We start from the raw sequence: 66,695 nt of genomic DNA, 5'->3' as shown, positions 1-66,695 counted from the left end.
CTGGTTATGTATAGGTTTACTAAAGAGGTCATTAACAAAACGGCAGAAAAGAGCACTAGCATTCTGAAAGCTTGTAAAGCTAGATTTAAAATGACAACTTAAGTTATTATCAGCTATTACGGACATTGACTGTGAGATGGCTGAGACGAACACGCGCCATCAGACAGAGAGAGCAAGACTGATATGTACTGAACGCAGAACGAACCTCACAAAAGACTTTTAAAAATGGCGGTTGAAATAAAATGCTGCGTGAGCTAAACCAATCAGTATGTTCAGCGCCCAAGTCCCACCCTCGAAAGTTCCTGAACTTTGAAAAAGTATTACCTTGCGAGCAGGGCCATTTGGAGGAGGAAATATTTACCTGGAACTTCATTTAGACCCTGTGGTCGAATTATACACAGTTCCACCCCAAAGTCCCAAGTCCTTGGGGAAAGTTCCTGCGGTGGAAACACGGCTTAAAATGTTCTGCTCCTTAATGACGAGAGAAACTATGGCCCCGTCCACACGAAGCCAGAGCTTTCCAAATCCGATCTTTTTTTTCTCCTCATTTCAAGAAATATCTGCGTCCACATGAGATCACCGAAACCGACTCAAAACAATGTAGTTTGCATGCCAGGCCAGTGTGTGGCGCTGTAATTCTGCCACAGAAATACACTAAAAACGGAGAAGAAGAGTTGTGGCTAGAAGGGGTATAGCAGTGGTGGGAGGTGAGGCAAAATCTCACAATAAAATAACAATAAATACATTTGCTACTCTACTTAACAGATGTGTTTTATTATCGTCTACACCTACCCCAACGCTAAACCTACCCTTACAGTAATGCAGATACGGTCATTAAATGAGGCGATATTGATGTGCGCATGCCCAGTGCCCGTAGCTTTATCCTTTAACGCTTTTACTGTGCCGGATGTAGTGTGAGGACATCACCGTTTCACAAAATATACGGATTCGCTGTACACACGAAAACGGAAGATTGTCGTTTTCAGATTTATCCACTTTGGGACCTGGTTTCAGAAAATATCGGATTCATGTTTCTAAAACGCCGGATCCGTGTGGACGAAACGCTGATACAGTACAACATTTATATGTGCACAGCTGAACGCTACTCCGTGTGGACGGGGCCTAAATCAGATAATAAAATGATCCACTTGAAGCACTCGAAGCACCTGCTGGTCAGAACACATTCCCGAATGCAGAGAAAACTCATCTCAAACATGCAAAAAAAATACATTTTACTAACCAACTGCAAAAGTTTAATTGAAGGTGTAATCTATTAAATGCAATCAACAACTCATCTAATACATTACATGTAAAGTATTACATTTGTAGGGCTTGTTTTGTTTGTCAGACCAATAAGAGACTTTTACTGACAATCATTCCTTTATATTATACAAATGTGTCATTAAATGTTTAAAAATGTACATAATTGATTAGAGATCAGGTAAAAAGCATACACCGATCAGGCATAACATTATAACCACTCACTCATGAAGTGACTAACACTGATGATCTCTTCATCACCTGTTAGTGGGTGGGATATATTAGGCAGCAAGTGAACATTTTGTTGATGTGTTAGAAGCAGGAGAAATGGGCAAGCGTAAGGATTTGAGCGAGTTTGACAAGGGCCAGATTGTGACGGCTAGACGACTGGGTCAGAGCATCTCCAAAACTGCAGCTCTTGTGGGCTGTTCCCGGTCTGCAGTGGTCAGTATCTGTCAAAAGTGCTCCAAGGAAGGAACAGTGGAGAACCGGCCACAGGGTCATGGGCGGCCAAGGCTCATTGATGCACGTGGGGAGCGAAGGCTGGCCCGTGTGGTCTGATCAAACAGACGAGCTACTGGAGCTCAAACTGCTCCAGAAGTTAATGCTGGTTGTGGCAAAGGGGGCGTGGTTCTGCAAGGTCTGCAGCGGGAGAGAGAGCTCAGAGCGGAGCGGCAGGTAAGTAGGTCAAGCACAGATGACGAACACCTGTTTCTGATTGCAGTAAATGGCAGGGAGAGAGCGCATTTAAGCCGCGGCCGGGAGAGAGCTGGGAGAGAGAGTTGGACTGGGACTTTGCGTGTGCTTACCGGAGAAACTGAGTGATATACAGAGACTGAGTGATATACAGAGACTGAACGTGCAAAGGAGTGATCCATATCGTGGAGAACCTGAGATACAACACTGAACGTGTGTTTATTATTTATTTTGAAAGACTGAATAAAGAAAGCGAGTCCCAGTCAAAGCCGACCCCTGTCTTCTTCCTTCCATACACAACGAACTTTACTACACTGGAGCCGAAACCCGGGAAGGAAGAAGAGAGCCGCCATGCAAACTCCGCCGAGGACGCCACTTGTGGACATTGCTCAATCGCTCGCGGGTCTTCACCAAGAACACCACCAGGACCTGCTGGCCGTGAGGGAGGAACAACAGAAAAGGTTCGAAGCTCTCCTCACGGCCCAGCATGAAGACCGCGAGCTGTTCCGGAGCTGGATGGACCGGGAGGTTCGGGCCATTCCCCAGAGACAGACCATCGACTCGGCCACCCCAATGACTTTAGCCAAGATGGGTCCGGAGGATGACCCTGAGGCATTCCTGGACCTCTTTGAGCGGGCGGCCGGGTATTGGGAATGGCCCAAAACGGACTGGCCAATGCGGCTGCTGCCTCTACTGTCCGGAGAGGCACAAGTAGCCGCCCACCAACTGCCAGTCCCGAATCTCCTGGTATACGACGACCTGAAGCGCGCGATCCTCCAGAGGGTCGGCCGGACTCCGGAACAACACCGGCAACGGTTCCGGACGCTAACCCTGGACGAGTTTGGTCGGCCCTTCGTCTTCGCGCACCAGCTCCGGGACTCCTGCCGCAAGTGGTTGATGGCGGCTGGGAGTGACGTCGAGGACATCATCGATTGTGTGGCACTGGAGCAGTTTGTGGCAAGGCTGCCGAGGAGGACTGCCCAATGGGTCCAGTGCCACCGCCCGGCGTCGCTAGACCAGGCCATCCAGCTGGCGGAGGACGAAATGGTGGCGTGCCGAGGGGTCGGCGAAACCCTACCATCAGCTTCTCTCTCTCTCTCTCTCTCTCTCTCTCTCTCTCTCTCTCTCTCTCTCTTCTTTTTCCCCCTCCTCTCTCTCTAAACCTGTCCCTCTACCCAGGTCACGCAGAACACTGACGCCCCGGTCTGCTCCACGGTGGAGATCGGGAGCGCCAGTCGATCCAGCTGTCGGGTACCAGCCGTCAGCGAGAGGAGGGGGAGGAGCTCGGGATCCCAGTCTGCCGGCTTCCTGGCACCCGCTCTCTCCACGCCAATTCATGACCCCACTGCCAGCCACTAGGGCCGCGGGGAAACCTGGGCCGGCGTGCTGGCGTTGCGGGGACCCCGGACAGTTTATTGATCAGTGTCCGGGGATGGAGGTGGGGACACTGGTCCGGATCCCCGACGCACCACACGCCGCCCCCGATCAGGCTGGCCTGTACCAAATACCCGTGAGTATCAAGGGGGGTACTTATCAAGCTTTGGTGAATTCAGGTTGTAACCAGACCTCCATACACCAAAGCCTGATTCAATCCGGGGCATGGGATAAGCGCCACATGGTTATGGTGAGGTGTGTGCACGGGGAGGTGAGAGAATACCCTTTAGTCCCGATGGATTTTCCATTCAGGGGTCAAAAACATAGAGTTGAGGTGGCCGTTAACCAGCACCTCCGGCATCCACTGATTTTGGGGACAAATTGGCCAGGTTTTAATAAATTATTGGGATGTTTGTGTGTGGATGCCTCTTGGGGGAAAAAAGAGAAAGGGAAGGTGGCGGTCGCGCAGGCGGGGGAGGTGGAACCGAGACCACTGGGCACTGAACCGGGGGAACCGAGCGCTCCGGAAACGCCAGTGTTTTCGGAACGCGATGACTTTCCCCTGGAACAGTCCCAGGATGAAACGCTCAAAAATGTGTTCAATCAGGTCTGTGCCATCGACGGCCATCCCCTCCGTCCTGATTGACCGCTCACCTTTCCTTATTTTACTCTGATAAAGGACAGGTTGTATCGGGTGACCCAAGATGCCCAGACAAAACAGACTACAACCCAGTTGTTAATTCCTAAAAGCCGTCGGGAAATGCTTTTCCAGGCGGCTCATCACAATCCGATGGCCGGGCATTTAGGGCAAACAGCAACACTAAACCGCCTCATGGCCCGATTCTTTTGGCCGGGCATTCACGAGAATGTACGCCGGTGGTGTGCGTCTTGTCGTGAATGTCAGTTGGTAAACCCACCGGCCCAACCAAAAGCACCATTGTGCCCCCTCCCGTTGATGCAGGTCCCCTTCGAAAGAATTGGTATGGACCTCATCGGCCCATTAGAGCGGTCAGCCTGCGGACATCGCTTTGCATTAGTCTTAGTGGATTATGCAACACGATATCCCGAGGCAGTGCCACTGCGTAACATTTCGGCGAAAAGTGTTGCGAGTGCACTGTTCTCCCTAATCTCCCGGGTGGGAATCCCAAAAGAGATTCTCACCGATCAAGGCACGGCGTTCATGTCACGGACAATCCGCGAACTTTACGAATTATTGGGCATTAAATCTATTCGGACCAGCGTCTATCACCCACAAACAGACGGGCTGGTAGAAAGATTTAATCGCACGTTGAAAACAATGATTCGTAAGTTTGTTCACGAAGACGCCAAAAATTGGGACAAATGGCTAGAACCTCTCTTGTTCGCTGTCCGCGAGGTCCCCCAAGCCTCCACGGGGTTTTCCCCCTTCGAGCTTCTCTATGGCCGCCAACCCCGAGGGGTTTTGGATGTCATTAGGGAAGCTTGGGAGGACGGACCATCCACTAGTAAAAACGAAATTCAGTTTGTGTTAGACCTGAGAACAAAACTCCACACGCTGGGGCGGCTTTCAATGGAGAATTTGTTACAGGCTCAAGACAAACAAAGACAGCTGTACAACAAAGGGGCTAGATTACGACAATTTTCACCGGGAGAGAAAGTACTTCTATTACTCCCCACCTCGAGTTCCAAATTACTCGCCAAGTGGCAAGGACCGTTTGAGGTCACACTACGAGTAGGGGATCTGAACTATGAGGTAATTCGATCCGACAGGGACGGGGCACGTCAGATATACCACCTCAATTTATTAAAAAAATGGGTTGAGGCAGAGGCTGTGATGCTGGTGACGGTAGTGAGTGGAGAGGATGATCTCGGACCAGAGGCGGTTCAAAAGTCACAATCTCCCGCTCTGGTCCCGGGGGGAGATCACCTCTCACCCTCCCAGCTCATAGACCTCAAACAATTACAGGCGGATTTCGCCGACGTGTTCTCGCCCCTACTGGGTCAGACAGACCTCATCCAACACCACGTTGAGACCGAGCCGGGCGTGGTTGTACGCAGCCGACCATATAGATTGCCTGAACACAAGAAAAAAGTGGTTCAGGCAGAATTAGAGGCAATGTTAGAGATGGGGGTTATAGAAGAATCCAACAGTGACTGGGTGAGCCCGATCGTTTTGGTTCCAAAACCTGACGGCTCGGTCCGTTTCTGCGTGGATTACAGAAAAGTCAACGCGGTGTCGAAATTTGATGCATATCCCATGCCACGGATTGACGAATTGCTTGATCGGCTAGGTACTGCTCGTTTTTATTCGACACTGGACTTGACAAAGGGTTACTGGCAGATCCCCTTGTCTCCAGTAACCAAAGAAAAAAACGCTTTTACCACGCCGTTTGGATTACACCAATTCGTTACGCTTCCTTTCGGGCTGTTCGGGGCACCCGCGACTTTTCAGCGTCTGATGGACCGAATTCTTCGGCCGCATGCTGCATATGCCGCTGCCTATCTGGATGATATCATCATTTATAGTGGTGACTGGCAGCGTCATATGCAGCATTTGCGAGCAGTCCTCAGGTCGCTGAGAAGGGCGGGGCTCACGGCCAACCCGAAGAAGTGTGCAATTTGGCGGGTGGAAGTAAGATATCTGGGCTTCCACTTGGGTCATGGGCAGGTGCGTCCCCAAATTAATAAGACCGCAGCGGTTGCGGCCTGCCCAAGACCCAAGACCAAAAAGGAGGTTAGACAGTTCCTGGGGCTGGCGGGATATTATAGGAGGTTTGTACCTAATTATTCGGACCTCGCCAGCCTGCTGACTGATCTAACTAAAAAGGAAGAACCAGATACAGTTCGGTGGACGGAGCAGTGCCAGCAGGCTTTCACTCAGTTAAAGGCGGCTCTGTGTGGTGGGCCGCTCCTACAAGCTCCTAACTTTTCTCTCCCTTTTTCTCTGCAGACTGACGCCTCGGACAGGGGGCTGGGCGCGGTCCTGTCCCAGGAGGTGGAGGGGGAGGAACGGCCGGTGCTGTACATCATTTGAAAGCTCTCTAAGAGAGAGACGATGTACAGCACCATAGAGAAGGAGTGTTTGGCCATCAGGTGGGCAGTCCTCACCCTTCGCTATTACCTCCTGGGGCGGGAGTTCACCCTCTGTTCGGATCACGCACCCTTGCAGTGGCTCCACTGCATGAAGGATACCAATGCGCGGGTCACCCGTTGGTATCTAGCGTTACAGCCTTTTAAGTTCAAGGTGATCCACAGGCCGGGTGTTCAGATGGCTGCGGCTGACTTCCTATCCCGTAGGCGGGGGGGGGGGGGGGGGGGGGCACCAACAGTGGCACGAGAGCATCAGAACTGGACCACAGATGGAAGAAGGTGGCCTGGTCTGAGGAATCACGTGTTCTTTTACATCGCGTGGATGGCCGGGTGTGTGTGTGTGGCTTACCTGGGGAACACATGGCCCCAGGATGCACTATGGGAAGAAGGCGAGCCGGCGGAGGCAGTGTGATCCTTTGGCCAATGTTCTGCTGGGAAACCTTGGGTCCTCCATCCATGTGGATGTTACTTTGACACGCTCCACCTACCTAAGCATTGCTGAGACCATGTTCAGCCTTTCATGGAAACGGTATTCTCGTGGCTGTGGCTCTTCCAGCAGGATAATGCTCCTGACACAAAGGTGTTGAATTGGCCTCCAAATTTCCCAGATCTCAATCCAATCGAGCATCTGTGGGATGTGCTGAACAAACAAGTTCGATCCATGGAGGCCCCACCTAACAACCTACAGGACTTAAAGGATATGCTGCTAACATCTAGGTGCCAGATACCACAGCACACCTTCAGGAGTCTAGAGGAGTCCATGCCTTGACGGGTCAGGGCTGTTTTGGCAGCAAAACTGGGACCAACACAATATTAGGAAGATGGTCATAGTGTTATGCCTGATCGGAATATATAGACACTGGTTCATGGTTTCACAGAGATTATAGACACCCTCATTTCAAAAGAGTTAAAATCAACATACAACCTCAGCTAGAGGAAAGGAAATCATTTGAAATCTTTGACCTGAACTTTATATTTATTGAAAGGCACACTCATACTCTTACATATTTCTTGTCTTCTGTGCGAAAATGACACTATTCCCAGAGCAGCTCGTTATACATCAGTCGCAGCTTCTGCTTTCAAGTTTTCTGAAAGAACTCCCACGACTTTCTCTCTGACTGTGGGCGCTTTGACAGTGTTTCTTTTCTGAGGAATTAAAAAGAATATTTGCGTTTCATCTTTCTGTTTGGTACTTCACTCGATTACAACGGCAGGTAGGAGTGACAGACACATCACAGCTGACCTTGTCACACGGGGAGAGAGTGACATCATCATCAGGAGTGACAGATGACACACAGCTGACCTCATCACAGACCGCATCACACGGGGAGAGAGTGACATCATCATCAGGAGTGACAGACACCACACAGCTGACCTCATCACTGACCGCATCACACGGGGAGAGAGTGATATCATCATCAGAAGTGACAGACAACACACAGCTGACCTCATCACTGACCACGTCACACGGGGAGAGAGTGACATCATCATCAGGAGTGACAGACACTACACAGCTGACCTCATCACTGACCGCATCACACGGGGAGAGAGTGACATCATCATCAGGAGTGACAGACGACACACAGCTGACCTCATCACTGACCGCATCACACGGGGAGAGAGTGACATCATCATCAGGAGTGACAGACACCACACAGCTGACCTCATCACTGACCGCATCACACGGGGAGAGAGTGACATCATCATCAGGAGTGACAGACGACACACAGCTGACCTCATCACTGACCGCATCACACGGGGAGAGAGTGACATCATCATCAGGAGTGACAGACTACACACAGCTGACCTCATCACTGACCGCGTCACACAAGGAGAGAGTGACATCATCATCATCAGGAGTGACAGACACATCACAGCTGACCTCATCACTGACCGCCTCACACGGGGAGAGAGTGACATCATCATCAGGAGTGACAGACACCACACAGCTGACCTCATCACTGACCACGTCACACGGGGAGAGAGTGACATCATCATCAGGAGTGACAGACGACAAACAGCTGACCTCATCACTGACTGCATCACACGGGGAAAGAGTGACATCATCATCAGGAGTGACAGACGACACACAGCTGACCTCATCACTGACCGCATCACACGGGGAGAGAGTGACATCATCATCAGGAGTGACAGACTACACACAGCTGACCTCATCACTGACCGCATCACACGGGGAGAGAGTGACATCATCATCAGGAGTGACAGACGACACACAGCTGACCTCATCACTGACCGCATCACACAGGGAGAGAGTGACGTCATCATCAGGAGTGACAGACAACACACAGCTGACCTCATCACTGACCTCATCACATGGGGAGAGAGTGACATCATCATCAGGAGTGACAGACACCACACAGCTGACCTCATCACTGACCGCATCACACGGGGAGAGAGTGACATCATCATCAGGAGTGACAGACGACACACAGCTGACCTCATCACTGACCGCATCACACGGGGAGAGAGTGACATCATCATCAGGAGTGACAGACTACACACAGCTGACCTCATCACTGACCGCGTCACACAAGGAGAGAGTGACATCATCATCATCAGGAGTGACAGACACATCACAGCTGACCTCATCACTGACCGCCTCACACGGGGAGAGAGTGACATCATCATCAGGAGTGACAGACGACACACAGCTGACCTCATCACTGACGCATCACACAGGGAGAGAGTGACGTCATCATCAGGAGTGACAGACACCACACAGCTGACCTCATCACTGACCACGTCACACGGGGAGAGAGTGACATCATCATCAGGAGTGACAGACGACAAACAGCTGACCTCATCACTGACCGCATCACACGGGGAGAGAGTGACATCATCATCAGGAGTGACAGACGACACACAGCTGACCTCATCACTGACCGCATCACACGGGGAGAGAGTGACATCATCATCAGGAGTGACAGACGACACACAGCTGACCTCATCACTGACCGCATCACACGGGGAGAGAGTGACATCATCATCAGGAGTGACAGACACCACACAGCTGACCTCATCACTGACCGCATCACACGGGGAGAGAGTGACATCATCATCAGGAGTGACAGACGACACACAGCTGACCTCATCACTGACCCCGTCACACGGGGAGAGAGTGACATCATCATCAGGAGTGACAGACGACACACAGCTGACCTCATCACTGACCGCATCACATGGGGAGAGAGTGACATCATCATCAGGAGTGACAGACACCACACAGCTGACCTCATCACTGACCGCATCACACGGGGAGAGAGTGACATCATCATCAGGAGTGACAGACACATCACAGCTGACCTCATCACTGACCGCATCACACGGGGAGAGAGTGACGTCATCATCAGGAGTGACAGACACCACACAGCTGACCTCATCACTGACCGCATCACATGGGGAGAGAGTGACATCATCATCAGGAGTGACAGACACCACACAGCTGACCTCATCACTGACCGCATCACACGGGGAGAGAGTGACATCATCATCAGGAGTGACAGACGACACACAGCTGACCTCATCACTGACCGCATCACACGGGGAGAGAGTGACATCATCATCAGGAGTGACAGACTACACACAGCTGACCTCATCACTGACCGCATCACACGGGGAGAGAGGGACATCATCATCAGGAGTGACAGACACCACAAAGCTGACCTCATCACTGACCGCATCACACGGGGAGAGAGTGACATCATCATCAGGAGTGACAGACTACACACAGCTGACCTCATCACTGACCGCGTCACACGGGGAGAGAGGGACATCATCATCAGGAGTGACAGACACCACACAGCTGACCTCATCACTGACCGCATCACACGGGGAGAGAGTGACATCATCATCAGGAGTGACAGACGACACACAGCTGACCTCATCACTGACCGCATCACATGGGGAGAGAGTGACATCATCATCAGGAGTGACAGACACCACACAGCTGACCTCATCACTGACCGCATCACACGGGGAGAGAGGGACATCATCATCAGGAGTGACAGACACCACACAGCTGACCTCATCACTGACTGCATCACACGGGGAGAGAGCGACGTCATCATCAGGAGTGACAGACACATCACAGCTGACCTCATCACTGACCGCATCACACGGGGAGAAAGTGACATCATCATCAGGAGTGACAGACACCACACAGCTGACCTCATCACTGACCGCATCACACGGGGAGAGAGTGACATCATCATCAGGAGTGACAGACACCACACAGCTGACCTCATCACTGACCGCATCACACGGGGAGAGAGTGACATCATCATCAGGAGTAACAGACACATCACAGCTGACCTCATCACTGACCGCATCACACGGGGAGAGAGGGACATCATCATCAGGAGTGACAGACACCACACAGCTGACCTCATCACTGACCGCATCACACGGGGAGAGAGTGACATCATCATCAGGAGTAACAGACACATCACAGCTGACCTCATCACTGACCGCATCACACGGGGAGAGAGGGACATCATCATCAGGAGTAACAGACACATCACAGCTGACCTCATCACTGACCGCATCACACGGGGAGAGAGGGACATCATCATCAGGAGTGACAGAATGTTCCATACATTTTATAATAATAATAGATTTTAGTTATAATGCACTTTTCATTCCGAAGAATCTCAAAGTGCAACAAAGGGAAAAAATAAATAAATAAATAAATAATAACAAGTAAAAATATAGAATAATACAAACAATCAACCAACACACAACACATAACAGTTAAAAGCTTTTCTGAACAGAAAACAGAGCAGATGGTGGAAGTCTCTGTAAGCTCCACAGTACAAAATGTTTTGTAAATGTTTCAATTTTATAAGGTCCATACGTGAACATCTTTGCTGTTATTAAAGTGAATTAATTGCAACGTTAATAATGAAAAGAATACACTATAATATATCAAATTATTATTATTACTTTTTTGCTTTGTAAATATAACTAACTGTTGTGAATTGTTTAAAAATTACAACGTATCAAAAAAAATTGTTTATCTATGTTAGATAGAAGAACAGTAATAATCCGTCAGCGCTAGTCTGTCATACTTGCAGAACTAACCATATTCAAATAATAATTATTCAGTCTAACACTTACTATCACAGTCAGTCGAACAATAATCTGTCAGTCGGAAGTCGTGCGCATGCGCAGAAAGGGGGGAGGAGTCGCTGAAAAAAGGTGAATGGCTCTTATGGCTGGCTAGCTAATCAGATGGAGAAAAAACACATTAAAATGTTCCTGAGTGTGAACTTCACTACTATACATGTGCTCTAAAGCCTTTATAAGGATTTTATGATTGAAAGCATCTCTCTTTCTGTATGCGTTGCTCTTTAAGCCGAGAGTGATAGAGTCGTTTCCTCTGATCTCATGAGGCTTTAGCATGCTAGCATGCCCTCTGATTTTATATCTCTCCTGAGCGCCGATATCGACCCCAGTTCTCCTAAATCACTCTATTCCAAAGGTAAGAGCGTGTTTTTAACCACACTACGTCCTTTCTTTGTGCATTTAAGTCTATACGGAGGCGTTTAGTTGTGTATAAATATGAAGAATTGCTAACGTTACTTAGCACGAGAGGTTGAGCACGCGCTAGCTGTGTGTATTTATATATATGTGTGTGTATATGTATGAGGGAATGCGAGTCTATATGTATTCGTGTGTGAGAGAGAGTCTATATATAAGTGCGTGCGTTTGTGTGTATTTGAGTGTTTGTGTGTGTGCGTGTGTGTCTGTGTAAGGCAGGGAGAGAGAGCGAGCGGGTGGGTGGGTGTGTGTGTGTGTTTACCTTTACACACATTTTAAGTGACTCGTGGCTCCGAGACAACCAAGGTGTTTTGTCGAACAACTAACACGTATTTCAGACACGCTGTTGTTGTTGTGGTGGTGTTTTATGTCCACTGACTTTGAAGTACTCTAAAGTTGGACTAGTGTCATGGTGGATGATGCCTAGCATAATTAATATTTCAACACACTCAACTTGACAGCTAACATGTTGCTGAATATAGCTGGCAGTGTTTGTCATATTAGAAGGAAAGCACAGCATATGGTGTTTGTGTTGATAGGATGAGAATACACTGACGGTTAGAGGCTTATACGGTTACAGATACACACGTGGTAAGCCAATGAGAAGTGGATAACATCCCTTTTTTGGGTTTATTATGATGCAGATTTGAATATAAACTGAATGTTGTATATAAGATATATAAGTGCCCAAAACTTGCATTTAGATCACATAATTTAGTTTTTCTTCTTTTGAGATGGAATATTGACAGGGTTGTGCTGCAGTGTGTCAGTCACTAAAGACGATGAATAGCAAACCACATCCAATCAAATGCCCATGGACCAAATCAAGCCCCGCCCTACTTTTGTTCTTGTTTGCGAAGCAATTCAGAAAAGACTATCGTGACTTGCTTAAGCTCTTTTGAAGTTGTAGATTCTGATTGGCTGTCAGTTTTTATTTGTAATTATTTTTCAGCTCAAAGACCAACAGCTTTACTCCGTGTTGTTAGCATTGTTGTGGTGTCGACTTTTTCATTCTCGTAGACTTCTCGCTATTATAAACACGTTATCGTTCTTTGGAAACGGCCGTTCACACCAAGATGAATATCAGGAAAATTCGACATGAATCGTTCAGAAAATATGAGACACCCCTCGCTGCAGCCTGTAGCACGATGACGTAGCTGGATCAGATCCAATATGTACTGGATGGTGGATCGTTATGGAAATGTCATAGCCTACCGATCTCTGGGTTAACTTATAATGCGTATGCGCTGGTCTTAATGTATGATCATTATTGTATATAGATGATGTTCTAAACTGTGTAGTTGTAGTACTGATAAATAGTATTAAGTAGTTATTGATGAATAATTTTCATTAATGTGATGCTTAAATGATCCTAGCTTCGCTGTAAATGCATGCAAAACAGTTACAATTTTAATATATTCTGATCATACTTGCTGTTGAGTGGAAGGAAAAATGAGTCAAGTAATTGTCTCTGTAATTTTAATCCTCATGGTACAATGCAACACGATCTGTGAAGAACTTTAAAATACCAGTAGCCTACACATTCAAGGGAAATGCAAAACGTGTGTCCTGATGGCGTGGGCATGTTATTAATCATTACTTTTGCGTGAGCGGTTTGAGTATTTATCTATTCAGCAAAACTCTCCTGTGCATTCAGTGATGTCCCCAAAACTCTTCTGCGCGTGCGTATATGACGTCGTCGAATTTTGAATGAAACCACCGCGCATGCACGTCCATTACGTGTTGGATCCGATCCAGTACGTCATCGTGCTACAGGCTGCGGCGAGGACTTCTTGAAAAATATGGCAACGGCCAGATGGGCTGAATTAAAATGCAAATTCACTCTCTGACAGTAGGTGGCGTTTAAAGCAGAAATAGATTCAAACACTCGTATGATATATTCCTAAATGACAGTTATTCTGCTCTGTCTCATAAACCTTTGCCAAATTCACAGCGAACACTCAGATCTGATCCAGAGACAGCTGTCGTCATTCAACCACACAGGATTATTATTTCTGTCTTAAGATAATTCTGATTATCACAGAAGAGCTGGGAGAAAAGTTTATAGTTCAGGTATAAACTACAGGAGAGATCAAAATAGAGCAAACCACCTTTAGAAGTAACAAAGCTTCAAATAAAGATTGTAGTAATTAGGGATGGGCATTTTTGTCAATTTTTCCTTTCGATCATCGATAGGTGTCAAAAAAGAGTAATCGATTAACCGTGGGCGGGGCTTGTGCAGGGGGCGGGGCTTCTCCGTCAAGGAGATATGAAACTATTTTAAGACTGTTACGAAAATTTATGCTGACAAAATATGAGATGTCTATACAAATATGAACATATGACTATAAAAAATAACTGCTAGATGATGATTATGTCTTTGAAAAAGAAACTAAATAATGGTCTCTCTCTAATTACCCAGTCATTGATATCAGGGATTGTATTTGAGCTGAAACTGTGAATACACCACCCTGCCAGCGCCACCTGACTCTTGTTGATTTCCTGAGTGGCTTCTTTGTAGCTGAAGCCAAAATGAGTCCACACTTCAGCTCTGTAAACCGCGGGAGCGGAATAGTTCTATGGTCTTGTGAGGTTTGCGAATGCTAATGCACACACACACACACACACACACATTCACCTTGCGCTTCTCCGGCTTCAGTTACGTTCTGAGATAACACTGCCATCTAGCGGTTGGGTTGTATACAGTTTGCGGTTTAATTCGAACACAAGCCACGAATCTTGGATGTAAATAAATAAATATATTAATATTGATACTAGGGCTGCACGTTTTCAAGTTTTTCATTAACCGTTAACCGAGGCCCTTAGCGGTTAATACTCGGTTAACCATAGTGTGCGTCAGGGTTATTTTTAGTTTATTAATTTGACGACCACCATCTCCGTAGTGAACGCGCCTATAGAGAGAAATGCACATCATGGATTACACAATCAGAGAGTAGCCTATTTCTTTTCATTTTAAATTGTTAAAAGACATTTCAAGTTTCTTAAGATCTATTTCATGTCTGTGAGGCGTACGCTGAGTTTCGTTAAATTAGGATGAGATGCGCTCCAGTTCACGAGCAATGCGAGTGGCCGCGAGGGCGCCTGCACGATTAGAGCATGTAACGTTAGTAAAATATGCAGCCGAGAATGATTCACACAGACGTTTGCGTCAGCGTTTGACTCGCGCGGCTGATGAGCCTCTCCCGGCAGAGTTCAAGCATCTGTGGACTCGTCCCTTCAGCTCTGGCCATCTTGCTTTCAGTCCGCAATCAGCTTTTTTTTTCTTCTTCATTACAGTTAAAGTAACGTCTGCTTTTCTCTAGTCATTCACAAGTTTCTCACTTCAAACTTTCTTTCTTCTGATCCGTTATGCACAGCGCGCGCGGCTCCCGCTCTGCTTCTGCCCTAATGCGACTTTTAGTCCAGTGCGACGTATGTTATTTTCCTCTTCATGACGCATATTTTGACTGATGCGACTCATACTCCGGAGCGACTTATAGCCTGAAAAATGCGGTAAGCACTGCATTGCAATACTTGCATTTCGCCCCGTCACTCTCATTTTTAAAGTGCTCCCACGATTTCTTTGCCCGCTTAGAAAGCTGGTCATGACTTCTTCTTGTGGATACTACCCTAACCCTATGGATACTACAAATGTCTGGGAGCGCTCCGGCGGTCTCTAGGGGTGCAAACATATATTACAACTAAATTCAAGGCACGTCATTGACGCCACTTAACCGAGCAAAATGTTTCACTCGGTTACGCAATTTTTAACGGTTAATCGGTCAATCGGTTAACCATGGACACCCCTAATCGATACAGTGTTTTTGAGAATCGGTACAGTATCACCAAACAAAATATTGCGATACTCACGTGTATCGATATTTTCTTACACCCCTAGAAACCACCCACAATGCCTTGGCTTCATGGTGGCGAGGTTTGGAAGGGTGACAGCACTCATATTAGACAAACTAGACACAATCTAGTGTATTATCGGTCTCTAGCTGCTTGACCCGGGTCATGCTTTGGCCTCTTGTGTTGGATCCACGTGACATATGGGTTTAGCATTTCTAGATGATTGTTTTCCTCAGGTCACCACCTGCGTTTTACAAAGCCAGCGTTCACACATGAGGTGTGTAATTACTGTGACACTGTCCGGCTTTAAGATCAGTTTTCCTGTCTTTTCGGGTTCCTTTGAACAGATTTAATCCTTGGCCGAGGAGATCCGGGCGATCCCATTATCTCTCTGTCGTCCGGGGATGCGGTGTTGAAATGGCAGGAATGCACAACGTGGCATTCAGAGCTTCACTTTATTTCCCAAGCGTTCCTGCCGGGGAGGTCCGTCTGTGATCCTCGCAGTGCATCGACACTTCATCAATAGCCTAGAGAAAAAATGACAACGACCAACAAAGTCACAAATATTGTTCGTCCTCCTAGAATGAGCTGAGAAGGTTTTTTTTGTTTAATCATAACTGGATTCTCTCTCTCTCTCTCTCTCTCTCTCTCTCTCTCTCTCTCTCTCTCTCTCTCTCTCTCTCTCTCTCTCTCTCTCTCTCTCTCTCTCTGTATATATATATATATATATATATATATATATATATATATATATATATATATATATATATATATATATAAATTTAAACTTTATTTCACAATTGCTTTATTACCTAGGCCTCCGTAAACTAGCTACATTTTTGTATTGTATTTGTTTGTACATTTTGTTGCTTTCCTGTAGCTCAAACAGTAGAGCATGATGCTAGCAACACCAAGCTCATGGGTTCGATTCCCAAGGAAAGCAAGAATTGACAAAAAATGTAAAATGTGTACCTTGAATGCAATGTAAGTCGCTTTGGATAAAAGCATCTGCCAAATGCATAATTTTAAATGTATGTGAGCTGGTTTTATTCATTCACAACCCCCCCAGCCCCCTCTCAACGTTACAACAAAATCGGTAAATTTGTCCTAACCTTGACGCATGTAATTTTAATGTTTTCTATCTACATTTTAAAACATGACAGAAAACTTTAGGAGTTAACTGGTTTGGAACATAATGCAGATTTGTTCCCTAAGAAAATGTGATTTTATTTATTTAATTGTGATTTACTTTAATGAATGGGACACCAATGTGTACATTTACAAATTCAAATTTACATGAAAATTAAGGAGCGCATTTAGAAATTTTAGGGGTCAAATAATGTTATTTCTTAAAGGTGCACTATGTAAGATTTTGCAGTAAAATATCCAAACACCACTAGGCCAGTGTTATATATTAAGTTCAGTTGAGTACTTACAATATCCCAAATGTTTCCAGCTATTTGTAAATCTAGACTAAATTGCTGTTTTAACCAATGAACCAGGACGTGTGAGGGCATGGCCTGTCAGTGACATCATATCTGTGTTGCCCTCGGTTTCTGGTTTTATTCTTTAAAGCGGAAGATTGTGTTGTAGTGGGAAGTTGCTGTGGTTGTGTTTTCCAGGTAATGTCATGGTAAAACGGCTCCAGTGCTTCTGCAATCATGCTCCGGGGGACACAGTGTCCCTCCATGGGAGCCATAAACACCTCCTCTGCTTATTAAATATCTGCTGCTCATCAGCGATAATACCTTACCACACAACTACGGCTTCTCTTATTATGAAGCATGAGATCTGTTAGTAATGCCTGGCATTGTAGTAAATGTATCAGTATCATTATTGGATCATGTTATTTATTGCATATTTCCATACTTTGCTCTTTTTGGGATCTTTGTAAATGTCTGTGTCTAATAAACAATGCATGTGCTGTTAAACATAATGATAACTTTTAAACTCGCCTACATGTTTTTATGCAGGCTGTAATTTAGTAGCACACACCACCAATATTTTTGGTGCAGCTGTCTTGTCATTAGGGTTGGGCATCGTTTTGATTTGAACGATTCTGATTCCGATTCTTACTTTCGATTCCGGTTCTTTGAGGGGTGGAGTCAAAACATGTCACATCGATATTAATGCTATTTTCAATACAGTGGGGGAAAAACACTGCATATACTGTCAATTAGTTATTTTTTATATAATTTTTTTTTTGTCTGTCTTTTGAAAGTCTAGGCAATCAAACATTTCTTCTGAAGAGATCACTTTATATGATAAAGCTTTTAAGCTTTTTCTCATATATAAACATTGATCAATTACTATTAAAATTATCTCACAAATATTTGTTAACTCAATGTATTTTTTACAACGGGGTAATTGTGTTGCAATAGTTTACACACAGCACAAGTAAGCTTGATTTTGAATGGTCAATTGAATAAACAAAGATACATATTACAAAAAATAGCACAAATAAATACAATAGAATAAAATATATAAATGAAATAGACTGCTTTATTTTTTCGGGTAGGTCTAACATTCAGGTAAGAAACTGAATAAAAAAACGCAAAGTGGCTAAATAAATTTAAAATAACATTGGATAATGTTTTTGCAAAAAATTAAATAGTTTCATATAAAACCATTAAAGTTAGACAAGTTGATCAGTCAAGAGCAGTGTGATCGTTTGTCTTTTTGTAGTTTGACTTTGAATGACAAATGACTGCTGTCCCTTTAAGAACTGCTTGTTTCAGACTGTTTACATACTGTTCAAAATGTGCACTGAGAATTAGTTTGAGTGTATTTGACCAAAAATAAGCTGGAAAAAGAAGCGAATATTTGCACTTGTATGTCAGTGGCGGCTTTATTACGGTAGGCTATGTGTGTGTGTGTGCGCTTCAGATGTGAGCTTGAAATCTGCGGGGATTCGTAGAATTATGTGCAATCCCGCGCGAAATTCAGACCGATCACACACACTAACACTAACACGCTGTCGTAAGGAAAAGTCCAGCAGAACGCGCGTCCGTCGTGTTCAGAGGTTAACGTTAACCGGCTGAATGAGAATATATGCGGCTGCGCGTCAACTCGCTGTCGGTCAGAGAGGAGAGGAGAGGAGACGAGAGGAGACGAGAGGAGACGAGAGGAGAGCAGCTGGGATGGATTGTGTAGGCTGAGCAGGCTATCGTATCTTTTCAGATATTTCAGTATCGATATTTTTGACAACACTAGTTGCACTGTGCCGACCCAGGCTTTTAAAAGTGAAATAAATCCACACTTCAGAGCCGCTTGCCGGGCTTCCATGAACAAGCGGGCGCGCAAGCACCGGAAATCAGGTGGCCATGGAAACCAAAACTTGCGCGCTTGGAACCGAAGATCGGAACCGAAAACAAATTTTCTAAACGATTCCAATGGAATCGTTATTTTTTAAACGGTTCCAAGTTGGAACCAGTTCTCGATGCCCAACCCTACTTGTCATGCATATTTATTATACCTTGATTTTAGGGGTGTGTACACACTTGTTTGGTTCACTTGTTTCAATGTTGCTTGAGCACTTTTCCATTGAGAATGGGAACAGATTTCTATGGTTGGGATTGTGAGGTGGGTTTGTTTTTCAGGGTTGGGCTTGGCCCCCAGTGAAAGGAACTCTTAATGCTTCAACATATCTAGACATTTTGGACAATTTCATGCTCCCAACTTTGTGGGAACAGTTTGGGGACGGCCCCTTCCTGTCCCAGCATGACTGCGCTCCAGTGCACAAAGCGTCGGTCCATAAAGACATGAATGAAGAAAGTTTGGTGTGGAGGAACCTGACTGGCCTGCAGAGTCCTGAGCTCAACCCGATAGAACAGCTTTGGGATGTTAAAATGACTTTAGAAAAATGGCAGCATCATGATTTTATTCTCACCCAGAGATTGTTAGATCTATTAGTAAAATCTGTTGACTCTATCAATCTGTTTCTTTATATGCCAACTGCCCAACTGTGAAAAAATGGGAAATAAGCACTTCTTGTGTTTTTGTGTGTGTGTTTTTTTGGTCTCAAGTTTACATTCCTCAAGATAATCCTTTTAGATTCTGGTTCTTAAAGGGTTACTTCAGCGATTAGCATATGGCTTTGTATCAGTAGAAACCCTGGAGTATATTCAAATGATTGTGTGCCTGATTGTCTGACTCCCAATCTGAGTTAGTGATGTGAGACTCACACGGCGACTCGATCATTATATTGAACACACACATTCAGTTGTTAATTGTAGTGTCTGTTCTCTAACTCAGTCACAGTAATCCAGTAGCGGTGGCTTTGGGAATGGCCTCACAGGGCAGCGAAGCATTCTGGGAATTGTAGTCCTTCATCCCCATGAGACAAAAATTAATTTTCTGTCTTTTCTCAGTCTAGAAGGTACCAAATTAAAAAATAATTTCACATTTCTGCTACATTAATGACCTAATTTAAATACAGATTCATCTTCCCAGCGCTGAAGTACCCCTTTAAGCTCCGAACATACTCTGCAAGAACAAAGAAATTTGTCTGTTTTCTCGAGGTGGCAAGAACAAGAACAAAGTTTGTTCTTGCCAGTACATTCCATGCATTAACCATGCCCACTTTAAACTTTATTTGCTAGGGTGTTGGGCTTGTGGTAGCCTGAGCATTGCTATATGGTTTCTAGGGTGTTTTTTCCAGATCACGTCCTCTGATGGGGTTTGCCAGCGGTTGCCCTAGAAGTGAAACAGAAGAAGCTTGATTACTTTGGTTTTTGACCACTGAAAATGTCTAGAATACTCGTGGAGCCGCATTATGATCTCCATATCTCTGGGACTGAACCATCAAGAGCCTTTAAAATGAAGAAACTCAAAGAAAATTTGTTAAGAACCAGAATCTTAAAGGATATTATGATATCTTTAATACTTCTTGAAAGGACAGCAACTAACGATTATTTTGATAATCGATTAGTTGGTTGATTATTTTACCGATTAATTGGTTAAAAGGCCATTTTAATTTTATTGACAAAAGACACCATTCTACATCCTGTCCTTCAAACACACGTCAGCTAAATGCTATGAAAAAAATGCATGGTGAATATATTTACCATTACATAAATTAACCATGGGTTTGCAATGAACAAAACAATAATAATAATAAATAAATAACAAGGTTATTATTCAGTGGTAACCACAAATTAACCATAGTTTTGGTTCAAATCCAGTTTAACTATATGGTTTTTCTGTGGTTATACAAATGGTAAAACTGCAAATGGACAAAAAAAAGCATGGTTTTATTATAATAAAAACATGGTTTTACGATCTAATAGAACCATAGAAATATAAACCTCTTACATTTATATTCACTTACACGCTGTTCTCTCTTTACAGTTACTACTCTCATAAATTACTTGAATGGCATGGAAGCTTTGTGTACAGAGAGCAGACCTGGCTAATCGCTTGAGAATTGTTACCAATTTTATCGATCAGTTGTTGCTTTTGATATATAAAAGGTCATGATATCAGATTATACTGTAAGTTTCAGAGCTGAAAACTTCCTTTTTAGTCAAAGAAAAGCTTTTATAGACACCAGTAGCCCCACCCAATGACTCCTCTAATCCAGTAGCCCCGCCCACCGACTCGTCTAATTCAGTAGGTAGCCCCATCCACCGAATCATCTAATTCAGTATCCCCGCCCACCGACTCATCTAATCCAGTAGCCCCACCCACCGACTCATCTAATCCAGTAGCCCCGCCCACCCATCTAATCCAGTAGCCCCGCCCACCCATCTAATCCAGTAGCCCCGCCCACCCATCTAATCCAGTAGCCCCGCCCACCGACTCATCTAATCCAGTAGCCCCGCCCACCGACTCATCTAATCCAGTAGCCCCGCCCACCGACTCATGGAGCTGATCGGCTAGCCAGCAGCAATAAACGTGGAAGAAGATAGCAAGATATTGTGGAAGAACACATTCGCTGCATAAGCTTCCTTCGGATCCTAATATTAGGAATGTGTGACACTTCATTTATTTTTGATGAAGGTCCAGCTCATGTGGGGAAGACCGTTTGTGTGTTTGCTTCATTTCACTGCTGAATCGTTCGTAAACCAGTCTCAAGAGCTGGATTTGCAGACACAATGCTGTGCCTTCTATATTGGATCTGACAGGAATGGTGCAACAAATTTATGTGAGTAAAACGTCTTTTATAAGTAATATTAGTAGTCCCGGGGCTGTACTAGACCAAAACGTACGCCCGTCGGCAGAAATTCCTGCTTGATCTGGGCGCGCACGTGTGTGTGTGTGTGCGCGCGTGCTTATAATATCGACCGATCGTGTGGGTGCGGGCCATGTAATACAATAGCAGGTGGATGAGAAATAAATCAGTGTGTTTGTTTGATAAAGACAAGTTGCCACTTTCAAAATAATCTCCCCCTCGTGAACTGAACTGACAGGGGCTAGATATGACAACGGAGCTTAAGCTCATTAAATATAGGGATGCATTGGCCGGGACCAGCAACCTTTTTTTTTTTTTTTTTTTTTGCTGATTTTTCCGGAAGTACGCACACATACGTTTATATTACAATCATTCGTGAACATGTCACTTGTGTGGAAGTATTTTGCAATATGCGAGCAGGACTGGAAATGCAGCGCTACCTGTCTGAAGCACAGATACCATGAAGCGAAAAGCCGTCGGTGTACTGGCACACAAATAAGAGCCGCTTTCCTGCACTCGCTGAAGTTGCGCGAGCTTACCTCTCTGCGCCGTGCACAAGCGTAGATAGCGAGCGCTTGTTCAGCTCAGCTTCTCACATGATGGACGAGAAACCCGAAAAGCTTCTGTTTGTAAAAAAGAACATCCATGCTCTTTTGAAGTGAAATACTATCAGTTAAGGATGATTTTATTTTTTAGTTTACCTTAATTACATTGACCTAATTTGGTTTAAAAAGCACCTGATGTAGCATTTTTGTTTTCTTTGTTTTTTCGTTGCACTAAACATTATTTGATTGAACATTTTTGGAACAATGTATTTATATATATATATATATATATATATATTTGAATTATTTAATAAAATTATTTATTTTAATTTAACTGGTAAATACTGTTTTTTCTTTACACTGAATTTAAAAACAAATGCTGATTTAAGTAAATTCTTTGTTTGTATTGTTGAATGTGTGTTGATTGTGTTGTTTGGATTGCAGAATATGCAGTTGTTAAAGTTAATAGGTAATGTTAATTTTTACATAGGTTCAACCTAATTTAATTTCCCATTAATTTCAGATTGCAAACTTTTCATTGGCCAAAAGCCAATTTGGCCTATTAAACACCAAATAAACATCTTGTTCATGTATACTTCCTTTTTTTATTGTTTGTTGCTTAAAATAAATTAAAATCGGAAATCGGTATCAGAATTGGCCAGTTTGCTTGTAAAAAATCTGAATCGGCCATTTAGAATCATGATCGGTGCATCCCTAATTAAATATGCAAATCTTATCCAATCCTAGCCGTGGGCATTTGCTTCCAAGTCTCCAGTGACACGCCCATCAAAACCCAGCCTTCAGGAGAGAGACTCAAAACCAGTGTAGAAAATAGACTATTACTGATTAGTTATGCTGTTTTTGAATTTAAAAACCACACAAATGTCATTAGTTAACCTCAGATAACAATATAAAAAAAAGAAAAAAATCCAGTTCATGACACCTTTAATATTTCGGCTTTCATCAATATTTATGTTTGTCTTTCTACAGAAAAGTCAAAAATCTGAGCCGGGAAGATTCTGAAATTTGGTTGACCCTATTGCTCAATATTGTATTGTTCTTTGCCGTTGACAGCAGGTTAACGCCTCACCTTGACCTTGTGTCTGTTTCAGAGTCGGTGTATGACCTGCTCCCTAAAGAGCTGCAATTGCCCTCGGTCGTACAGCAGGACAGCCCCAGCATGAGCCAGAAGAGCGGAGGAGAAGCCGGCCCTCCTCCTGCCGCCCCGCTGGCCTCAGGTACGCCCCTCACATCGCCCTGTCCTGCCGCCGCCATCTTTCTGCTCAAACTCGACCGACTCTCGGGTTCACGGTCTGTGTGTGTGAAGCCACTTCCTGTGATGCTAAACTACCTTTTGGGTCTTTTGTGTCTCTGGATCTTTACTGGTGGTGTTATCTTTTTGATTGTTTTTTTTTATTTATTTTTTGCCTCTGCATATTAGGGCTGTGCAATATATCGAAATTATCAAAATATCGCAAATATGCATATCACAACAGCACGCAATATCTGAATGATTTTAATAGGTGCTTTAACATTGTGAAAAGTGTACAGGTTGATGTATATAGCAGAGAATCGACAGGGCACACGACTTACTTATGGGACTTGTGTGATGTTACTAAATGCAAAAAATGTGAAAACAACTCCTTGCAGTCTCGCGCTATCTGACACACACACACACACACACACACACACACACACACACACTTTGTCTTTGTTTATCTGGATGTTCTTGAGGTTCAGTTTTAGGTTGATATAACTATATATTACCAAGTCAAGCAAAGAGTTTTTGGTATTGAAATATTTGCATTACATTTTTTGTTTGCTTACATTGATGTTAAAATTGTTTTGTCAGATTTGTGACAAATTGTTGTTGTAGTGATGCTTTATTTTCCCAGAAAGAATGTAAAACACATACACGGTATCATTCTCAGTTTTAAATAATTTTTTTAGATATAGTTTAAATAGATTCTACACACTAATAACAATATCGTAACGCATATTGAATATCGCATTATTTAACAAGGTACTGCATATCGCATTTTTCTTCAATATCGCACAGCCCTACTGCATATGGGTTTGTTTGCATTCCTTTCAGACCTGTGCTTCCTGTTTCACTTTTTTAAAACCCATCTGCACGTCCTGACCTTTTTGGTTGCACCTTTTTTTGCATTTCACGTTCCACTTTTTATTTCTCTCTCTCCTTTTGGCTGTTTAGGTCATTTCAGATTTTGCGGCTAACTCATTTCGAGTGTTTTACGTGACCTGTCCCATTAAATCTGTTAAAAAGAGCTTCCTGTTATTGAGGTCAAGTGATTTCCTGATTTTCCTCTGTCCATGTTCTGGAGTCTCTGCCTGTTGAGGGCATGTTATGGTTGAGCAGCGGTCCTTAGCGCATTAGATGATACCTAAAATAATTATATTAGAAGCCATTTTTCTGCTTTGGCTACAAATATATTGGCGTTTGGCCTAATTTGGGGCTTCTCTCTCTTCACTTCTTTTTGGAAGGCCTTTGCTGCTTTCAACTAATGATTAAAAGGCTTGTAATCAGAGCAGGGCTGGGCAATATAGCATAAAAAAGCCTTTGTTATCAAGTAAATGAAGAAAAATGTAATACAAGAAATGAAATGTAATGAAATGCACCAATATAATAATGCATATTAACAGCATAATGCTTAATACAATGTTTAATAGTCTGGATGGAATCAAAATTCATTGTTTTATTTCTTATTGATTCACTGATCTGTGCTTTTTTAATGAAAATTTATTGAATTCAAAATCTTCGTAATCATGTGATATGCTCCAATTGCTGCCAAATGAAAGATAAGCCAATCACGGTCAGGTCGCATTCACCGTACGCTCATTTTTATTATTTTTTACAATCGTCAAATACCAAGGGATAAAATTGATCAAATCAAGTCCTGTTCTACACATTTTGCCGTTTCACTCAGAAATACAGCACAATACAGTTTTAAAGTAGTTCTCAACTTCCATTTTATGTCAACTTCAATTAAATCTTTTTGTGTTAAAGGGGACCTATGCAAAACTCACTTTTACAGTGTTGTCAAAAGTGCCAACCTAGTCAAAAATACACAAATTTAAGAAATGTGCTGCTTTGAGCACTGTTGAGTGGAATCGTAAACGTTTTGGACTGGCCATTGTGCTTATGCGCTCATCATATACAGTGCCTAGCGAAAGTATTTGGCGACCTTTTGCCAAATTTCAGGCTTCAAACATAATGATATGAAACTGTATTTTTTTTTTTGTGAAGAATCAACAACAAGTGGGACACAATCATGAAGTGGAACGAAATTTATTGGATTTTTCAAACTTTTTTAACAAATCAAAAACTGAAAAATTGAGCGTGCAAAATTATTCGGCCGCTTTACTTTCAGTGCAGCAAACTCTCTCCAGAAGTTCAGTGAGGATCTCTGGATGATCCAATGTTGACCTAAATGACTAATGATGATAAATAGAATCCACCTGTATGTAATCAAGTCTCCGTATAAATGCACGGCACTGTGATAGTCTCAGAGGTCCGTTTAAAGCGCAAAGAGCATCATGAAGAACAAGGAACACACCAGGCAGGTCCGAGATAATGTTGTGGAGAAGTTTAAAGCCGGATTTGGATACAAAAAGATTTCCCAAGCTTTAAACATCCCAAGGAGCACTGTGCAAGCGATAATATTGAAATGGAAGGAGTATCAGACCACTGCAAATCTACCAAGACCTGGCCGTCCCTCTAAACTTTCAGCTCATACAAGGAGAAGACTGATCAGAGATGCAGCCAAGAGGCCCATGATCACTCTGGAGGAACTGCAGAGATCTACAGCTGAGGTGGGAGACTCTGTCCATAGGGCAACAATCAGTCGTATACTGCACAAATCTGGCCTTTATGGAAGAGTGGCAAGATGAAAGCCATTTCTTAAAGATATCCATAAAAAGTGTCATTTAAAGTTTGCCACAAGCCACCTGGGAGACGCACCAAACGTGGAAGAAGGTGCTCTGGACAGATGGAAGCAAAATTGAACTTTTTGGCAACAATGCAAAATGTTATGTTTGGCGTAAAAGCAACACAGCTCATCACCCTGAACACATCATCCCCACTGTCAAACATGGTGGTGGCAGCATCATGGTTTGGGCCTGCTTTTCTTCAGCAGGGACAGGGAAGATGGTTAAAATTGATGGGAAGATGGATGGAGCCAAATACAGGACCATTCTGGAAGAACCTGATGGAGTCTGCAAAAGACCTGATACTGGGACGGAGATTTGTCTTCCAACAAGACAATGATCCAAAACATAAAGCAAAATCTACAATCGAATGGTTCAAAAATAAACACATCCAGGTGTTAGAATGGCCAAGACAAAGTCCAGACCTGAATCCAATCGAGAATCTGTGGAAAGAACTGAAAACTGCTGTTCACAAACGCTCTCCATCCAACCTCACTGAGCTCCAGCTGGAGGAGGAATGGGCAAACATTTCAGTCTCTCGATGTGCAAAACTGATAGAGACAAACCTCAAGAGACTCACAGCTGTAATCGCAGCAAAAACTGTCTCTACAAAGTATTAACTTAAGGGGGCCGAATAATTTTGCACGCCCAATTTTTCAGTTTTTGATTTGTTAAAAAAGTTTGAAATATCCAATAAATTTCGTTCCACTTCATGATTGTGTCCCACTTGTTGTTGGCTCTTCACAAAAAAATTACAGTTTCATACCATTATGTTTGAAGCCTGAAATGTGGCAAAACGGCGCAAAGTTCAAGGGGGCCGGAGGGCACTGTACGTCTGTGATTGGCTACGATGATCAGCGCTTCAAAATCATTAAAAAAAAGCATGTCTGAATGGCTACGATGATCAGCGCTTCAAAATCATGCTGTAAATATACATCAATGAAGCTTTTCACAGAGCACTTGCACAGTTACGGGAGTGTTCGAAAGCAGTTCTATACACACCTTGGCAATAGAATCACCAATTTTTGTGAAAGTGGCCAGACTGATATATCTTTTTTTTAACATTATATTATACTTGTATATATTACACCTAATTGATCAATATCTTTGTAAAATAAGCTGTATAGGCTCTGCCCTTTTCTGGAAAAGGGGGCGGGGTGCATTAGCTCATTTGCATTTAAAGATACACACACAAACACCAACACAAGACATTTAAGGCATTGCATAATAAATGATCTGTGGGGTGTTTTGAGCTGAAACATCACACGTGTTCTTGGGACTTATTTTGTAGAAAAGGGGCATAATAGGTCCCCTTTAAATCATCTGGCACATGATAAATCCAATGCCACACAAGGATGTGTCTGAACCTTCTAGACGAGTGACGTAAAACAAAGACTTTTGGTTAATTTAATACATTTGCATAAATTAATCTGATAATCTTTGTTTAAAATCATTTCGATATATTTACAACTTTGCTTCCTCAACAAAGTAATGACACAAATATTGCCCAGTCCTAATTAAAAGGCAATACTCTGAATGCAAGTATGTTTTCAGGTTAATGTTACACTGCGTCCTGTTTTGACAGGAAGCTGAGGGATCTTTAAGCCAAGCAGCCCAGACTAATATCAGTGTTTATACACCAATACATTTGAGGTAAAACAATCAACCAAAACCAAACTAGGACAGTGAGAACACCATTTCTGTACACAAACTGGCCCAATAAATTTGTAATTTATAAAAACAGATGTTTTTATGAAAATTATGATTTTATTATTTATTTTTTGCTCAAATGATTCTGACCAAAATTTGCAGATATCTACATTGGATGACCAGCACTTATTGTTTATTCGCTGTCATTTGTCGTTTTTATTCCAGGGAGTTCCCTCTGAATCAGGGAGAGTCTGCATATAAAATGGTCTGCAGTTCTCTGCTTCGTAGGTCAGAAGCTTGTTTATTCTGTCTCCATGGCTACGTTCAGTCCCAACCAAATTGTCCAATTGGCATGCATTAGTCAACACCTCAGGATTTTCATTGTCCAATATTAATGTGTCTATGAGAGGCTGTTTTGAATAGCTCAGCACCAAAGCAGTTCGCCCAATTGGCATGTATTAGTCTCAGAGTTATCATTGGCCAATATCATTTGTCTGTGAAAGGCTAGATTTGAATAAATCAGCTCTGGGTTATGCAGAACAACAAATGCTCTGTCTGTATATCCCCCATGCATGTATAATATTTGCTTTTTTATGGTAGGACTCAGTTATCGGGCCATTATTGAGATTATACAAAAGGCATTGGACAATGTATCAGCTTAATTTAGTCTCAACAAGACAGATAAAGGGCACTGACCAGATTCCATGTCGAGTTTCACTGCTTGATCGGGACTGCTAGCCAGATGTTGAAGGGATGTTTGTTAATCGCTCTGCATTGTGCACACTACAGATGCTGCTGCCACTTGCGCCGCCGCCTCCTCCCCTGGAGGACTCGGCAGTACACTTCCTTCCTGTCCCAGCATGCTCTCTGCTACCTCAGCCCAAGAGCAGGCGTCCCGGCTCGGCCCGGCCACGGAGGGGATTTCGGAGAGATTGGGTGTGGAGCCAGGTTTAGCGGATGCTAATGGAGCCGCACAGAGCCAGGCCACCCCATCCAAACGCCGGACTGTCCTGAGCATCTCTCCGCCTCCGGAGGATTTGCTAGATGACAGCCGCATGTCCTGCCAGGATGATCTGCCTCCAAACCCAGATTCGGAGCAGAGCGGAAGCATGTGGATGGATGAATCCGTGTCCAACTTTAGCATGGGCAGCAGTAGTTCGTACAACGACAATACTGAAGTGCCCAGAAAATCCCGGAAGAGAACACCTCGGCAGCGGCCCGGCCCGAAACCGGCGGCCCGAGAGGAAGCCGGCATGGATGTGTTTGATGCAGACAGCGCCAAAGCGCCGCACTTTGTTCTTTCACAACTGGGTTCAGACACCAAAGTCACACCCAAAGTGAGGTTGGTGTCCTTGCATTTTCTCATTTTTGAATAGAAGGGGTGCACACTGCAAAAAATGCTCTTCTTATTTAGTATTTCTTTCTTGTTTCCAGTCCAGATATCTAAATATTCTTAAATCAAGATGAATTTAGAAGAATAAAACGACATAATATATTATGTCGAAAAATATCAAAATGAAGAGAGTTTTTGCTTAAAACAAGTTAAATGATCTGCCAATGGGGTGAGAAAAATAATCTTATTTCTGTTTGGGACGGAAACAAGATTTCAATCAGAAACAAGATTATTATTCTCACCCCATTGGCAGATCATTTTGCCTGTTTTAAGCAAAAACTCACTTCATTTTGATTTTATTTTCAACAAAACAAGAAAAAATATCTTTTGTCGTTTTACTGATCAAGTAAATGCATCTTGATTTAAGAATTGTTAGATATTTAGACTAGAAACAAGACGCACTTACTGAGTAAGAAGAGCATTTTTTGCAGTGTATCAAAGATTTTCTTTTTAAATGTTCTTTCTTTTATGTCGCCTTTAGCTCCCTGGAAGTGTCAAACAATCAGAAAGGTGGGCTTCTTTCCATCCAGTACCCGCAGAAGAGCGAAGGGAAGGAGCTGAAGATTTTGGTTCAGCCGGAGACGCAGCACAGAGCTCGATACCTCACAGAGGGAAGCAGAGGATCTGTCAAAGACCGGACACAGCAAGGCTTCCCCACGATCAAAGTAAGAATTTAATTAACATTACATTAGAGACAGAGCGTGTTTAGGCCACGCCCACACCGGGGGGGAGAACAATACAACGCTCTCCATTGACTTTGTCTTGCGTGAAGCGGTTGCCTCGTCTTTTCATACTTATAACAAAAAAACAGAACAATGTCTAAAAGCTGATATGTGACCAGGTGTACAGCAAACAAGATAAAAATAAGTTTTTATAAGCTGTCGACCCAGAATAACGAGCGTTTAAGGAGAAACGTGGACACAGGCAATATGACGTGAAGCGTGAGCAGGAAGAATGGGTCAGTTTTGGGATCCTGACACTCCGTATGTCTAAGTGTGCAGAAAACATTTGATCAACTATCCAAATGTCAGTTTTATATTATATTTCCTGTCGCTGATTACGTTCAGTGTGTAGTTCTCAGTGTAATATAACATGTCCCGCTCTGTCTCAATTGAATGTACGCACTTATGTTTGTTTTTGTGTCAGCAGCTTTTAAACACTTCTGGGTTTTTGGTTCTGTTTTTTTTTTAAAGCTTTTTTTCTGTGCAACTCGTCACATATCAGCTTTTAGACATTGTTCGATTTTTTTTGTTGTAATAAGTCAGAAATGATAAGAAGAATGTAGACTGTTGGTTTGCCCCCATACCCCCCGGTGTGGGCGTGGCTTTAAGATTATGACACGTGTCGCTCTGTCTCTATCTGGACCAATATGCATTTATGGAAGGAATGCAGTTTATATGGTAATGCTTCTAAATATGGTACATCAGTTAGAGGGAGTCAGTGAACCAGTGATGCTCCAAGTATTTGTGGCTAATGACGCTGGACGTGTGAAGCCTCATGGGTTTTATCAAGCCTGCAGAGTGACGGGACGCAACACAACGGCCTGTAAGGAAGTGGATATCGAGGGGACCACCGTTATTGAAGTAAACATTGAGCCGACCAACTCTATGACCCTACCGTAAGGACCAGTCTGCTGTTTTGGATCTCTTTTAGATCCCATATGTTTTGTATTGTTGAAATCTAATGTGATGTGTCTTGGCAGCGTGGACTGTGTGGGCATCTTGAAGCTGAGGAACGCCGATGTTGAAGCTCGTATAGGCGTTGCTGGCTCCAAAAAGAAGAGCACTCGAGCTCGTTTGGCCTTCAGAGTCAACATCCCGAGACCTGACGGATCTGTTCTGACCCTCCAGACTCTCTCCTCTCCCATCTTATGTAGTGAGTGCAAAGGGGAGCAGGGTGTAGATTTGATTACACTGCAAAAATGCTCCTTATTTAGTATTTTTTTTCTTGTTTCCAGTCCAAATATCTTAATATTCTTAAATCAAGATGCAAAAAATGACATATTTTTGCTTGTTTCCTGGGGGAAAATATCAAAATGAAGTGAGTTTTTACTTAAAACAGGCAAAATTATCTGCCAATGGCATGAGAAAAATAATATCTGTTTGGGACGGAAACAAGAAACAAGATTTCAATCAGAAACAAGATTATTATTCTCACCCCATTTAAATATAATTTTGCCTGTTTTAAGCAAAAACTCACTTACTTTTGATTTTTTTTTTTTTATGAGAAAAAAACTGCTTTTTTTTGCAGTGTAGAAAGGATTAATCCACTTCAAAATGAAAATGTCCTGATAATTTCCTCACCCCATCTCATCCAAGATGTTCATGTCTTTCTTTCTTCAGTTAAAAATAAATACTTTTTTTTTTTTGAGGGAAACATTCCAGAATTTTTCTCCTCATAATGGACTACAATGATGACCAACGGTTGAAGGTCCAAATCAGTGCAGTTTCAGAGGAAGAGCTTCAGAGACTCTGATGATCCCAGAGGAATAGGGTCTGATCCAGACAAACCATTGGACATTTACAACAAAAATAAACATTTATATTTTAACCACAAATGCGTGACTTCGGTGTTCTTCTTCACGGTGTCATGCAAGTGCCGACCCAGTGTTAAAAAGAACGTGCAAAGACTAAATTAAACACCCTTTACACAAATAAAAGGAAAACAAAGTTGTAGGACGATTTTAAAGTTGGAGGAGAACATGATGGAGTTTTTCGGCACTGGGTCGGCACTTCCACCTACATCACGTGACCTCTACGACGCGATGACGTCATATGTCATGCAAAAGCAGAACACCGAAGTCACACATTTGTTAAAAAGTTAAAAAAAAGTATATAAATTTTATTTTTTTGTTGTAAATGTCCAATGGTTTGTCTGGATCAGACTCTATTCCTTTGGGATCATCAGAGTCTCTGAAGCTCTTCCTCTGAAACTGCACTGATTTGGACCTTCAACTGTTGGTTCCCATTGAAGTCCATTATGAGGAGAAAAATCCTGGAATGTTTCCCTAAAAAAACGTCATTTATTTTCGACTGAAGAATGGGGTGAGTAAATTATCAGGACCTGTATTGCGTGTAACTAGTTACTAAATAATTAATTACTGTAATTTAATTGCTTTTCCTTTGAAAAAGTAAAGTAAGGGATTACACTTATTTTTGTGTAATTTAATTATAGTTACTTCACATGTAGTTTAACTAAATACAGTGTATAGGCTGTAGATCAAATATACATAATACAATAGTGGAGTTAATATCAAAACTTTAAAATGCATGTTTTATCTATCCTTCTCACGTGTAAAACTTTGGTCATTTAATAAGAATATGTGATGTAGTTTTATATCGTATTTGAATGAATTAAAATAGCTGTTTCATGTCTATCCTTGAATCACTTAACTAGTCGAGCTTGATATAGGATTAAGAAAGTAATTAGTAATAAGTAATTAAATACTTTTTGGAGAGAGTAATATGTACATGAATCTAATTACACTATTAAAGATGTAATTAGTAGCAAGTAATTAATTACTTTTTTAGAGTAACTTACCCAACACTGATCAGGACATTTTACTTTGAAGTGGATTAATCTTTAAGGGATTTTATTTTCCACGTCTGTCAGTGATTGTCACTTCTCTTTATTTGTTTGTCCCCGAAGCGCAATTTGCTTTGCAACCAGACCAGCACACATAGATGATAAACAGTTTACAAACATTAGGAAACACCTAAAAAACAAAGACAACACAAGACCACAGCAGCCCAAAAACCAAGAACCCAAGATTGTGACGTTATTCTTTGTGTCAAATTTTCAGCTCAACCTGCTGGGGTGCCAGAAATCCTTAAGAAGAGCCTTCACAGTTGTTCTGTCGCAGGAGGAGAGGAGGTCTTTATCATCGGCAAGAACTTCCTCAAAGGAACCAAAGTTCTTTTTCAGGAAAATTCGACAGGTACTGCATGCATGGCCATCTTATACCAGGATAAACCTGTGTGTCCTGCAGAGTTTAGCTCCAACCCTGATCAAACTCACCAACCGGGGATTTTCTAGTGATCCTGAATCTACACTGCACAAAATGCTCTTCTTATTTAGTGTTTTTGTTGTTGTTTGCAGTCCAAATATCTAAATATTCTTAAATCAAGATGCATTTACAATATAAGTAAAATGACATAAGATCATTTTGCTTGCTTTCCAGGGAAATATATCAAAATGATGTGAGTTTTTGCTTAAAACGAGCAAAATGATCTGCCAATGATTATTTTTCTCACTCCATTGGCAGATAATTTTGCTAGTTTTAAGTAAAAACTCACTTCATTTTGATATATTTCCCTGGAAAGCAAGCAAAATGATCTTATGTCATTTTACTTATATTGTAAATGCATCTTGATTTAAGAATATTTAGATATTTGGACTGGAAACAACAACAAAATCACTAAATAAGAAGAGCATTTTGTGCAGTGTAGATTCAGGATCACTAGAAAATCCCAGGTTGGTGAGTTTGGTAAAAACATTTAGTTTGATTTTATTTTCAACAAAACAAGAAAAAATATCTTATGTCGTTTTACTTGTGTAGTAAATGCATCTTGATTTAACTGTTAGATATTTAGACTAGAAACAAGACAAAATTACTAAGTAAGAAGAGCCTTTTTTGTAGTGTAGGTGTGTTTGATCAGGTTAGGAGCTAAACTCTGCAGGACAGTGGCCCTCCAGTTTGAAGAACCCTGTCTTGCACCATAAAAAAACAATACCATTAAGCATGTTCATGTGCTTTTCCTTCGGTTATTACCTTGTCCGAGTAAAAAATGTGCTTGTCCGGAAAAGTGTTTTTGTGTGTGTGTTGTAAACATAATTTATTCTGAAGCAATATTCTCACCAGTGTTCAGTCAGCTTTGGTATATTTAAATTTGCATATTTGCGATATTTTTACCTTTTATAAAGGCGATTTTTTCCCCTCTAATCTTATTAAATATAGGCTATGCTTCAGGTTTCATATTACATTCTTAAATTTGATCTATATATTCATTTAAAATAAAACACTATAGGGCTGCTACCAATCAAATTAAATAATTTACACTGAAAAATTACAACTGCATGATAAATCATATAAATAATGTTATGAGATTTATATTTTTGTATAGACAAGTAAGAAATGTTGGGAAGTATGTTTAAACATGAAACTAAACCACCAGTAGGTGGCAGCAGGTGAGTGTTAATGAGCGAGTCATCGAGTCGATTCATCCAAATTATTCATTCAAACAGATGATTCATTCAGGAAGGAGGCAGCTGTTTATGAATAAACCAATGAATCTTTGATTCAACCGACACACACACACACACACACACACACACACACACACACACACACACACACACACACACACACACACACACACTCTCTCTCACACACACACACACACACACTGTTGCTGTGAGATGCGTTGTGGTTCTGCTGTTTGGAACTGTTTTCGCTGCTGAACAAAAACAGTCAAAACTGCATCTAAAATGTAAGTGACTTAATGTTAATGAATTGTTTATGGAACTGTAATGTGAAATCAGTAGTTTTGCCACAGTTACTTTGAAAAAGTAATCTGATTACTGATTACTCCTTTAAAAAGTAACTTAGTTAATTTACAGATTACTTGATTTTAAAAGTAACTAAGTAAGATTACAAGTTACATTCAGCAGTTTCCGACAACACCCCCGCCGCCTCATCACAGAAATGACGACCGTTTTTAACAACACTCACTTTATTGGAAGTGCATTTTTAACAGTAACGTCAACAATGTATCTCCTGACATTTTAAGTTGAAATAATAAAAAAAAAATTAAATAAATAAATAAATATTTTTAAATTTTATATTATTTTGTTTGTAATTTTTTTTACTAAGGAAAATGACTAATTTAGTAACTCAGTGACTTGGATAAGTTACTTTAATCAAATTACTGGTTTGGAAATAGTAATGCGTAAAAAAAATTAATTAAAAAAAGTAGTCCGATTAGAGTATCGCATAAGTAACGTGTTGCTGGCATCACTGGAAATCCGTGTCATTTTCAGTCGTGATGGTATTCAGGAAAACACTCTTGGCTGTGTGATGTTGTTTAACTGTATCATATGGTATAAATATAAAATCTTCACACATTGAATGTTTAGCGCAGTTTCTCTGTGTGAGCGGCGCTCGTTGTGATTTCTTCTCGAGATGCGCGAGCGTCAACAGGGCCACCTTGTTATCGTCAGTTCATTATATATTACACTATTATCCACTATCCATCGCCACTTACACTAAATTAATGCAGAATCATTCTTGCATTTTAGTGATTCGCTAGTTATTTTTTGTTATTGGCATTTTAATCTGCTGTCGGACAAGTAAAATTCTCTTTCCCTCACTCCTTCTAAATCCACTTCTCCCGGACAAGCGTTAATGTCAAGCCTTGCTTTTGTTGCACTCTCACTTTTCAGAATGTAATGACACGTGAAATTTAGCTTGCATGGCTAGTATGATGAACATACTCGTTATTTCCCTAACGTGTGCAGAATGTTTTGCACCAAAGTGCACCTTTTTCCTTCATGTTTTTAGTTTTTATTTTCCTTTCAGATGAGAGTGGCTGGCAAGCTGAAGCAGAAATTGACATGGAACTTTTTCATCAGGCAAGTGCAGGACACATGGCATTACAGTTCTGGTCGTAATGCTTATCATTCAAAAATATCTTGTCTAAAGTGTCTTCCCAACATAATTCGATCCAGAATCATCTAGTGGTGAAGGTTCCCCCATATCATGACCAGACCGCGGCCTCCCCAGTGTCTGTTGGGATTGCTGTAGTGACAAACGCGGGGAGAACGCACGATCTACAGCCTTTTACCTACACTCCTCTTACAGGTTGGTGAAGAGAGGGTGCATTTTAATATCAACAGATGTCCAGCAAACGTGTTGACAGTAAACAAGGGGTGTCATTTTCTTCTTTGGGGCTTAAACATCCAGTCACTTGGGTTTAGCTGTAGGGATTGGGTTACAGTTTTGGTGGTAGGGATACTCAGGGTTCCCACTTGTCCTGTAAAACCTTGAAAACCTGAAAAATTGATTATACATTTTTCAGTCCTGGAAAACACACAGAAACTTAGATACAATGTAAAATGTCCTGCAAAAACCTTGTCCTGGAAAATCATTTAAAAAAAAAGTTAAAAACCTAGTGTATCACTGGCCTAAAACAATAACTGCCTGTGGCAGAAACTTTTTATCTCACTATTCTAAAATTGTAAGTTTACATAATTGTCATGCATTGTGAGCAGTGTTGGGGAAAGTTACTTTGAAAAGTAATGCACTACAATATTGCATTACTCCCTTAAAAAGTAAATAATTGAGTTACTTAGTTACTTTTTAAAGGTGCCCTAGAATGAAAAATTGTATGAATCTTGCCATAGTGAAATAATACGAGTTCAGTACATAGACATCACACACTGTGAGTCTCAAACACCATTGCATATGTAAATCTTCATATGTAAATCAAAAACACCACGGAAAAATAAGTGCTTCTCAACATAAACCCAACCGTGACGCAAGCGTTGGGGATCATTTATATGCGCGCTAGGGCTGTTTCGAATGCCATTTTTTGAGCTTCGAAGCTTAGGTGGCAATCAATATCGAATATTCGAAGCTTCGGTGGGTGGGGCTAAATATATAATAATAGTGTCGGTTTGCATTTGTATCATCTTTCACGACTTCACGTTTCACTCTTCGGCATCGTAAATGTGTTGCGGCAGACCCAGTGGAGTGCAGTGTTGCATTTGGTGCAATATGATCAGGTGGCACACATTCTTTAAATATTAATAAACATTTAATAATCTTTTAAATAGAACAGTTTCCGGTACGCATTACACGGGCAGGTTTATGCTCCGTAAACGGACAGTGCACAAGTGATACAAAACACAAAGTCTGTTGAGAGCAAGAACTTTAATAAGGTATTAATAACGAACCTTTCTTTAAAACAAATGAATCCCAAAACAGAAATTAAATTAGTAACACACAGTGATTTCAATGAACTGTAATAAATAAAGAACACGGTAGCATGCTTATAAACAGTTGAATAAGAATAAATGAATTGTTTTTAAAATGACACAAAATGTAATATCTATTACAATTAGTTTTATTCTATATAAGGGATTTATTTTGTCTTATTCTGACTTTTTGTTAATTTAAATCTTTAAAATGCGCAATGCTTTTATTGAAAGCATGTTGCAGTGTTTTTTTTTGAATATATTATTATTATTTCAAGCATGAGTAAGAATGAGTCCGCGACGGAAGTCACGTGTTGAAAAAAAAAAAAAACGAATATTCGAATCTCAAAACTGAAAATCGAATGCCACCTCACCGAACGAATATTCGAATATTCGATTATTCTAGTACAGCCCTAATGCGCGCCCCAACATTTGCATCTATCTGAACATGTTCATTGTCAGGCGGAACTGACGGAGCCGAATCATCGGGACTGCAGATAAACAAACGACACTCGAGGATAGCAAAAACGGCTCTCATGACACACGTCATGTTCAGGCTGTGCAGGAGACGTGAGGACTTTTCATATGTCAACATGGTTGATGTTTATTATAATCGGATACCACAACAATTTATTTCAAAATCATTTGTTTGTTCGGCCCATTTCAAGCAAGCTTTGCTCAGCGTCTTAAACTGAAGAAAGGGGCGACTGTATTCCTGCAAGCAGTAAGTAGTTGTTTATTGGTGTTTTCAGATCATCCGTGCGCGAGAGAGAGCTCGGGTGCATATGGTTGCCAGATTGGACATGTTTGGTTAAAACACCGGATAGTTTACATGTTATTTTCACAGAAAAGCTCTGTTTGGGGGATTTAAATTGCTGAAATCTGGCAACTGCAAACAAGCGAACTCTCTCTCTCGCACACGGATGATCTGAAAACACCAATAAACAAGTAAGCTGCATTTTATCAATCTCCATTTGAGATGTTCTGCTTAAAGTGTCATTCAGTCGTTCTGTGTTCTGTCAGGACTCACGAGCCGCTTCACTGAACTGCTGTGAGCTGCTGAAATAAGCCAATCAGAGCAGAGCTCAACATTAATATTCATGACTCTTCCAAATAAGGCAAAAACAGAGCATTACATCCTAGGGACAATTTATAGGGTTATAAATGGACCTGTACAACTGTATCTGGACAATTTTTGGCCTTAAATAAACCACATACCCTCTATGTAGATATCAGAGAACAATTTAACATATTGTTTCAAATCATTCTAGGGCACCTTTAAATAAAAGTAATGTTACATTTACACGTTAGTGTAAATACACGTTAGTACACGTTAAAAAGTACACGTTATTTTTTCTCACCTTTGCTTTTATAACAAAACAATTCTATTTTTGTGCAAATGTAAAGGCCTCTTCACACCAAAATTGAAATAATAAACCTCAGGGTGAAGTAACAATGCAAATTGACGTACAGTAGAGGGAGCCGCCTAAACAAACCTCTCAGCTGCTGCCGTTCTGGAAAAACGCAAAACAGGACGCAGGAGAAAAAAGTTTAACACTTACTTCACCAATAAAAAACTAAAATCAAATGTAATTTTTGCTTTTGGTTTAACTGAATCAAAAGTTACCAGCAAAACATTAGCCAATAAAGGTAGATAAAGGCATAAAAATATTTGTTTTATTTAATATTTAATTATTGGAGGTTTGCAGAGTATTCTGATTTTGCATTTGACTGATTTTATTCATTTTGAGTAGTATTTAATCTTTGTGGTGCAAATGTGAGATAAATAAAACTCACATTGAGTCTAGATCTACAATAACCTGTTCACACACAACATCTTTGCATGTACTCTCGATTTCTCTCAACATGGGGAGGAGCTGTCGGTGAAATGTGAAAAAGTAACTTGCATTTCTTTTTTGAAAGAGTTACTCAGATATTTTGTTGTAAATGTTAAAAGTAATGCGTTACTTTACTAGTTACTTGGAAAAGTAATCGGATTACATATTACCACCAACACTGATTGTGAGATATAAACTCACAAGTGTTATTAAGTCAAAAATTATGAATTCTGACTTTTTTCTCACAATTGCGAGTTTATATCACAATATTTAATAATAATAATTGTGTATATATATTTATATATATATATATATATATATATATATATATATATATATATATATATATATATATATATATATATATATATATATATATATATATATTAAGTATTAGGGATGCAATAATACAGTTAGTCCACGGTTCAATACATTCTTAGCTCTTCTATTCTTAGGCGACAGGAACAAAAAAGGGTTAAGGAGAAAATGTTTTATTGCAATACTATTTCTTTATTTTACTTAAGACCCTTACTTAAACTTAAACTTTACCTAAAAAACCCTTGTACACATTTCAAGTGAATTGTATAATATAAAATAAGTATATATAAAGATTTACAGTGGCGGCTTAGAGATGTACAGCAGCATTTAAGTATGAAATTGAATGAATAAATGTAGGCTTAAATTAAAACTACATAGTCTTCAATAGACATCTATTAAAAGCTACTGTATTAAAGGTCTTTTTTTTTATTATAATAAATAAAACAGTAATCACGTGCTTGACAGACGTTTAGTGCGCGCGCTCAACGCAAAACAGTGCATGCACTTGAATGAAATGTTTAACCGGCAAGGCTTTAAAACCATAGACTGTAAAATTTGAGGTCCACTGCATCTTGGACACAATTCTTGTACTTTTTTATAATTTCATTTAGCTTTTTATACTGTTTTGTTTTGTTTGAACGCTGGGCTTATTACTGTTGTGAAATAAAAACCTTTGTGGTGTGTAAGGGCATGATTAAACAATAAGTACTGTAGTTTAAAAGTGCTTTTGTGTTTGTTTTGTTAAAGCAATTCACATATAGGGATTTCCATGAACCGTCTACACCTGCCACCCTGCCAAGACCTCTTGCCACCCCTTTGCCCCCCCCCCCCCCCCCAACCCATGTAAAATGTTCTAGATCCGCCACTGACTCACAGGCACACTCAAACAGAGCCGAAATAAACTGAGGAATATTTCAAACGGAGGGAAATGGAAATAATTAATTAAATGCAAAACCGGAAAAAAACGCATTTCACCAGTGCATATTGAACCGTGAAGGCCGTACCGAACGCATTAAGTATTGCGACATCCCTTATATATATATATATATATAATATATAATATATTACTACTTTTTGTGTAGTAAAATTGAAAATGTCCTGAAAAATTATCACTGAAAAAGAGTGGGAACTCTGATACTTTTTGGCCTATTATTATTTGAAAATAAATGGGCAGGGCCAATTTTGCGGAGCCATGCATGTCTGTCTTGGGTAGATCAAGCAAAGTTACATTGGTAAAAATCATGAATTTTTGTATAACTTTAATTTTGTTGTGGTGATTTGTGACTCTCCTGGAGTGTCCAGTTACATAGCATTGGTACATTTGCATCTGAGTGAATGCGAATATCAGAAATGCGGGATGAATGTCTAGGTATCTTTGGTTAAAGATTACAGGTTATTGTTTTTGTGATTATTGCTATCAAGTATTATCAATTTTCCTTGTGAAATTTTGTTTTGGTGACACTCCTTAAAGGGATGGTTGACTTTAAAATGAAAATGCTGTCATCCTTTACTCACCATCAAGCTGTTTCAAACCTGTATGAATTTCTTTCTTCAGCTGAACACAAGGGAAGATATTTTGAAGAATGTCAGTAACCAAACAGTTAACTGGAGCCATTGACTTCCATAGTAGGGAAAAAAATACTATGGAAGTTAATGGCTCCAGTTAACTGTTTGGTTACTGACATTCTTCAAAATATCTTCCCTTGTGTTCAGCTGAAGAAAGAAATTCATACAGGTTTGAAACAGCTTGATGGTGAGTAAAGGATGACAGCATTTTCATTTTAAAGTCAACTATCCCTTTAATGGGACAGAATAATATTGCACTAGCAGATTCATTATTATTTTATTCACATATTTTAACTCTCTTCATACAGAGAAAGTTGAACTTCCCGTGAAGTCGGAACTGCCAGCCACAGTTAAAGCTTGTACCTTTGCAGAGCAAATAAAAGGTGTGGCATTATCAAAAATACTTTCATGTTTTGCTGCCGAACAGCTTTTAACATTTTAAACTCAAATGTTTCATGACTTTGTTTACAGCAATGCAAACTGAGACCAGTTGTCTAAACAACGTCCTAATGTTACCTATGGTCAAACGAGAAGAACCTATGGAGGTCTCCTGCAACGCAACACCTTCAGACATTTTCAAGGTACTATTATTCTCAAAGCCATTTTGTGTTATTTTTGCACACTGATTCTGAAATTTTCGCAAAACAATACAAAAAATGTATTGTAGTAGTGAGGATGATTTTGTTTGTCCTCTCTCTTCTTTAAAGAAAGAGTAAAATATTGGGTCCATCCACTCCTGCGATCGCATAGAGAGGAAGGAGATTTCCACCTCCTTATCAAGCAGGATTATTAGCTAAGTTTATTTTAGTGTCAGTGGCTCAGTTTGATGCTTTGCTAGCGATACTGGAGCCACATATTACAAATAAGTCCACCAATTTCCGTGAATCAATTTATCCTGAACAGAGACTGGCAGTATGGATCCGCAAGCATGCACACACACACGTTTGTTTTTGTTAAAGTAGCACTAGGTGACTTTTCAACCTTCATAATATATTTTTTAAGACTCTTGTGATGATAAATCGACTTACAATAGGTTGAATGACACGTCTGCCATAGCCTGATGGGGTCTGTATCGTTTTTAATCGTACTTTTAAACTTCGGGGTTCGGGTAGTACCCCGAGAACAAAAAGAACTACAAAATTCGACTGCGTTACGGCATATACGTCACTTCCACCAACACACACACTTCCTTACATTCGGACGTGCGAGCCCAACTTTGTTCGTCGGGTAATATAGTCATGTCCGAAGCAGCACAGACACATAAGAAAGAAAAGGTTTTGCTGGAGGAAAGCAATAAGAGGAAACGAAAAAGTGATGTGATTAAAGGCAGGATGAGGATCAGCATGTGACCAGCGTTTGCTCGTCGGCGTGAGCTGAAGGAGGCGTGCCCGACCGATGCTGTCCTGCTTGTTATGGTGATTACCTACCACTCAAACATTGAACTGAAGTATCATATAGATTCTGGAAAACGCTAACCAATAGACTACTATAATGACGCTGGCTTGTAAACGTGAGCATCATGATTATTTGGCGTTTGAAAAAAATAAAACCCATGAAATTATATTCATATGACATGCTGAAACATGCCACTGACTGTACCTGGGATGAAGACATTTCACACGCGCCGCCAGAAGAACACCTGCATGTGAACTCCTCCTGCAGTGTTCAGGGGAACTGTTAGTGCTGCACCAACCCGCGGGACGCTTTTATGAAGTTATTTGGCCGCCCCGCACCACTGTATATATTTTTACAACCCGCCGCGCACCCGCGACCATTAAATAGACATACGGGGTCCGCGGGTTATGAGACGAGCCACGCATCACTAGTTCAGGGCTATCAGGGTTGTCATGTCAACAAATGCACGCGCGATGGCATCCCCTGTTGTAGGATGACAGATCTTACGACAGTAGTTGAGGACATTATTTTTTCCAAACTGTAGGGGGACCCCGAGAGCAAAAGTTGCCAAGTGCTGCTTTAATTGTGGGGACATTCCATTGGCGTAATATTTTTATATCGTACAAATCGCAGTCGGGGCCAGTGGGCAAATTTGGTCAAGACTCTTTTTCCGTAGGACATCCTGGGATTTTTAACGACCACAGAGAGTCGGGACCTCGGTTTAACGTCTCATCCGAAGGACAGTGCTCTTTTGTCAGTATAGTGTCCCCATCGCCATACTGTGGTGTTAGGATCCACACAGACTACAGGTTGAGCGCCCCCTGCTGGCCTCTCTAAAACCTCTACCAGCAGCTACCCAGTTCTCCCACTTGGTCTCCCATCCAGGTACTGACCAGGCTCATCCCTGCTTAGCTTCAGTGGGAAACCAGTCTTGCGATGCGGGGTGATATGGCTGCTGGTGAAGATGAACGGAGGTCTGACGGGTGTCCAACCACATGAGGAATTAATGACAATTTACATTTTTAGGTGAACTAACCCAGTTTAAAGCGTCATGAAACCCCGTTTCAGCAGCAGTCAGTTATCACCACAGATTTGAAAAATGCTATAAAAGTGGGCGTGGTTTAGCGGCGGAGTGCAGGGGGGTGAGGGGAGACTGACAGCTGATGGCACAGTAACGGCTTTTTCTGATTCAGACAGTTTTATTTCGCTCTCATTAAAAGCATCAAAGCTTCCCACAAATGCACAGTGCAAATGACTATTTCATTACGAACAACACAATACAGACATTGATTTGTAAGCTCACCGTACATATATCCTGTGACAACTATAATTCAATGCACAATTTAATGCACTGCCATTCGCAATTTGTTCTCTGCTTTGAAAATATATGTGAAGACGCTGTTGTATAACTTTGATAACTTCTGAGGCTTATTTTGTGGGGTTTTCATGCCGTTTGGTCGGTTAAATAGCCGTGAAGAGCGGTCACACTCACAGTGCGGACAAATCGCGTTTGTGTAGTAGACTCAGGATCTATTGAAGAGAACGCAGGCAACGCAGACACTCATACAAAGCGGAAAAACACTCGTTTTTGATCCGTTAATGCATCTCTCACTTACAGTATGCGATCTCACTGTTTGAAGCACCACTGTGTCAGTCAGAGGAAAATGCCTATCAACGCGTGCTGGCATGAATAATAAAGCGTGTGCTGTCATGAATTAAGCAACGCGTCTTCTTATAGGATAAAGACACGCAGTCTCGTGAGTAATTATGAAACAGCGATGAGTCATCGCCGTACTATAGTACAAGAAAACATCACAACCTATGATGTTGACATGAAGATGAATTTAAACCAGGAAGTTGAAAATAGAGCAAAAAGGCTTAAAATTAACTAGTTGTCTCCCACATTAAAAAGTAAGAGATGGTAACATTGTCTTCCATGATGTTCAACACACATACTTCTGTTAAAATCTCAGAAAATTTGGTTTAGAGTTTCATTACCCTTTAAGAAGCAAAGTATTGTTTTTATAAATGGGATATGAAAATTAACAGATGGTTTTCTTATTTCTCCAATGCAGCCTGTGGAGGCCCTTAGTTCAACCCAACAAATCTTGGAGATCAGCACTGTCCTTCCCTCTACCACCAAGTCATTTCCAAGCCCTGTGGCTCTCCAACCCGTGGACTCGCCTCAGTCATCGGCTCAAATATTTACTACTCAAGAAACCTTGTCCACAATTCAGAAGCAGGACATTCCTTCGCCTGCGTCGTTCCAAGTTTCCTTGTCCGAAGACACAACCGTTCTCCAGCCTGTTCCCCCTCAGGTCCCTCAGCAGTTCTTGCGGGAAACCCCAGAAACATTATCTCCAGAAGACAACAGTACAGACGGGAGTGGGATGGTATTGGTGGGCATAGACTCTCGCAATCCTCCATCCCAGCAGCCACAAGTTCAGGCGCTTTTACCCCAGGATGGGGTTGCACAGCTAGAGAGAGCAGTAAGAGAGCTGCAAGCGCAACAGCAGCTTAACTCTGTACTTTACAGCCCGGCGCCGTCGGCGGAAAGCCTTCAGCAACACGTCCAGGAAAACATGAACAGTTTAAGGTTGGGTGGAAACGAGACAACGCTAACCAACCAGCAACAGCAGCAGCAAGAGCAGAATATATTGGAGAATCTGCATCAACAGCAACAGAAGGCACTTGTGGATCTACAGCATCAACAAACAGTCCTTGAAAATTTACAGCAACACCAGAAGGTCTTGGAAAACCTCCAGCAGCAGGCTCTTGGCAACATTCAGTCACAGCAGCAAACACACAAAGTGTTGGAGAATCTGCAGCATCAACAACAGCACCAGAAAGTTCTGGAGAACATTCAGCAACAAAGTTCAATAGTGACTCTGCAGCACCAAAAAGTTATTGATAATATTCAACAGCAGCAACAGCATCAGATCAATCTAGAAACTCTTCAGCACCAGGAAGTATTAGAGAGCCTAAAGCAACAATTGCAGTCCGAGCTCTTGCAGACACAGATTCCAATGCAGTGCACCCCTAGCTTTACAAGCGAACCGCAAAGCTCCTCGCAGACTAATAATCTATCGCAGCCCTCTGAAAGCTTCCTCCAGAGCCCTTCCCAGCCACAGACTGCACTTTTCCAGCAGACCGGAGGTCTAATGACCATTCAGACATCTAGCTTTCTGCAGCAGCCGTCCTCTCAGCCTTCACCTCCTCAGCCGCTGTTTCAGAGCCACAACCCCTTGACCGAAACTCAAGACTCACAGACAGTTCTCTTTGGATCCACGAAGTCACCACAGGTTCAAGCAGCCTTATTTCCTGGCACAATGACGATGCTAACAAGCACCAATCTACCCACAGAACAGCAGGCTCCTTCCGCTAGCCTGTTTATTACGCAAAGTGTGTTGCCTAGCCAGCTACCATCGGATAATAACCAGAACCAGCAGCAGCAACAGATAACCTTCCTCACACCCATGCAGACCTCTGGAACAGACGGCCAGACCGTCTCACTTTTTCAGGGACAAACACAGTTGTCCACCCCAATGGAGCAACAATCTCCTCAACAGCAACAGATGGCTACACCCCAACAAGCCCCGCTTTTCCCAAATATTGCCACAATATCCCCAAATCAACAACAAACACAGACAGGCATATTGTTCTGTACCACAACCCTTAATCCGCATGATCTGCCCCAGGCTCTGTTATTCAGTGGCCAGAACCAAGCGTCTCTAGGGAGTGATCGCCTCCCGGAAAACATCTTTCAGGAGCAGCAACCCATGCAAGTTGTTCCCAGCTCTGAAAACGTTACGGTGAACAACTCTTCAAACCAACCCACCGTCCCGGCGGCGGTCCAGCCGACCCCGAATCCATCAATTATTTTCCCACAAGCCAGTGTTGTGAGTGTAGCCCAGCAAGACTCGGCAGAGCCCATGTCTTTTCAAGACCAGAGCACTGTTGTGAGTGATTCGTCTGCCAGTATGCCTTCAACACGGACAGAAATTTTTCAGGACCAGCAACCTATGCAGGTTGTCCCCAGTGCCACCAGCGTAACCCCCGTCTCTCCTACGGACCAACCTTCTGTCAACAATTTCTTGCCTCAGTCAGCAATTTTAGCCCTGCAAGGTGGTGTAAGTTCCCAGGATTTACCCCCAAATGCTGCAGCTGCCACCATATTTAGTGGCCAGGGTAGCGGCCTACAGAGCTCCACACCTGCCACGCCTCAGCCGCCGCCCAGCCAGCTCTTTCAGACCGCTATTGGGGGAACGCTCAGCCAGCCTGGACAGCCAGGACAAGCAGGCCTTTTTCTCTTTGAGATCCCCAGTGGTAAGTGCAATCAAGTCAATGTGAAATAAGAGTTGCAGTCAAAATAGATTTGAGGGAGAAAAACTGGGTACCATTTGGGACATGTTCTGGAGCAGTCCTGGAAGCCTATTTTGTATGCAGGGTTGCCAGGTTTTCAAAACAAAACCTGCCCAATTGCAACTCAAAACAAGCCCAATCTCAGTTTTTTTGGGAGGGTGGTAAAATGTGTTTTTTTGCCATGGTTCCCTGCTAAAATTAACATATCTGGGGCTAAATATAACAACTGGGGTCACTTCAACCTGTGCACATGAGAAACAACCCCTTAAAAGTGTTAAAGTAGCCCAATTGGCAACACTGTGTGTATGTCTCCCTCATTAGACACACCTTATTTGAGTCTTGCGGTCTCTATTAAAGCAATAGTTCACCCAACAATGTTAATTAACCCATGATTTACTCACCCTCAAGCCATCCTAGGTGTGTATGACTTTCTTCTTTCAGATGATTTAGGATTAATCTATGATTAATCAGAGTTATATTAAAAAAATGTCCTGGCTAATCCAAGCTTTCTAATGGCATCCAAAAATTTGAAGCCCAAAAAAGTGTATCCATAAAATGCAAAAAAAAAAGCTTAACTGGCATGTTGATGACGTAGTGTAAGTGTTTGAACGGCGAGAGGCTTTGCTCTTTCTCAGTGAATTGAACGCAGAAGGCGGTCTGGTGGAAGCTAGATATTTTACTTTATATGTTAAATATGGATCTTTTTCTTACTGAAATCCATTGATTTACTTCAGAAGGCCTTCATTAACCCCCAGAGCTGTGTGGAGCACTTTTATAATGGATGGATGCACGTTTTTGAGCTTAAATCTTTGGGCTGCCATTTTAAAGCTTGGAAGAGGCAGGACATTTTAAATCTAACTCAGATTGTGTTCGTCTGAAAGAGTAATGTCATATATATCTAGGATGGCTTGAGGGCGAGTAAATCTTGGGGTAATTTTTGGGTGAACTATCCCTTTAAGTGAGCTGGTGAGTTGAATTAAGTGTTAGATGAGTAAGACATCCAAAGTATGCAGTTCTGAGGGATCAAACACTCTTGTGAAGTTTTTTGATTGGAGATTCCCAATGGCCATTGCTATTAAAGGGTTAGTTCACCCAAAAATGAAATGTCTGTCATTAACTATTAACTATGTCACCTAATGTCGTTCCACACCCGTAAGACCTCCGTTCATCTTCACACACAGTTTAAGATATTTTATATTTAGTCCGAGAGCGTATGCAAGTGTATGCACACTATACTGTCCATGTCCAGAAAGGGAATAAAAACATCATCACAGTAGTCCATATGAGACATCAGTGGGTTAATTAGAGTCTCTTGAAGCATCCAAAATACATTTGGGTCCAAAAATGACAAAAACTACAAATCAGCGAATTGATTCATGATTCGGATCACCAATGTCTCGTGATTTCAGCAGTTTGACACGTGATCCGAATCATGAATCAATAAGCTGATTCATAACCGTTTGAATCTTTATTTGAGGATTGAACACAAATGCGGAAGAGAAGCCAATGCTGAATAAAGTCGTAGTTTTTGTTATTTTTGGACCCAAATGTATTTTATGTATTTTATGTATTCTAAATTGGATTTATTGCCTGATAAAGCCTAATCTATCTCTCTTTTATTAGAATGTGGGTCGCTAATAAATTCTCCCGGTCCGCCGTTGTCGGATCAGCTTGTCACCATGGGTCATTCGGATCAGAATCAGACTAATGCGGAGATTCAGACCTTACTGGACCAGTCCAACAACCTTGACGACAAGATAGACGAACTTCTGGAGCGTTTTCAGGAGCAGGGCAAGACGCTCCCTAGGGATTTCTTGGACCATTAAAGATAAGTAGCCTGAAAGCTCACTTCAGAAGACAGCCGTCCACAACGCTCATCCTGTTCCTCTACATCTTGCGTGTCATGTCGGTATTAACCAATCTAAGGGTCGTCTCAGTTGAGGGTCTTCACTTATATCTATGTTTCTGAACGCTTGTAATGTGTTGTTTTTTGGTGGGACATGTAAGCTACGGATCTCACCACAGCTCCTTTTCTTGATGGACATACAAGGGTCCGCTTTAGTGAGGCCACTGTCAGCATATCATGTGACCCATTAAGCCATTGAGTATATTGGCACTTTGCTACTTTGTATTGTGTTCTTGACTTCCAGTTGAATCTTCTCCATTTTATTGCCATCATTAATCTGTTTTTCAGTAGAAACCAACCTAGTAGAATATTCAAATCAAGAATTCTCTGTTGCCGTTGAGATACTAATACATTGTGAATGAATTTGAGATATATTTAGCACTTTAGGGAGATTCTCCCTTTTAGCTTTGTAACCCATATGTGTCTATTTGGCTGTCAAAGCTTATCATGTTTTGATAGTCAACGCTTTTCTAAAAAAAAAAAAAAGTGTTTGTGTTTTCCTTACTCTTCTGAATATAGCCTATTTTATGAGCCATGTTTGACATGTCCACCTAATCTCCGTTTTCACATGACATTTAGCGTCAAGTGTAAATCACTCCTCTGTTTTAGTTTTATTTAATTTTATTTAAATGAACAAGAGGTCCAAGACATGAACTCCTATCAGGGATGTGAAAATGTGCAACATTGCCATTGAGATATGTGAACTGATCGTATGATGAGGGTCTACCATGTGTGTGTGTGTTTGTGTGTTTAGGCAGGAAGACGTGGAGCACGTCGCTGTTTGTACTAAATGAGATGCAGCTACGTTTTTGATTTTGAGTTATATGTGGTTTATGGAGATTGTTCAAAGAAGCACAAGCTTGGATTGGTTGTGATGGTGCATCAAGACTCGTATGAGCTTCTTTCATCTGTGGGACACAACCAGACAAACTAAAGATATTCGCTTTATGAGGAATGCATAAAGACGTTTTTTTTTCGCTCTTGAATTTCTCCTTTTGCGTTCCACAGAAGAAAGAAGATCTCACAGATCCACAGACTGGATATTTATCGTGAGCTATGAGAGTGTTCCTGGGCAGCTTAAAATGGCAGTTTGGTCCATATTTTACTTGAGGGTTTAAGAAGGGATTGGTTTGCATTCACCCCCCCAAAGTTACAATGAACCCGCCTCTGATGAGAGGGTCAAGGCCCGGTTCTCAGAGGAGAAATCGGATAAAATCCCAAGCTATGCTTCATACCGTCACTGCGCGACAATCTCGTCATGCAAGTTTTAAAAAGAAAAGCCCACGCCACTCAGAAATCATAATTTCATGCGAACTGGAAGATTTCGGCGAGGTGCATGCTGGGTAATTAACTGGTACAGGGTTTTCAGATACTGATGAGTTGTTTACATCAGTCTTCAGTTTTTAAATGGTTTGAGCTGTTAGTTATTTATCACGCCCATTCTGAGGAGATATTTTTTATTAAATCACATTTAAGTCTTTTTAAAAAGCTTTTTTAAGACTTACCGTATTTTCAATGTACTCTATTCTGACCATACGGTTGTATTTAAAAACCTTCATAAACACCTTTGCTTTGATTTACATCGTACCTTTTCTTGTCTTTATATTCTCTATTCTTTAAAAAAAAAATGCTTTATGTAAAATTTGCATAACAGATTGTAAATAGACTGGCTGTTTGACGTGTGCTGTTCCTTTGTGAGGTAGCAGTTTGTTAAAAGCGTGCTCTCTTTGTAGTAAAACACAATATCTCACCCGCAGGTGAGAGGCGTACATACAGTATTTTTGTAAGACTGAATTTCCAAATGTACTATGTACATTTTAACCATTTAAAAGTGAAATGTCCCTTCTGCAGTACTGTACTTCTTCATATGTCGATATTCAGAGCGCTAGCTGGAGACGAGGCGTTTCGTCCCCGTCGCCGTGTTACGAAATGGAGATTGTTATTTGTTTGGTGAGTGAAATTAAATATTTGTAAACGATTAAAAAAAAAACGTCATATTCCACCTCAAAATCAAAAGAAAGATGATAGTCGAGCACATTTAATTCTCTAAAATGAATCAAAGATGATTCATTTAAATCGTGACGTACACTTGTATACACTTTGGCACTATTTGTTGTACTGAATCAAATCTTTATGGCTGTTACAGTGTTGTTTTATAGAACAAGTTGATTTTTGAGGTGAAATATGACCGTCTTTGTTTGATATATATATAGGCTAATCACGACGCAAAGCCATAAAACAAGAAGCCGAGACTGGACGAATGTGTGTGTGTTCATATAGACTCGCTCTACATCGAAACCTAAGGACCAATTAAGAAGAATATTTTCTCAAAACAAGGCAGCAAAATCAACGTCTTTTCATTAAAGTGATAATTTTTCTTTTAGTTTGGTACTGATTCTCCAGTCATATTTCTGCACAAATTCGCTTTTTACTTTCCATCATATTGTGCTTTTTTTTGGATTGAAAGTACTTTGTGCCTTTGCAAGCCTTTCCTCCGACTCCTAAAGGACCTTTGTATATACTGAAAGACTTTGGTGTAGTGTGTGTGTGTGTGTGCTAGTTCTTGATCCACCAGTCAAAGACTTCCGTCTGGTTTGTTTTCATGGACGTCGCGTCTCTAACCGTTGTAGTCTGAAACACATCTGAACTGATATCATGAAACTGCTATGCAGTCTCGACTCGCATTTGTTTCGACTTTATCATCCACTGGGGGTTGTTGCCTCTCGAAGTGTGCAAGATCACATTTTTCTGTTTGTTTGGGCAGTGGGTGTGTGAAGAATCTGTGTTAGTACATGTTAAATTAAAAGAGGTTTGAAGAGCGCTTACCCCAATCACCAGCTGTTATTCGTGTGTGTGTGTGTGTGTGAGAGGGGCGTATTTTGAATGCACTCGGTTTTGACTTTAGTTTGATGTGATTAACGTCGGTTGCTTGTGAAGTTGTGACAGGACAGTGGTTTTCACCCGATAGTTTCTTCTCTTTGAGTTGTGAATGGGACACATTAGGTCTGAGTGTCTCCGGTTAGCTTTGACCAAACCCGCTCTTCATCATCAGGGCTTGGTGTTGGATTGGTGCCTCACGTCCTGTTTCTGATGTAAATCTGACGTTATAACTTATTTTAAAGGAGCCGTCTGTCAGTCGTTTGCTGCGCCTGGTTCAGAACCACTGTTACCGGGACGCAACTATTCATGAGTGTGTGAGTGACATGAGTGTGTGAGAGTGACGTGAGTGTGACATGAGTGTGTGAGAGTGACGTGAGTGTGTGAGAGTGAGGCTCCATCTCTCATGAGTGTGTGAGAGTGACATGGAGTGTGTGAGAGTGAGGCTCCGCATCTCATGAGTGTGTGAGAGTGACGCTCCATCTCTCGTGAGTGTGTGAGAGTGACGCTTCGCATCTCATGTGTGTGAGAGTGACGCTCCATCTCTCGTGAGTGTGTGAGAGTGACATGAGTGTGTGAGTGACGCTTCGCATCTCATGAGTGTGTGAGAGTGACGCTTCACATCTCATGAGTGTGTGTGAGTGACGCTCCGACTCTCGTGAGTGTGTGAGAGTGACGCTTCGCATCTCATGAGTGTGTGAGAGTGATGCTCAACATCTCATGAGTGTGTGAAAGAATGACACTCCGTCTCTCATGAGTGTGTGAGAATGATGCTCCGTCTCTCGTGAGTGTGTGAGAGTGACATGAGTGTGTGAGAGTGACGCTTCGCATCTCATGAGTGTGTGAGAGTGATGCTCCACATCTCATGAGTGTGTGAGAATGACACTCCGTCTCTCATGAGTGTGTGAGAATGATGCTCCGTCTCTCGTGAGTGTGTGAGAGTGACATGAGTGTGTGAGAGTGACGCTTCGCATCTCATGAGTGTGTGAGAGTGATGCTCCGCATCTCATGAGTGTGTGTGAGAATGACACTCCGTCTCTCATGAGTGTGTGAATGACGCTCCGTCTCTCATGAGTGTGTGAATGACGCTCCGTCTCTCATGAGTGTGTGAGAATGATGCTCTGTCTCATGAGTGTGTGAGAGTGACATGAGTGAATGACGCTCCGTCTCTCATGAGTGTGTGTGAAAATGACGCTCCATCTCTCATGAGTGTGTGAGAGTGACGCTCCGTATCGTGAAGAAACGTGAACTAATGCCATCTGCCGTTTGTCTTTGCTTTAATCAGTGCATTTGTATCTCCTGCAGTTATATTTCTGTAAGATGTGCTGCTATATGAATAAAGATAGATATGAAGTTCTTCCCCTGTGTCTTGTGTGTTTTGCTCTAGGTGTGAATTATACATAATTCTGTTACACGCACACGCACGCACACGTGAAAAAGACATACTATTAAATGCATTGTATTATGTTTGTATTGTACTGAACATACACTCACCTAAAGGATTATTAGGAGCACACACTAATACTTTGTCTGACCACCTTTCTCCTTCAGAACCGCCTTAATTCTCCGTGGCATTGATTCAACAAGCTGCTGAAAGCGTTCTTTAGAAATGTTGGCCCATATTGATAGGAGAGCATCTTGCAGTTGATGGAGATTTATAGGATGCACATCCAGGGCACGAAGCTCCCGTTCCACCACATCCCAAAGATGCTCTATTGGTGCTGCGTTCCAGTTTGTTTTTATTATGCCCTTCACTCGCGAACTTCCCTCCGTCTCATTCACTCAGATGTGTGTCATTGCTTACGTTGCATGAGTGCCCACTACTGACGGAACATTTGCAATGGACTGAACTGGAACGCCCTAAGCCCTTGATCACTTGGAATCCACTATGGAGTTGATTTATTATGTATTCTTTTCCTTTACGAAATTGTTTAATGCAACATTCTATATGTACAGTATATAGGTGTATTCGGGTTGTTTTAAATGCTTTTAAAAATACTTAAAACATCATAGAGTTGTTTGTGGTCGGGTAAATTAAACATGATATGTGGTAACGTCACAATCGCTTTGCATTGTGGTATAAGCTGCCTGAAGTGTACATATGAAGTAGACTCGCTCCTCGGTCAAAATCGAGGGAGCAAGGGTCTGTCCATATAAACTTCCCTTGTCCACTTCACGAAGTGGAAAGCACTTCAAAATGGCGGCGGGTATCCCGCCGAGGGGAAGTGCTTAGGGAAGTTCGCAAGTGTGTGTCTTAAAGTGGAGTGGAACGCAGCATGGGTTGAGATCTGGTGACTGTGGCGGCCATTTTAGTACAGTGAACTCATTGTCATGTTAAGGAAGCCAATTTGAAATGATTTGAGCTTTGTGACATGGTGCATTATCCTGCTGGAAGTATCCATCAGAGGATGGGGACATGATGGTCATAAAGGGATGGACATGGTCAGAAACAATGCTCAGGTAGGCCGTGGCATTTAAACGATGCCCAATTGGCACTAAGGGGCCTAAAGTGTGCCAAGAAAACATCCCCCACACCATTACACCACCACCACCAGCCTGCACAGTGGGAACAAGGCATGATGGATCCATGATCTCATTCTGTTTACGCCAAATTCTGACTCTACCATCTGAATGTCTCAGCAGAAATCGAGACTCATCAGACCGGAAAACATTTTTCCAGTCTTCACCTGTCCAATTTTGGTGAGCTTGTGCAAATTGTCGCCTCTTTTTCCTATTTGTAGTGGAGATGAGTGGTACCCGGTGGGGTCTTCTGCTGTTGTAGCCCATCCGCCTCAAGGTTGTGTGTGTTGTGGCTTCACAAATGCTTTGCTGCAGACCTCGGTTGTAACGAGTGGTTATTTCAGTTAAAGTTGCTCTTCTATCAGCTTGAATCAGTCGGCCCATTCTCCTCTGACCTCGAGCATCAACAAGGCATTTTCAATTACTTACTCATTTACTCACTCACACACCCACTAACTCAATCACACACTAACTCACTCATTTACACACACACACTCACACGCTCACTTACACACTTACTCGCTCACTCCCTCCCTCACAGACTCATTCGCTCACACACTCACTCACTCATTTACTCACTCATTTACTCACTCACTCGTTCATTCATACATTCGCTCACTCATTTACACACTCATACTCATTTACTCACTCATACTCATTTACTCACTCACTCATACACACACTCGTTTACTCACTGACTCACTCTCACACATTTACTCACTCACACAATTGCACATTTACTCACTCACTCTCACTTACTTGCACACTAACACACACGCTCTCACTCATTTACAAACTCACTCATTCATTTACACTCACGTGCACACTCATTTACACTCACACACACTCTCCCTCACTAGGGTGCTCATTTCGGTTAATTTTCCCGACCGACAATCGATGCTCATTAATCGATTATTAACCGATAAGATAATATCGAATTGGCATTACAAAAAAATACAATTGACGAGTGTCTATCACTTGTTTATTTTATTTTGCACACAGCAGAACATAAAGAACAGCTCAACAACTGAACCTAGATTCACACTAAAGCCCTGCATTTATGCCCGAGCCCGACAATTTTTTAACGCCCCTAGGGCTGGGCTTCGGGACAATTTTCACGTCATACCTAAATGCAGGCCGGGCTTCCCACCTGGCTTCTAGGCTTCTCCTACGTTTCATATTTATTTTATTAATTAAAAAAAACAATGAGATGTGCTGTGCGGGTGGATACAACACGAGACTATAATAGCCTACGCGACTGTCAAGACATGACTCGCACATACAGAGTCCAGCAGCAGCAGCAGCAGCAGCGCGCGTTTCTTCCTTCATTCGTTTCCTCTGACCCGGTATCGATCTGATTGCGAAATGACCAGGAGTAGCCCTAAATGCCTTCCGAGAGTCTTTCGAGACGTATTTAATTCTGATCACTCAAACAAACCGATTCAGAAGGTGGTCTGAAAGCATTTCAGACAAAACCAGACAAATGTAAAAGTATCTGGATGTTTAAACCACATGTGTAAATTTTACTCCTGGCAAATGGTTAAAAAATAAACGTGTGAGTGTGTGTGAGTGTGTTATGTTGTAGTCAGATAGATATGATGGCGCTGCAACACGCATCGCTGCAAATGAGTAAAGCCAGCTAACGCAAATGGCCGTAAATGAATATTCAAATAAGTCTTCATAAGATGCTCAAAAACACAACGATCTTCAATTAAAGTTAATAAGTGATCCTACCAGTGCTCAGGTCGCTCTCTCTCATATTGTGGTCTTTAAATTGAAATGAGCTGCTGAATAAAATGCATCTTGAATCGTTGGCTTTCGTTGATGTGAACTCTGTTAAATGAGCGTATACCGCGGGAACTGAAGATCGGATTTATATTCATTTTGCAGAGGTGTAAGGTTTAAGACACGTTTCGTTTGCGAGCGGCGTTGCGAGCTGTAGCTGCCTCAGCTCGTCAAAAATGCCTTTAACTGCGGAGGTAATATTATATTCGGCTAAATTTCCTAACATTGTGATGCTTTAAGTGTAATATCTGTGGATTTTATTACAGGCAAGACAAGTCAAGAGTCGATTCGAGAGGCTATTGATTAAACATGCGGTTAACTCAATGTCGGCAGCTGGTCGCCACATAAAAAAATGTAAACTTTAACTTAACAAACCAAAAATTGCTCAACATTTTTCTAAATTAACTTAACAAAGAAAAACAAAATTACAAAACTGAACTATTTTAATGGCTTCAACAATGTAAGCCAACAAACAAACAAAAACACACAGGCTCCAGTCGGACGCGGGCTGAGATTTCTGATAAGCTGTCGGACAAAACCACTCAACGGAAAGCATTAAACGAGGCTTCAGATGGCGCTGATGCGCGGGGAACACCTCTAGAGCGGCCCGCCTCGGGAACAGCCTTTCATTTGCTTTCCTCCTCCAGTCAGGAGCTTTATGGAGCTAGAAATATGACAAAAAGGATCTGAATTTGTATTGTATAAATCTGAATTATTGACAAGTGTAATCTAACAAAATTGAATATTATGTTGCATTTTACATAGTTCTGAATTTTTAAATGTTGACTATAGAACATTTGAAATTGAACACATCTGAAATGTTTTTATGTCGAGACTTGTATTTTCAAACGGCAGATATTTTGTTCTGAATTAATAGACTGGAAATATTCAGTTTTTTTAAATACAGATTCAAGATTTCAGATGAAGTATGAATTCAGATCATCAAATTCAATAATCTAAAATTCAAACTGCAGAAATTCAGATCTTCCAGAAAGAAGGCCAGAGGTCATCATCAGGGAAGAGTAAAGGATGTCAGAGAAGTCAAACGGAGCACCATCTGATCATTTCATTTCCGCTATTTGTAGTGAAATGAAGAGAAGATCAGACAGCCCTTTTATACTTTTGTTTAGTTTAGATTAATGTACGGAAAATTAGATTTTAGTTAGATTTCAAATTTTTCTTGCGTGGTTTACAAATCGCTGATTAGTGAAGAAAATCTCAGCATTTGACGTCATCTGTCGTTCTCCAGGGCTGAATCTAAAATGGCCCCCTAAACCCTCACTATTCCCTACTTTAGTCCACTAATACAGTTAACTTGAAGGAGTGAATGAAAACGAGTGTGTGAAGTCGGTCAGCCGTGGAGTGTACATCGGCTATATGGCTGTTGCAGTTTGTGGTTGAATGAGTACACACACACTCACATACAATCTCACACACACACGTTTGTTTTTGAAATGTGGGGACATTCCATAGGCGAAATGTTTTTTATACGGTACAAACCGTATTTTCTGTGCATGTTGTGGTATGCACAGAAAAGCAGAACTCCCTGTAATAAAGCATATGCTGCTGAATACAGTGTGATCAGTTATTGATATGTTGATGGTTTCTGATCACAGCAGCCTCTCTCCCACTAAATGTGCATGTGTTGTGCTGAACCTGTTCCCAGTCCTCCTGGAGCTCATGGAAGACCTGCATGACAGCTCAGCGATTCCTCCACGATGGCTTTAAGCTCAGGCCACATGAAGACTTCAGAATGCGGAGCGGGACCTTTTTCATTGATGGAAAATACACATTTGCTCTCCTCCATCCTCCATTGTGTTCATCGGTCCCAGCACCTGCGGCCCAGTGATTGGTATTCAACACTCCAGTCGTCTCCAGGCATTCCCAACACGAGATAAGCGGGATCATAAAGCACTGTCCTGAATAAACTATTTTATGCAATTAGTTTTGAACTTACACAAATTAACTGGTTGAAAGGTTGACACACACTTGCATGTTAACGCCGGTCTGTTTGAATACTGTGTGACTGCCGCTGTTCTTCAGGGTCTCCAGCGGTGTGTGTATGGATCTGAGGATGCTGGAGGGACTCCAGGAGGAAACAAACACACACTCACCCGCATGGGGAGAACGTGTTCAGCTGGCGGAGGGTCACTCCATTCACATACAGTCAGACTTTCATCACATTAACCTGAGGGAATATATTTATTATCTACACTATTATGTGTTTGTGGAAACAAACGTTTGTTTTCTCTCACACACTCACTGTCGCTCTCACACGCACACACACTGTCCCTAATCCTACCCATCACTGGAAACATTCTGCATTTTTACTTTCTCATAAAAACTCCTCCTGTGTGATTTATAAGCCTTTTGTAAAGTGGGGCCATGGGTAATGTCCTCATATTTCACCCTCTCCTGTAATACCTGTGTCATACCCATGGCATTATACACATTTGTGTCCTCATATGTCACAAAAACATGCCCACACACACTCTTTCTGTCTCTCTTTTTTGCACTCTTAAACACACTCACAGCCTCTTTTTCTCTCACTCGCCCTCTCACACTCACTAACTCGAACACACACACACACACACTTTCTCTCTCACCAAACGCACACATACAAATAATCCCTCTCTCTCACTCACACACACAATGATGTGGTGGTCAATGAAATGTGGTAAATTGCACTTGTGTGTTCTGAGAAACTTCTGATCTTATGTAAGGGCCGATTTTATGCAAGTAAACCCATCATTGGTTAAATCAGGTCACGTGACTTGAAAATTGAGCACAGGTGAATGTTCATGAACTCATTTAAATGACCAAATTCATCAAAATAGTTATTATTATTATTGGTATAACTATTTAGGGTTGTGTGTGTGTGTGTGTGTGTGTGTGTTGGCTCTATCAGTCCACACACTCCCCTTCTGACGTCATCGCGCGTTATCACCGTCCTGTCAGACTCTGGTGTGTGTGTGTGTGTCGTGACAGAAACGCGCTGACTCCATCTCTCCAGTGTTGCAGCAGGTCAATCAGATTACCGGGTAAAATGGATTGTGACGTCAGGGTTTAGAAAGCGTCGCGTTGACTTGACGCCCACACCCCGAGCGTCTGTCCTCTCCTCCAGCGCGCACACACACACACACGGACGGACAGGAGCATGAGTCCGAGGACCGCGCGCTGAAGCACGAGCACCGCAGGATGGCCGCGTATCTGGAGGTAAGCGCGCCGTGTTCGGTATTTAACGCGTTTAGTGCGACGCGCGTCAGATCGACCACTGCGCTCTCGAGGTGTGGTTCGGCTCTATGCGTCCAAAACACAAACTAGAGAATAATTCATATATTCTTCATGGGATTTATATGAATTAATGTACGGGTGACACCGTGCGCAACCGACACAAGCGTGTGTGTTGTCAAGGAGACGCCATGGTTAGAGCGGTTTAAATTAATAATTACGGGAATATATCTTTATTCTGCCATCATTTACTTACGCTTAAGTCTTCTGTGGAACACAAAATTAAGTTTTGCTCTTTTCTACAAGCTGTCAGAAGGAGAACATGACCATGTAAGTAGTTTATAGTCGACGCGCTGCTGTAATGCTCTGAATGATCAGACAGCTGTGTGTGTGTGTCGTTATAGTGTAGCTCACGCAAAACACTCACCTGTCTGTTGGTTAACGCAGCACTTTGGCGTGTAACTGGACCCTAATGAGAGCACCCCTGAGTGTGTGGATGGGCTCTTAAAGGGGCAGGAAGATAAGAGCCTGAGTCTGTTCATCATATAAAGCGGTCAAGTCTCCTCAGAGAAACTGGACTAAACTGCTTGATTATTATGGATTAGTTTAACGATCTCTTTACAAACTTTTTTGAAGCGGTAGTTGGTAGCCTGTCAGAGCAAATATCTTCATTTGTGTTCCGAAGATGAGCGACATGAGGGCGAGCAATGAATGACAGATTCTTCTTTTTAGATGAATGGTCCCTTTAAGAATAAATGTTTTTTTTATCGCCATAAATGAAAAGCGAATCCATTCCACAGAAGGTTCGTTTTAGGTTCTTTCAATTATTAAAACAACACACACACGTTTGGACAAAACACACAAAAGTTTGGACACATTACTATTTGTAATGTTTTTGAAAGAAGTTTCTTCTGCTCATCAAGCCTGCATTTATTTGATCAAAAATAGCCTACATTATTTTTATTTATTTTTATATATTGTTATATATTATTACAATTTAAAATATTTGGTTTTCAATGTATTCTCCTTTAAATGCTGATTTATTTCTGTGATCCGAGCTGAATGTTCAGGATGGTTCCTCCAGTCTTCAGTGATCATGATCCTTCAGAAATCATTCTCAGATGAGGATTCATTACGAGTGCTGGAGACAGTTCTGCTCACTAATATATCTGAGGAATAAAAGGCTCAAAAGAACTGCATTTATTCAAAATAAAAACATATTTTCAAATAATCTAAATCTCCTTTACTATCCGTTTTTATCAATTGAACACATCCTTGCTGAATAAAAATATTGATTTATTTCAACAAAAAAAAGGGAAAAAAAGAAAGAAAAAAAGACTGACCCCAAATTACTGACCAGTAGTGTATATTGTTGTTACAAAAGATTTCTATTTTTAAAACATTTGCTTCTTTTTTTTTATTTGTATTTTTAAAACTTATTCATCTTGTATTCATCAAAGTATTATAAAAAAAATATCACCGGTTATGAAAAAATATTAGTGAGCAGAACTGTCTCCAGCACTCGTAATGAATCCTCATCTGAGAATGATTTCTGAAGGATCATGATCACTGAAGACTGGAGGAACCATCCTGAACATTCAGCTCTGATCACAGAAATAAATCAGCATTTAAAGGAGAATACATTGAAAACCAATTATTTTAAATTGTAATAATATATCACAGTATTTTAAAAAACAAATCTGTATTTTTGATCAAATGAATGCAGGCTTGATGAGCAGAAGAAACTTCTTTCAAAAACATTACAAATAGTAATATATATATATACCTACACACTTTCACACACTGAGTCACTCTCTCTCTCTCTCTCACACACACACACACACACACATACACAGTTCACTGAAAGGATAGTAATTCTGTAACAGTTATTCTTGTGTTCTTGCAGATATCCGATGACAGCAAGGGGCACGAGCTGAGTCTTTTCTGTGTGCCGAAACACTACGAGGAGGATCTGGACAGTGTCATAATACCCAACGGCCTCATTAAGGACCGGTACGTGTTATCAGTAATGCACAAACAGTGTGTGTGTCTTTAATAGGGAGTTGTGTCTGGTTGTTGTGGTGCTCATTTGTGAAATGATGCCGTTGTGTTGTGACCGTGGCTTGCCCTGGTCAGTAAAAGAGCCCTGTGTGTCCCTGCAGGGTTAGTTAATGATGTTAGCGCAGTAGGAAAGGCATGTGGTTTGAATTGGCTTTCCCATTCATTTGTTTAACAAATTTCCTCCTGAATCTCTTGACTGCCATTATTGGCATGGCTTCAGCTAGTTTTAAAGGGGTAATGAATTGAGAAATCAGCTTTCCCTTGAGCTTTTGACATATAAAAGTTCATGGTAATATAACAATATCCTGTAAGTTTCAGAGCTTAAAAACTTCCTTTTAGTCAAAAAAAGATTTTATAGACACTAGGCCCAGAAAACGATATTGTGCTTCATTCTTAAGCCATAGCGTGACGAAACACAAAATCTTTCTTGATCTGGGCATGCAAGTGTGTGTGTGTGTGTGTGTGTGTGTGTTCGCGCTTATATCGACTGATCGTGCGGGCCATCTAATACAGAAATAATAGGCTGTTTTCTACACTGGTATTTTTCTACACTGCTATTACTAAATTAGTTATGATATTTTTGAATGTAAAAACTACACTAACGTCATTAGTTAACCTCAGACAACTGTAAGAAAAAAGCCAGTTCATGACACCTTTAATGCAAGCATTAAAGTCAAAATACTCTCCGCTTCAATGCTGATCTCCTCCGCAGGACTGAGAGGCTGGCCAGAGATATCGTTCGGGACATGGGCGGACATCACACCGTGGCTCTTTGCGTTCTGAAAGGAGGGTTCAAGTTCTTTGCCGACCTGATGGATTACATCAAGACGCTGAATCAAAACAGTGATAAGTCTGTGCCATTGACTGTGGATTTCATTAGGCTGAAGAGCTACTCGGTGAGTGCCAGATCTGCCGCAGTCCTTCACTCCATCACTGAGCCTCGTACGGTCAGATCTATCAGACTGACCAGATGCAGTGGGCTGCCTTCATATTACAGACAAAGGGAGCATTTATTAGTAGCTTCTGTTACTGTCGTGTTCCTTTTGGGATTACGGGTAAAATACAACTTAAAGGTTCTTAATTTCTGAGAAACGCTGTTGAAAGTTAGCCTGGCTCCGCCCTACTACGTACTTCTGCTCAATTTTAATTTTCCTTCAGTACTACGTCTGGGACTGCGGTGTTTTCTCCGAACAAATTTTTACCGGTCTGGTCAGCGAACAGAGGGAGTGGCTGAGAACGATGACGTTGATGTCAAGCGCTAGTTTGAGTGGTAGTTTAGTAATGACGGCGGAGATAGATGCGAAAGAAACCATTAATTTCGTTGTGGCACCGCTGCCAAATATCCAGAAGTTAAAGCCCCGAGCAATAACAGTCTTTGCTGGGGTTTGTTGGTGGCCATGATGTTGGTGGCCCTCCTCCCCAACAGGATGAATTCAGGAAAAGTTTGATTTTCCAGCTCGCTCCGTTAGTGTTGAAGGAGTTGCTTAAGCCCTATTTGGACGGTAACTGTTTCTCGTGGGGTCGGAAGGTATTGCCATCATTTACAGGGACTGGTTTTATTGCCGTCCTTCTCCCACCACCCGCATAAAAATCCCTGGTCGAGTTACCTACTGCTTTTGACAAACGCGAGGTCGTGTGGTGATATACCAGCTGTCCGAATCCACATCTCTGAGTTTTCAAGAATATATCACTTCAAAATGTACTGTTTATAATCATTTTTGACCACTGCAGAACACCATACGGTTGCTTTGCTGTTATTAGGATGCATTTATAGACTTGTATTTCTTTAAAATGCTGGCAAGTATTTACAAGAGCAATATATTTCATCACTGCTCAAGCAAATTAAAATAAAAGCACTTAAACATTTGCATTGGTCTGTTATTTATAGCAGCATTTATCATCATACCAAGCATATGACATTTTATTTACAGCATACAATGATGTTACGGACCACGTGAGCGGCGCGTTCCCGATCACACAACTCTCCCCTCCAACGTGGCGTGAATAAATCACAATGCGAATGCACAAGTTTTAGATTTTATCACTGAGGTGGCCTGCACATTTTTGTTGTTGGATTCCCATGTGTGATACAGGCGAAGGGCGCATGACATATGTCACGACCAAACGTTAGCGATTGGTTATTGCAGATCCAAATAGTTTTAAACTTCAACCGAGTTCCCGTCTTCGCGGAAGGAAACGTTTGTCAATGGATAGTGGCCAGACTCTCTGTACAAATGAAATGTACGAGAGTCTGGTAAGACCAGGCTAGATGAAAGTGGATCGGACTGAGCAACACAATAGCCAGTCAGCAGTATGAGGCGTGTCTACTCATGATGGGGAGGAGAGAGAGTGAGCCAGTCAGCAGTAGGGGGCGTGTCCACTCATAATGGGGAGGAGAGTGAACCAATCAGCAGTAGGGGGCGTGTCCACTCATGATGGGGAGGAGAGAGAGTGAGCCAGTCAGCAGTATGAGGCGTGTCTACTCATGATGTGGAGGAGAGAGAGTGAGCCAGTCAGCAGTATGAGGCGTGTCTACTCATGATGGGGAGGAGAGAGAGTGAGCCAGTCAGCAGTATGAGGCGTGTCTACTCATGATGTGGAGGAGAGAGAGTGAGCCAGTCAGCAGTATGAGGCGTGTCCACTCATAATGGGGAGGAGAGTGAACCAATCAGCAGTAGGGGGCGTGTCCACTCATGATGGGGGGAGGATAGAGAGTGATCCAATCAGCAGTAGGGATGGTGTCCACAGACTATAGAAAGTGAGATGGCTGAGAGACACTATAAAAGAGAACCTCAGAGAAATATCCAAGCCTGCAGTCTCCCTCTCATTTACTGAAGCTTTCGCGCCTCGATCGCTCGACCGGTGACCGGTCCCAGTATAGCCGCCCCTCTGTTTTCTAATGGACGCGAGGCAAACTAAACAATAAAATTACACTTCAAATATTTTTCCCCCAAAGTTAGTTTATGTCACTGAAGGCAGTTATCATCACGATGATTTCATTTCAAGTGTTCATTTTTTAAATACGTTTAGTTTTAGTTAGTTATTTGATGCTATAAAACGGGGGGTGTGACGTCATGATTTACAGCTGAGACTGACGGCTTCTCTGAGTGAAGTTGTCACTGAGGCACTAACGGACTTTTTTCGAGATTTTTGGGGGCAGATTGGAGCTTTAGCTTTAATTTCTACATTTCCATAACTGTTTATTTCACACCAACATAATTGTTCTGCATCTGCGAGAGTGTGGGCGGGCTTTTGATATCACGACTGTACTTCCTGCTCTACTTCCTTCTCTCTACTGCGCAACTCCGGTCCCGAAATCTCTACTGCGCAGACTCGTCCCAAGATGTCAGCGCCGTGCAGGCCGCCTGAAAGCTTCAACTCGGGCAAGTGGAAACGGATGATGTCGAGGCGTCCATTTTTTTTTTTTTTTACGGTCTATGGAAATATCACTGGAAAAAGAAGGGTTATGACCAGGCAAGAGCTTTAGGACTAGCCTAGAAATCTAGACGTACCCTAACGGCAGCAAATCTAATCTGCTGTGAGTGTCATCAAAGAACTCTCAATACACTTCTGAGCTGTAAAAACCAAACTCTGGTCAGAACCTAACCAGACCTTCTGAGGAACACAAAAGATATTTTGAAAAAGAATTCAACTTTTCGATTGTAAGAGAGACATTTGTCAGAAGCGACTTCCATTCAGTTATGAGGTCAAATTGTATTTTTTGTTGTATCAAAGTGCATTAATGAATCAAAGTTTAAACACTTGCATTTAGAACATAAATGAATTTACATTTTCATGTCGACTTCAAAAACTAATAACATGATAGTATTAATATCCATACAGCATATGAGACTTTAGTGATGCCTGCATTTTTACTAGTATTTTAGTGTTAGTGTTTATCTTTTTAGACTAATACTGTATAACTCACTAGCATTTATAAGTGTTTATCATTTAATTCCCATAATATGAAAGTAATCATTGGTTATGATATTTGGGCAGAATGTGAATAGCTGTGTATCCATAGTATAACTATAAGTTTATTCTGTAGAACCTCAAAAGGAACTTTAAAGCTCAAATATGATTGAGTGCTTTAACAGGAATCTCTACATTACTGAGTGCATGCCTTCAGTTGTTTTGAACCCGTAATGTTAACTTAAAGTTTTTATTTCTGATCTGATTTCCTTCCAGAATGACCAGTCCACGAACTGTGTGAAGGTCATCGGAGGAGATGAGTTATCTGCTCTCTCTGGAAAAGTGAGTTTGGATCTGAACCTTCAGTACTCTTTTGTTTAGTTTTCTATTGTTTCAAAGGTTGAGGTCAGTAAGATTGTGTTTGTGAAAGACAGTAGCGTACCGTGGGGTTTCATTCAGGGTCTTCACTAACGATCAAAACACCCCACGCCTCCACAATAACAACACACACACACACACACACACAAACACACAAACACACACACACACACACACACACACACACACACACACACACACACACACACACACACACACACACACACACACACAGGGTTACGAACCTCGCTTTCCAAGTGCTCATTGGGAAGAGGGCAAGTTACATAAAAGGACACGTGAGACAAAAAGGCAATTTAAAGGGATCCCCTGGTGTTGAGACTTGTATGGCTTAATATAACATAAATGATGTCTCTTACTGAATTATGTAGTAGAAAACCCATGAAAGATCTACGTTATTTAAAAAATCGATTTTATATTTGGACCATGGGCGGCGCCATTTTGTTTGTGTTCTAGGTTGATGACGTAGAGTGGTTGAACTCCTCAATCAGCTGGCGTTACCCGTAGCTATTTTTACCACAACGCAACTCGAAAATAGTTTCAGAGTTAAACAAAACCAATGAATTGCTTTGTAATTGTACTTAAAACACACTCAAACATACATGTGCAAACAAACTCACCTACACAAACAGATCGGCGGCCGGTAAAACACACTGACAGACTGCGGGGTCTCAATCGAGATGTTGGGCTGCTCAGTCTCCATGACAGGGGCTGAATCCGAAATCGACCCCCTATACCCTGAAATAGGGCATTATTTGAAGGGACGGCCATTTGTAGTGTTGTCCGACATCATAGTGGACATGTTCGAGTGCAGTCATTCAGTCTCACGTTCTCCGCAATAACGAGTGTACAGCCGATTTACACACAACAGCTGTCCGACTTCACGCACCCAAACATGTAAACACAAACTCTCTCGCTCACACAGACTCACACACACCCCAACAGATCGGCGCGAACACACACACACACACACACACACACACACACACATATGAGGCGCGAACAGATCGGCGCGAACACACACGCACTGCGTGCG

General features: G+C 41.9%; 2 protein-coding genes and 1 long non-coding RNA gene across 5 annotated transcripts in view; 2 read left to right on the top strand and 1 right to left on the bottom strand.

Annotated features, from left to right (window-relative positions):
* Positions 1-11,578: 11,578 nt before the first annotated feature.
* On the top strand, positions 11,579-53,113 carry nfat5a (nuclear factor of activated T cells 5a). Of its 3 annotated transcripts, none has more exons than XM_067437058.1 (13): positions 11,579-11,616; positions 23,640-23,765; positions 28,915-29,467; positions 30,000-30,183; positions 30,946-31,136; positions 31,221-31,393; positions 33,321-33,455; positions 36,096-36,148; positions 36,245-36,377; positions 41,523-41,597; positions 41,686-41,795; positions 44,685-46,935; positions 48,595-53,113. In XM_067437058.1, the coding sequence occupies exons 2-13, from the start codon at positions 23,708-23,710 to the stop codon at positions 48,795-48,797; spliced, it is 4,119 nt and encodes a 1,372-aa protein (XP_067293159.1). In that variant the 5' UTR covers positions 11,579-11,616; positions 23,640-23,707; the 3' UTR covers positions 48,798-53,113. The 3 variants fall into 3 exon arrangements, with proteins under 3 accessions (XP_067293159.1, XP_067293158.1, XP_067293160.1); XM_067437057.1 differs by having other exon boundaries at positions 11,599-11,899; XM_067437059.1 differs by lacking the exons at positions 11,579-11,616; positions 23,640-23,765 and adding an exon at positions 28,351-28,413.
* A 3,506-nt stretch (positions 53,114-56,619) lies between these two features.
* Positions 56,620-59,734, bottom strand: LOC137065433 (uncharacterized). The gene is made up of 3 exons (XR_010901644.1): positions 59,718-59,734; positions 58,049-58,247; positions 56,620-57,978 (listed from the first exon to the last, which is right to left on the bottom strand). It is a non-coding gene; the product is annotated as an uncharacterized lncRNA (long non-coding RNA).
* hprt1l (hypoxanthine phosphoribosyltransferase 1, like) overlaps positions 58,925-66,695 on the top strand; it is a 14,284-nt gene continuing 6,513 nt past the window's right edge. The window contains exons 1-4 of the mRNA XM_067437064.1: positions 58,925-59,275; positions 61,197-61,303; positions 62,064-62,247; positions 65,540-65,605. Coding sequence (XP_067293165.1) covers positions 59,258-59,275; positions 61,197-61,303; positions 62,064-62,247; positions 65,540-65,605 — 375 coding nt within the window. The 5' untranslated portion in view covers positions 58,925-59,257. The remainder of the gene's footprint in view (positions 59,276-61,196; positions 61,304-62,063; positions 62,248-65,539; positions 65,606-66,695) is intronic.

The sequence above is a fragment of the Pseudorasbora parva genome, chromosome 25, assembly GCF_024679245.1.
Source record: "Pseudorasbora parva isolate DD20220531a chromosome 25, ASM2467924v1, whole genome shotgun sequence".
In the NCBI taxonomy this organism is placed as follows: Eukaryota; Metazoa; Chordata; class Actinopteri; order Cypriniformes; family Gobionidae; genus Pseudorasbora; species Pseudorasbora parva.
The sequence above is the reverse complement of the archived record's forward strand: the minus strand, read 5'-3'. Positions and strand labels throughout refer to the sequence as shown.

Bases quoted from the DNA above. Each gene is read 5' to 3' on its own strand.
- nfat5a (XM_067437057.1), top strand. From the start codon at position 11,827: ATGCCCTCTGATTTTATATCTCTCCTGAGCGCCGATATCGACCCCAGT. The intron at 31,137-31,220 runs GTAAGGACCAGT...GTGTCTTGGCAG, and splicing joins ACCAACTCTATGACCCTACC to CGTGGACTGTGTGGGCATCT. The intron at 46,936-48,594 runs GTAAGTGCAATC...CTCTTTTATTAG, and splicing joins TCTCTTTGAGATCCCCAGTG to AATGTGGGTCGCTAATAAAT.